This window comes from Diospyros lotus, chromosome 5, assembly GCF_014633365.1.
Source record: "Diospyros lotus cultivar Yz01 chromosome 5, ASM1463336v1, whole genome shotgun sequence".
In the NCBI taxonomy this organism is placed as follows: Eukaryota; Viridiplantae; Streptophyta; class Magnoliopsida; order Ericales; family Ebenaceae; genus Diospyros; species Diospyros lotus.
In genome coordinates this window covers 19,124,072-19,196,160 of record NC_068342.1, presented here as the reverse complement: position 1 = coordinate 19,196,160, position 72,089 = coordinate 19,124,072, and the positions used below count along the sequence as shown (strand labels likewise).

At 37.4% G+C, this 72,089-nt stretch overlaps 2 protein-coding genes and 1 non-coding gene across 3 annotated transcripts; 2 read left to right on the top strand and 1 right to left on the bottom strand.

Moving 5' to 3' along the window:
• Positions 1 to 12,671: 12,671 nt before the first annotated feature.
• Positions 12,672 to 14,889, bottom strand: LOC127802644 (protein WHAT'S THIS FACTOR 1 homolog, chloroplastic). The gene has a single exon (XM_052338579.1). The coding sequence runs from the start codon at positions 14,630 to 14,632 to the stop codon at positions 13,043 to 13,045; it is 1,590 nt and encodes a 529-aa protein (XP_052194539.1). The 5' UTR covers positions 14,633 to 14,889; the 3' UTR covers positions 12,672 to 13,042.
• Positions 14,890 to 32,546: 17,657 nt separating this feature from the next.
• Positions 32,547 to 71,852, top strand: LOC127802541 (uncharacterized). The gene is made up of 8 exons (XM_052338392.1): positions 32,547 to 32,882; positions 33,293 to 33,366; positions 48,200 to 48,280; positions 48,601 to 48,685; positions 61,193 to 61,290; positions 69,710 to 69,797; positions 70,424 to 70,778; positions 71,467 to 71,852. The coding sequence occupies exons 1-8, from the start codon at positions 32,625 to 32,627 to the stop codon at positions 71,718 to 71,720; spliced, it is 1,293 nt and encodes a 430-aa protein (XP_052194352.1). The 5' UTR covers positions 32,547 to 32,624; the 3' UTR covers positions 71,721 to 71,852.
• On the top strand, positions 36,065 to 36,145 carry LOC127802927 (small nucleolar RNA snoR35). Its single transcript, XR_008023377.1, has one exon. It is a non-coding gene; the product is annotated as a small nucleolar RNA snoR35 (small nucleolar RNA).
• Positions 71,853 to 72,089: the final 237 nt, after the last annotated feature.

The window sequence follows — 72,089 nt, the reverse complement described above, 5'->3', positions numbered from 1 at the left end:
CAAATATTTATACTCGATTAAATATTCGTATTAGGTGAGTAAGCCCAATCTAATAGTCCAGTGATTAATGCATATTCTTTGAAGCTTAAAAGTTAGTCGAGAAATGACTTGGTCATACTCGAGTAACACTTTTATATAATCAACTATATGTTTAGTCCAATCGATTAAAGTGTTATGTTTGTCTAGTATCTCCATAATTCAGTCAAGTAATTGTTATCTATTTTTGAAAATTATAGCCGTTAGATGCATTAAATACTTAACAGTTTCAATTTTTCAGATCATTTAATGCATTTCAAATAACATGAGCTTTCTTGAATGAATTAATAAATGTTATTTAATGTTGTTAGAGACAAAAAGTGGCAATTGTGAGACTAATGGAACATTGAATTTGAATTATTCCATGCCATCTAACTTTCAATGCATGAAATCTATAAATAGGAGATAAAGTTGCTTGAAAAAGGTTACCTGAACTACACACACGTTTAATACATGTCTTATAGACCTTCAAGAATTCTTCCTTAATTTTATTCTTGCTCCTCACGAGCTTTCTTATTAAAAATCCTTCTGTGAGAATTCTTAGAGAGTGTGTTTCTTTTCAAATCTTGTAACTCTCTATCAAGAGAAAAGTCATTGTGCTTACTATTTCATTCATATTTTTTCTCTTGAGAAATATTTTCACAACTTCTTATGAACTTGTAAAAGGTTATGCCTTAGCCTTTAAAAGGTAGTAGTTGTGGCTTAGCCTATTTGAAAAGCCAAGTTGTAAAGGTTACGCTTGATCTTGTAAAAGGTAGTGGTTCTGGCTAACCCCATTTGAAAAAATCAACTATGAAGGTTTATAGTTGAGCCTGTAAAAATTACGAGGTAATATAATGCTCCTGTGTGTGTTTGTAAAATCCTTAGTTGTTAACCAAGATAGTCGATTACGTAATTGAGGTTGAACCACTATATATATTGTGTTATGCTCTTGTGTATTTATTTATAGTATTCTTACTTTGATTTCTTTCATTCAAGTCTATTTTCCAAAAAGGGTGAAAGAGGCTTAATTCACCCCCCCTCTTAAGCTAACTCGTATATCATGAGCATTCTTTTCGAGGAATGGCTTGGTGTTTGGATGACTATGTGCGGATCTAGCATATGCATGAACCTTATCCATTCATGAGGCATAAATAAAATGGAGCAGGATCGTAAAATGATTAAAATAATACTAGGTTACCAGGAGAAGTATGCCTTTTTCTTTAAACTTAGACCGCATGTTTCATAAGTACTTGTGTTCCTATTTGTATAAAGACATACCAAGAAAATCCAACTCCCCAATGCAACAGGGGCGCCGACCTCCTCCAACTCGTGGAGGGTAAGGTAGTTGTATATATAAGTTTATGGAAAAGTAAAATAATTTCAAGGGTATCGGTATACCTAACAAGGCATTGTGAAATACCAAGCCTTGATAAATATATAATATAGAATTCCAATCAAAACCCATAAATCCAAAATAAAATATATAAATCATCTCGCATCTGGCATCAACAAGGGATACCATTGCCGCCACCTACAACTAAAGGTGATTGAACGTGCCTGAGTCCCTAGACCACCTTAGACCTGTGGATCTTATCCATAGCTAGGTTTTGTCACTATTACCCCAGGGCCATGCGTGAGGGAGGACACCGACCCATAGAGTCCTTTTGTGGAAAGGTCTAGCCGTAAGGACTGGACGCACAATAGGGACACCCTAGTGTAGTGAAAGGGGTGAGTACCAGTGGACCTCCATGAAAGAATGTTTTCTAAACTCCATTCCTTCCACCGATTGGTGCACAAATGTACAAGGCAAAAGATGCAGTCATTAGCAGGAGCGACCCTCATCTTTGGATCTTTGCTTCCAAAGACAGTGGAACTGTCTCGCAAGTTGTGTCCTGGGCCCACATGAAAGAGAATACCAGGTGGAGAGGATAGGGGCCTATCTACCTACTAAGAATGGAGCGCGCCTGAAGACACTATATTTTTTTGACACGGTTCGCTAATCTATGTCCGTGAATCTATTTTGTTTCAGTGGTTTGGCAGTTTAGTGCAATGCTTACATCCACAATCAAAATACCAATATTTTGTTGTGGCAATTCGGTAGAGCTCCTACTTAAGACACCTATTTCTGTAGTCAAATAAGAGGAAAATATTTTCATTTTGGTAGTTTGACAAAATGCCTACTTCCGTAATCAGATGAAAGAATAAATAATTTTGTCAGTTCGATGAAACGTCTACATCCATGATTAGATGAGTTGATTTTTGAAGATTATCTCATGGCCCACAATAGCAATGTTTTTGTTTTAGCAGTTCGGCGAAGCGCCAATGTCCACAATCAAATGATAGCAGCATTTTTGTTTCAACAATTCTGCAAGGCACCTATGTCCGCTATCAAATGATAGTAGCATTTTTGTTTCAGCAGTTAGGCAGGGCGCCTATATATGTCTCCCATCAAATGATAGTAGCATTTTTGTTTCAACGGTTCGGCAAGGCACCTACGTCCACTATTATGCCAAATATAGATGTTTTTGTTTTTGCGATTCAACTTTTAACCTACGTCTGCCATCATCAAGAAGATCTATATTTTGTTCTAGCAGTTTGGCATAGTGCCTATGTCTGTAGCTAGAAAGGATATCCAAATTTTGTTTCGGCGGTTTGATATAATTCCTATGTCTGCAATCGTGTCTTGAAAATGGAAGTTAAACTGATGACCATGTCAAGGGATACCCTTATTCAAGGCGCAAAAGTTGTGATACAATGTCATCCCTTTTCGAATCTGCAGACAAATTATCACGGGGTATCAGAATGCTAAGGAATCTCATAGAAATCTTATTAATAGTTGGGATGCTACTTTTCAGACATTTTTATCCAAAATCTTATTTATTCATAACCTTCTAACTCTAAATTCTGAATATAAGAGGTTGATATTGGGTCGAGCCTAGGGGTTTCCATCCCAGTGTAAACTATATTAGACTCTTAAGTCTTTTTCTATATTGCTGCGAAACAAAGCATGCACATATGTATGGCACCATATCTTTTTTTTTTTCTTTTTGTATTACAAAAGCATTTTGTTTGTGCGATTTGGTACAGGCACTTGCATTTGCAGTTTACAAGGAGTTAGTTTCAAGTTAGTGACGTCTTCGCCTGAGAGCTTCCAGCTTGCATCACGAACTCATTGTCTTATAAATTGCTTCCAACTATTCAGGAATGGCGGTCATGAAGCGATCAATATAACGTTGTGCAACCTTTTGCCTTTGAAATACCCATGGCTGAGATCATGAGAAACTCTCATCGCAGCTGATTGTGCTATCATGCCCCTACTGGGTTAGAGGATTTATACTGAGCGCCAAACATCTTCTGGCAAAAGGGGCATCAAGTGTAATAGTCTAGGAGTGGTTGCAAAAATAAGTTGGTACAGAGAGTGCTGATAATTAATCTCTTCTCATCAGCACTTCGTGTAACTCCCCTAACTCCTACCTCCACTTGAATATGTAGTCCCTCATCCTTCCCCCCCCCCCCCCCCCCCCCCGCTCTAAAGTCCCCTTAGGTATGGGGAAAGGCATATATGAGGAAATTGTCAAGCTTAAGAAACTCTGATAAGCTTAAGTCGAGATAAGAAGGACCTAAGAAACCAACCGACCCAAGAATCCCTGAGGAAGGAGTCGCTCCACTTTTGAACGACTTCAAGGCTAGTCCTCCCTCAGGGGCCAGCATAATTAGGGAGTTATTAACCTCACCATCACACACCCTGCTTAAAAAGGGTATTCATGAAAGGCACATCTCCCAGCCTTCCCACTTTCCTAGACTAGTTCCTTGCTTTGAAGAATATACCAGATACAAGATGGGGAGGTACGTTTTTCCCTCAATAGCTGGAGTAATAATAGGGGAAAAACCTTGGTAGCTTCATAATAGTAGGAGAAAAACCTCATAAAAGCTTCTCAGTGCCTCCCTAGAGGATTTGGAGCATGATTCGTTGGGACGTATTGCAAACTGGTATGGGAGCATTGAAACATCTTTACACGAGTGATCCCCATGGTTCTTGTGAGAGAATATGACCTTTTGCTTGTTCTAACAGACGGGGCCAAATTGTTGTTGCTTGACTACAACAATTAAATTTGTTTGTCTTGGGAATATCCAAAGAAAAGCCCCTTGGTAGGATAGTGAGGTTCGAGATGTCGCTCGAGGGATTGACTGGGCCTAAGCTTGATTTGTTATCCTGGAAAGCCGATGTGTCAAGGACCCGAATGGGGTCTCTAGGCTCTTCAGGGTCGTTAGCCCCGGGGGAGTCTTTGGGGGACCAAGGATAAGAGGGTCCTAAAAAGACTTTGGGGGGAACCTTTAACAAATCTTTGGGGATTGCTATCTCGAGTGAGTCTGCGGACACAAAGGTTTTCAAAAGGTAAGCGGGGATCTTCCCCACGTGGGCCTTCCGATGCCTAAGTCAAACACTAATGTCTTGAAGTAGGATGCAAATCTATGCAAAATATGTATGAGATGTGAGTCCTCAGGGAAAAAGGCTCCCGATAAGTTATCTGTTGGTTAGAATCTTAAAGTCTTAAGTCTTGAGTTTCTGAGTTTGGGTTCCTAGAAAGAAAGACGGTGGGTCAAGTGAGGTCGGGAAAAGATCAATTTACCTAGGAGTAGGCGGGTATTTATAGAAATTTGGTGGCATCCACAAATGAGAGTTCTCAAACTCTTTGGGACAATCCATTAGGTGAGATCGGAGGGCCTTGAGATATCTTCAGGGTGGAAGCACCTCAATGAGTGTCTCCGGGTGGACCCAAAGAGTCTACGAGGCCACTGGTAACTTTGGCCTAGATAACTCTGAGGGAGTCTTTGGGTTATGCAAGGTACAAGGCTTGACCATCTCGGGGACTCTCCGAAAGCTTTGGGGGACTCTCACCTAGGGAAACTTTCCGGGGTCTTCAGACTTAGCGGGACACTTCTCAGAACTTAGGATTTTTTGGAATTTTCTAGGGCACCCCACAACAGTAGTGAACAATCCAGACTATTGAAAGATTTAAAGTTAGTCAACATGAATCCAAACCATACAAGCAAGTAATTACAAAGTATGATTCATGTGGAGATGTAATGTTCAAATGTGGTTGTTACAAATTTGAGATGAAGGAATACTTTGCAAACACATATTGTTTCTCATGATAATGAAAGGAGTTTAGACCATTCCCTCATATTATATCTGAAAAACAAATGGACACCCAAGACCTCTTGGGTTTTAAAAGATTTTTCTTGATTTTAAACACTCTTTGAATAAAACTGTTTGAGCTTTTCAATACCTAAAGACTTATGATTTAAATAAAATCTTGACAAAAAGTGATGAGAGTTAAAGTAAAATAAATTTTAACACAAAATGATTGATTCTTTTAATGTTTCAAAAAACTATTGCTGAGATTTTTAAAATTGGTATCAAGGATGTTGAAAAATGACTCAAAGAAAACACTTGCTGAGAATTATAGTAAAGCTTGCTAAAATAAAGATGGAAAATGCTGGAATGAAATGAAGGAATGAAAACAGTGCAACACACATAGATTTATAATGGTTCGTTCAACCAACCCACTCCACTCGCTTGACTCCTCACCAAGGATTTAACAATTCACTTAGCTTTTCCAAGCTTAGCTATAATCTTAGCTTTTCATAAGTGAAGTTATAGTCTCCACTTTTAACTAGCTCAATAGTAATCAATACAACGGTTTTTCAAGACTCAACTGAAACCACTACCTTTTCACAAGATCAGGTGTAGCCTATTACCTTTTCAAAGGATCAAGCACAACCTCTTTCTTTTTAAGGATCAGGCGTAACCACAACAAAAAATAAGAAGATTACAATTTAAGCTCAGTTGAGAAGTTCTCACAAGATTGAGATAAAATACAAAATCCACTTCTCACAATAGAAAAGATAGATAAAGGATTGTGACATAGATAAGCGCATTCTCTCTCTTTCTTTGATTGAAGATGAGAACTTGAAGTATTCTTTTGGCTCAAGTCAGTTGGAAGAATTCAAGAACGACAACCTTCTTCTTTATCTTTATCTTCTTTTATAGTTGTTGTCAAAAGAGTGGAAATTTGCAAGAACGGCTTTCTTTTTCAATAAAATAATTATTAGAATATTTAAATATCATGCTTAATTATTTATGGAATATTTAAAACCTTTTTGGAGCCTAAACAGTCCAATCTATGACATTAAAGGTTATGCAGTGACTAGTTCAATATCTAGTTTAACGGCTTTATTTTTTAACTTCAACACTCTTTCACTCGACTAATTTTTTGCTTTCACTTGACTAGTGAAATCTATACTTGATTGTATAAGCTTCATACTTGAGTATATTTTGACTACACTCTATAATACTTCAAATACTCAATTGAACTCATTAGATACTCGAGTAAGCTTGCCAACCACTCAATTTAACTTGAAATATAAAGAGTTTTCATAAAATACTCGACTATCACTCACTAATGGTCAATTATCCATCAACATACACTCGATTGCTCTAAAAAAGACTCAATTAAACCCTTATAATCAATCATACTTGACTAAGGAATCAATATACTCGACTAATGCAAGGATATACTCAATTATGCACAACTCTTAGTCAATTACAAAAGCATAACACTCGGCTATCACATAGATCACTTGATTGCTTCTGAAATGGCCGAAACCTTGCAATAAACACTTGATTAGCAAGAGCATTCACTCAAATGACATTCAAATATACTCGATTAAACTCACAGCCTTACTTGATTATCAATCAAACAATATATATATATATAAATGGTGTGTTTATTTATTACTTTCGCTATGTATATTTGATGCATATGAAATTTTTAATTTTACTCACACTATCATATGTGAATTCCTTCATTATCGAAGTGGATGTCAAAAGAGAAGGGTACCATTTAAATAATTGAACTTATTTTCTTGTTAGTTATAACATTTTGATATTTTATTTATTTATTATTTTGTCAGTTTGCAGATAGATAGATAAAGAGGAACGAACTTGAGGGTTTGTAGTCATCAGCTAGTTTGTGACAGTTATGTTGGGACTATAATTCCTTTGATTTTGAAAACATTTCAGGATTAATTTCATTGACATGTCCACATTTTTATTTGTGTGTCCTTATTTCTTTTTATTAGAATTCTATACATTTTATATGGCCACTAATTTAATTTTTAAATCACTTTATATGAACTGCATGGAAAGAATGAATGTTTATCAATGAATTTATATATTTTCTTCTTCTTCATTTGAGTGGAAATATACCTCATTGAGAAGGACAATATAAGGAATTTTATATTAGTTTAATATTGCAAACAAAATTAAAATTAGTAAAAACATGCTAAATCCATGTATTCAAATCTAATTACAATTTTTATTTTTCTTAATTCAACAATTTGAATATCTTAAAGTAGCTTGACATGGGAGCCTTTCTCTTCAACTCGTGTTTCTCCTGTCGGAGAATTTTTATGTAACAGACAAATATAAATTGTAGTATATAAGGAAATGTTCATGTTGTAGACAAATAGACCTGATTAATTGTGAAAGAAATTTCATGTATTAACGTCTTAATTAAATTATTATAAGACTATTAGGGGAGAACATCATATAATCATTGGTTCAATAATTTTCTAAAAAAATTACATCAAATAATGTAATTATAGATTATAAAGCTTTAGTGATGCATCTTTAAGAATGAATATATAGGTGAAAAAAGCTTCATAATCATCCCTGCAGATAAATCATCTTAAATCAAAGGCTAATAACAGATTAGAAGATGAATTGCCAACAAGATATGAGACAACAATAGCTTTCAAGTTAAAACCTGTTGGGCCATAAGAATTTTAAAAAAGCTACATTAAGATCTCAACCAGCACCAGCAGCCGCCAGTGCAACAGCTACTTGATTATGTTATTATGATAACGATAATGTGGGAACATGGACATGTTTTGAGATTATTTTGCTGCTGGTATAAACTGAACTGCAATTATATTAAAGAGTTTTGCTTCTCCCTTAGCATGTAATAGGTGTGTCAATACATGATATTTCAAGGAATAAAGATATGGTTTTTATCCTTTCAAACCAATACATAGATAACAGCCTAGGCAACCACCTTCTAAAGGTGACTGTCTAGCCAGCATATATAAGCTTAGCATCCCTTTCTTGGCCAATGTCACTCACCAGCTACTACGCACCTGATCATCAGAAGCAACTGAACCTTGCTGTATTATATGCATGAAATCCAAAGAAATGCTTAGTTTTATATCTGAAAGTTAAAACCAAAAAACAATTTATTAGAATAATCAGCCCCAACTTTTTAATCTTTCATTTGTTAAGCAATTTTTTTAAAATACACAAATCTATTTGTGTTCATGAATTTTTTTTAAAAGCATCCTAAGCCCAAATTCCGAATCATTTGTTTATTACTCAATTTTTTTTAAAAAAAAAAAACCCACAAAATCCAATTGAGTTTGTAAATTAAACTAAAAGGCTAGAATCTAAAATCATCCTAATCAAACTAAAAAATTGATAGTTTCAATTTCATATACACTTATCAAATCAAAAAAGAAAAATTACAAAATATTTTGGCAAAGACTGCAAGAAAGGAGAAAGTGTCCAAATAAAGCGGGTTGGAGAAGGAAGTGGCCTGGTCGGAAGGAATTTTTTACAGTTTTGGAGGAGGGGTTTTATTTGGGGATGAGAGAGATAAGAGAAAAGATAAAGAAATACTTGAATCAGAGGCACCGCACCAGCCGCACAGGCACAGACACAGGCAAACGAGCGGAGGAGAGAAGTGGAGAATGGGACGAGCGAGGGAGGCAAAGCAGTGGGGACTGGACTCTTGCATTTTTTTTTCTTTTTCTTTTTATTTTTCTTTTTCTTTTTTTCTTTTTTTCTTTTTTTGCTTTATTTCAGAAACAGACGTGACTAGATGGAATGGGAGGGTTATTTACTACTTATATTTGACAGAAGTGTAATTATGATCATGTATTATATACATAGTGTTTTGCCTCAAAGCTGCCGCTTGTACAAATGAATACATCAAAAGCATATATAAATTAAGATGCATGAGGATGGAGGCTGTCCGCCGGTGCCTGCATGGCCAACTGCAACTGAGTTATATATCGACTGCTAATTCCTTCAAGTTGAAGACGCCGTTATTTAGAGAAATATTATTATATATACATGCATGGGTGGATCATCTTCAGAGATGACAAAACTAGGTTCCGATCCAACTCCAAGGATACAATCTCAGTTCTCTGTCACCAAGAAATTAAATCTGTCAATCAGCAAGATTCTGTGATGCTAATTAACGACTGATATGTTTGAAAAAATTTGGAGTTAAGCTAGCTAGATTACTCATTTCTGTTAGATGTACATGGAACTGCACTTGGTGATAATAGGAAACATACCACAAGGCATAGAACAAAGCAAGGAAAGCTGCGGTGAAGGTCACAATACCATGGATGCATTGGAAGAATTAAGCTCGGGAAAAAATGATCGCGACAACTTGCTTGCTCTCCCCCCAGGCTCCCGCCTCTTTAACCTCTTCAGGTGTAAAGTAGTGGAAGCCTTTGAGGGAGAGCGAGCAAAGGCTGCCCCGGAAGGACTAGGCGCTGAATGGGAGCTCTCCCTTTTCATCGCAAGGCAAGACTTGTTACAACTCCCCAAAGGGCTTGTAGCCTGCCGCACTGCATGTCAACGAGACTTCAAATGGCTAGATTAGAAGCCCTTGAGGGAGAGGTAACAACCAATGCCTTGAAGGTCATTCACGAACTCAGACATCTATCGCTTTCTATGCTGCCTTGATTGTTCTTGATGAGGGGTAAGAGCCCTATTTATAGGTCGCAGAATGGCAGCAATTTGAGAAAGAGAAGCGAGGCAGAAGGTGCCGTGGGACCTTCATATCTGTTTCAGTGGCAAAACCAGACTCTTTGATTCCTCCAAAGGCCCCTTAATCTAATCCTAGACACACAAGAATTTGGCTCTTGAAGACATTGCAAGTCAACCATAGTGAACAAAGGAATAAAGCAGCTTAGGCATCTCAGCCATATCCATAAACTATCACATTTCCCCTTTGTAAGAACAATTCCTGCCAGTTTGTTTCCAATCTCTACAAATCTGTCCCAACTTGGATCACGTGCTCAATATCCCTGTCCCACCATAATATTCGTATTATCGAATAAAAATGAAAAATTCTGTACCGATCACACCTTTAAGCCCGTCGCTAATCTTTCCTGATGCATTTTATCTTAGAACCTTGCTTTGTGAACAATATCACAGATAATTCTACCAAACTATTCTGCTAAGGTTTGTCTCCAATTGTTTTAGCTGAAAGATGTGCCTTCCCATTTGTGCTGCACGCAGAGTCCTAGTACTTGAGTTGTGCCGCGTCTCACCCCTAACCTTTCCTGAAAGTAACTTAAACCTTTTTTAAGTGGAAAGGGGGGACTAGGGGGTGTGGCAGGATTGGCATATAATGGAACTTTCTTAGCATTCTGTCCAAATCAAACCATATTATATGTATAAATACTATGTATCTTTTCCCATGTTGACATTGGGTTTTTACCCATAACACCACTCCTACCTGCATCCACTAGAGAGTTAAGAAAGAAACAATGCTGAAGATCTTCTTTGTTGGGATGCTTGATTTTGGATAACCTGAGGTCCCCTCACTTTGGCTCAACAGTTGAGTCAATTATGGAAACAGAGTTTCAGGATAAGATTTGGTAAGTATAAAGCCAGAGATAGACAGAAATCTGAATAGATAATACACTATACGACAAAAAGATCCCAAATCAAAGGGTGATATTGGACAGCTTGCTTGATCTTAAACAGGGTCTGGAACCACTAGGCTGAAGCTATTCAAAAGCATCCACTATAGGAAGCCCCATGAACTAAGTTGGAGGCTGAAGTACTCCAGGTTGCCTCACATTGGCCAAAAAATTGAGAAGGAAAGGAATGCCAAATAAGAAACTGGAAATATAACACTAGTGTTAATAAGAATTATACAACAATGTATCAATTCTTTATCTGGCTATATGAATTCTAGCCCATTAGTCATTAATGAATGACTTTATCTTCTGTTATTCAGAATTATGATCAGGGATTTTTCAAAACTGGCAAGTCTCTTCAGGATGTGCTTCTAATGTTACTGCTAGGCTCATATTGTATAGGTGATCTTAATATGTAAAACTGTTGACATTTAGAATATATTTTATGGAAAGATATGCAGAGAATAGAGAGAACATAAAAGACCATTTTATTCAGCAATAAAAGCATATATTTATACATTAAAAATGTAAACAGAATTGCTAAAAATTAGCTAAAGATCAGCTAACAACCAATCTGAAGTATATCAGATATTTGCTAATTTATTGGTTATGAATAATCTTTAACAGTTATTTTGACTCCTTCAAACCACATCATCAACTTCTTAGTCACTTTTTTAACACTCCTCCTTGACTTTGAGGCTACAAATTTTTAATTTTGGCATATTTTGGATATAAGCATATGGGTATTTTATGATTTATGGTTATGGGGCATCGGTATGGTTATGGGCATAGGCATGAATATGATTTTGAGTAGAGTTAAAATAACTCCTCCTCTTCTGGTTGGCTATTCATCATTGCTACTTTGGCTTCATTTTGTTGTTGATTTTTGCACACCCTCTCCATATGACCCAATTGACCACATTTATTACATTTGACATCTGGTCTCCATCAACACTTGTTTTTTTGGTGATTTGTCTTTTTACAATAAGGACAAGTATCATGATTTCCACCATTGTTCTTCATAGACTTTGCTTGAAAAACCCCTTTAATATGTCCTTCTTGCCTCATCAATCTTCTTTGTTCTTGTTGACATTTAGAACATATTTCATTGAAAGATATGCAGATAATAGAGAGAACACAAAAGACCATTTTACTCAGCAGTCAAAGCATATATTTATACATTAAAAATGTAAACAGAATTGCTAAAAATTAGCTAAAGATCAGCTAACAACCAATCTGAAGTATATCAGATAGTTGCTAATTTATTGGTTATAGATAATCTTTAACAGTTATTTTGACTCCTTCAAATCACATCAACAACTTCTTAGTCACTTTTTCAACAAAAACTCAGTAGAGGTCAAAGCTAACCTGACAAGGAAGGGAGCGAGCCAGATCATTACACTCATTCTTTAAGTTTCAACACCAAATAACACTTGCAAAAAGTTCATATATTTGTGATTGATAAGTTCATTATTGCTTAAAATTTTCTCCTATATAAGCTACATAGAAGCAAAAACTAATTGATTTAATGATTTCTTTTCTTGCTACTTTTGAGAGATCAGAACAAGAACAATTGAGAAGAAGTAAGTTGTTTACCAGCCCCGAGAACATGCTCAGCTTGCACATGTTTTGGGGGAGGGGTGTTTGAGCAATCAAAAATGCTCACTGTTAAACCCCTCAGATTTAGCTAGAGGCATCATAATTTATTCTAATTATCATCATTATTTTCAAATCTTTAGGAGAAAACTTTCATGCCTTAGAAGATCATTTTCATCCTCCATACATCTAAACCTGTTTGAGCTTAACCAGACAAACTTATGGATACTGAAAAAGAACAAAATGCAGCACAGGACAACTCTAAATTGCCAAGATACTGAAAATAGCTTATGGATACAACCATATTTTTATTGCACATCAGAACACGCTTACAGATACAAGGGCCATACAAAATGTTCTATTGTAGACACACCATGAAATAAGTAACAAATTTGATCCACCTCCATCAAAACAACAAAAATGTAATATTTGCAGATGATGCTTGAGCTTGACTCATTCTTGCCCACTACCCTGTACCTATCTGAGGAAGAACATCCAGTATGAATTGTATTAGAGATGCACATCCAGGCAGTAAAGTGCAGTCCCCCTCCAAGGAGGATAGAGCACCACCCTCCATGGCCTTTCACTGAATGTTCCCCAGCTGGACCTGGGGCATTGAAAATAACAAGTCAAATTCCCAGAACTTTCACCAGCGATCCCTGGGCCGACCATCGGAAAACACAGGGAGAAGCACCTTTTCTTCATCCTTTGTCTTGTTATCCACCCGTTTAGTTGATTGGCTAACTCCAGAGTACACACTTCCCCCATCCTCATCAAAGTCTGGGGGAATTTCATCATCTTCATCACTCCAATCATCCTCGAATTCCTCCCCATCTTCATCATCATCAAAGTCATCACTTATTGCATCATCAATATCAGACCATTCTTCTCCATCCTCACCACCACTTCCATCTGCTGGCTCATCAGTTCCCTCTGCTCCATCTTCATTGGGTCCAGGAGCTGTCCTCCTTGGGAATCGTGGAACAGCAATAAGCGAACGGAGCTTCTCTTTGATGAGCAATAACCGATCCTTCTCAATCAATTGTGAGTCATGATATGCTTCCCTGAGGAAGACCGAATCCCTATCCCCTTTCAAAGAGACGTAGAACATATCAGGATGCCTTATCAACATTCCCCTTAGCTGCTGTGAGAATCTAAACTCATCTCGAAAATGAGTGAGGTGGTCAACAAGAGTTCTCTTCTCAACAGTGAGGCTCAAAATTTCATGAACCACACCACAAGCATGTTTTTCTTTCTCTAGAGTACCAGACTTCAATGCAGAGAAATCAGAGTAAGGCGATACATATGGCATGTCTCTAAATTGACAAATCCTTCTCATCTCACCTTTGGAAAGATTGAGACCCCTGGGTAGCTTCACTCTATTGAACTTCGGTGGTCTGTCAATTATCAAATCATTTGCTTCTAGATCTCTAGTCCGGTTTTCTTCCTCTGCAAGCTCAGCTGCAGAAACAGCAAGTTCAGGATCCCAGTGAGTAAGTTCCAGAGCTGGGCCTCGCCCGGTCATGACAACCTTAAAATATTGGGGGTACCGCCGACAAATTGTGTCCTGGAATTCCAAAGGAAGCCCAAAATCAGTCTTTAAATGGGCAATCTTCTCCAAAAGAATGCGCTTCTCTGACGACATCATCAACAATTTTCGCAGCTTAACAACCAAAATATCCTCCATCTCATTCCTAATCCTCATCTCCTCCAAATAAAGCCTTTCGGCTTCGGGTGTCAATTTGAAATGAAGTGAGTACGCGCCTTCTTCCACAATCTCAAAAACCGCTGGAAATTTTCTCAACAGGGCAATAAATCGCCGCCTTTTCTGGAGACCCAATGCTCTCCTATACCTACCCAGGTCACGAAGTGACATTATCCTATTGGGCTGACTCACTAGAATCTTCCTAATCTTCATGACCAATTTAAGTTTCTTGTCCCTCTGTATCACATTATCAAAAACACCCTCTTTTCTTCTTTTGACCGCAGCAGCTCTTATTCGACCAAACGGAACGCGGGCATTCCCTAGATTACCCGAAGGAACAATTTTGCCTAGCAAACCAAAGCTTTTACCCAGAAAGGGTGTTTTCTCCGAGTCTTCCCTTGACAGACCAATATAGGTTTTTGAAGAAAGCTTCGGTTTTGCAAGGATAGATGACTTGTACGAGATAAACAAGGGTAGAGAAGGAATAGACGGTGATGTTCTGGGCGGAGAGATGAACAATCTGGGCTCCATAATTGTCTTATAGATTATCTTGGAAAGAGATTATGAATAGATAGATAAAATGTGAGCTCAACCAATATTTAACCGCTGCCTATGTAAGTAAAACAGCTGGATGTGTGTAACAAGCAGTCGAAGATGAAACGACCTACCAGGTTATCTTGCAGCTGAGGATTGGGAGTCGAAGCTGGCGGTTAGGGTTTATGAGCAAAAACCCTTTCCACAGGTTTTCCTTTAACGTCGATGTTATCTTCTTTGAGACCGCAGGGGACTCGAAGGGTACGAAGAAAAAGAAATGAAGGGTATAGCTGTCTTTATATTATTGCAACTGCAAGAATCGATATTTCAAAATTCTAAATATTAGACCATTTTTAAGATATTTTTAAGGTGTTACCCACAAAAAAAAAAAGAGACTATTTTAAAGATATTTTAAATTAATTTCTGTAAATTTCAAATTTTATTTTTAATAAAAAAAATGTCATTTTAATTTAAGTAAGGTCATCTCTAACACGAGTAAATATTGTTCGCCAAGCTAAAATATGAAGTCAATTACTAGAAACCCACTGAAACAGAGTTCTCTATATGTCTTGTCATTCAACATATATTTGTTGAGTTTCAAATTGTTTGTTATAGTTGGAGAGCGAAAATCTAAGCTACCCTTATTGCCATCTCTTCCCTACCCCCAACGACCATTAATGTGGGAAAGAAAATGCACGTTGCAGGCAAAGGTGAAATTGGCAACCAACGAAGGTGGAAGCGGACAAGCAAAACAACGACCAACAGAGGAGGAGGTGGAGACAACAAGTAGAACAATGGCGGGGTAAGGAGCAAATTGAGCAGCTGGGTTTGTGAGATTTTAAAAAAAATATATTTATTTTGGTGTTGGATGATTGATATTATGTATTTGATTATTGATTTGTATATTTAATTATTAATTTTATATATGTCTATATTTGATTATTTTGTGTATTTAATTATTAATTCTATTTATGTGTGAAAATTATAGAAAAGATAAAATAAATAAAATTAAAATTTATTAAAATAAATAAATAAAATAAATAGTGAAATAGAAAAGAAAATAGGGAGTATGGCTGAAGTACCTACAGTTTTTTAGATAAAATAAAAATAGAGAATGAATTGTTTATAATATAATAGGAAGTGAAATATGGAAGTGGGTCAAAGATAGTCTAAGTGATCTAAAAAACTCCAAGAAAAACTATTTAATTTGTTTAATTAAATGAAAACTTTAAATTTAAATTTCTTGAAATAACTTATGAGCGTGAAGCCATTGATGTCGTGAGAAAGGGACGGTATTTGGATTGAGAGTTTATAATATAAGGGAAAAGAAAAGAAAAGAAAAGAAGGGTATATAATATTTTCTCTTCTCTTTTTATATTCTTATTTTACTTATGTATATGATGTAAAAAGGGTAAAGAAAACATATTTATAAATATGATTACTACCTTAGGTCAATTCCATTTGTTATTGAGATTTAAAATAATTATAAAAAATTATCTCTTAACATTTAAAATATATATATATAATGAATACCTTTGATGTTTAATATTATGTTATAATTTTTTCTTATTGTCAATTAACTCTAGTTAAATATTTATGAAGGACTAAAATAACTTTATATTTAGAAGGCTTCCATCCGTCTCTATTTTCTTTTTCTCTTAGGATGCATTTGATTGTAAGGATAAAATTTGAGTGAAAAGAAAATGAATTTCAGGGAATTGAATTGTAAGGAAAATTAATTTCTGAAAATTGAAAGTTTAAGCTGTTTGATTGGTATAATTTTCTACCTAAAAAATTATGTTATTTTCCATCTTTTAATGTTTGATTAGTAATATTTTCCATAAAATTTGATCATTTTCTTGGCATTTCGTGTTTGATAGACATTATTTTTCATGAAAAATGACACATTTTCCATGGAATTCAATAATGAAAATGTATTGAAAAATATTAAATCTTATAAAAAAAATTAAAATAATAACGTATTTTAAATTAATTAAATTATTTTCTCAAGAAAATTCCATCTCATCTCCCAAGGAATTTGATTTCCATGATTTGAAGGAAAATCCCCTCACATGACCATTAGTAGAAAAATGAGTTTCCTGAAAAAAAAAAAATAGCTGTCAAACAATGCACAAGTTGAAAATTGGATAAAAAAAATTATCTTTTCCTTGAAAAAAGTTGGCTATCAAACGTGGCCTTATTTCTTTATTTTTTCCATTTATTCTCTTTCATACGATCCTCTAATCACCTCTACTCTAGTTTGACTTTCTTTTTATTATTTTTCTTCTATCTGAATCTTTTTATTTTTATGACAGCCATGGATATGGGCGTCACTAACTCTCTCTCTCTCTCTCCTCTATTTTGGACTTTTTATTCTTCTGTGTTAATTTTCTTATTCTTTTAACCATCATGGATGCGGTTGTTGCCAAATGCTTTTACTCTATTTTGGTTTTCTTCTTTCTTTATTTTTCTTCTTTTATGTAGATAATAATTAGGGGAGGTGAATTAAACTTTTTCATCAGTTTTAATTAATAAACTTGACTGAAAAAAATCAAAGAATAAATGCTATAAATAAATTAAAGAAAGTAGTACACGAGATGTAGAGCGGTTCAACCTCAACCGCTTAGTTTACTACCTTGATCTATGATCAAGGATTTTTCAACCACACCTACTTGTATATTCAATTATCTTGTAGATTTAGTAGACTCATTATAAATCTTTACACTTGATTTTTTATAATGGACTCAACCACAGCCACAACCACAACCGTAATTTTTTCACAAGATAAGGTATGACCTCTACAATTTGGCTTTTCAAATAGACTAAGCCAGAACCATTACTTTTTAAAGGCCAATGCGTAACATTTTTTTTAACAAGATCACAAATGATTGTGAAAAAATAAGTCAAGAAAAGGATGAATAAAACAGTGAGGACAAAAGCTTTTCTCTTAACTGAGAGAGTTACAAGATATAAAATAAAACTCACTCCCAAATAATTTCTCACGGAAATATTTTAGAATGAAAAGCTCGTGAGAAGCAAGATTAAAGAATAAGAAGTATTCTTAAAGCTTGTTTGAAGTTGTATCGTGAATAGGTCATGTAACTTTCTTCAAGCAACTCATTTTCTTATTTATAGATTTCTTGCACTGAATGTTAGCTGACATGACAGAATCCAAAATGAATGTTTTATTTTGTCTCACAACCGTCATTTTTTATATCTAATAACATTAAACAACATTTATTAATTCATACAAGAAAACTCATGTTATCTGATTACCATTTAATGAACTAAAAAGTAGAAACTATCAAGTATTGAATGCGCCTAACGGCTATAATTTTCAAATTCAAATAACAGTTACTTAACTGAGTTAAATAGATACACGACTAATGAAACCATTCCAATCGATTGAATAGAATTAGGTAATCGATTATGTAAAGTCTACTCAAGTATGATTAAGCATTACTCAGTTAACTCATAAACCACAAAAAAAACACACATTAATTACTCAATTATCAAACTAGACTTACTTGACTAATAAAAATGCATATTCAAGTACGAATATTCCATACTCAATTAATTTTGAAGTACAAAAACATAGTTATATTCAGTCAAAGCTGTTGAGCCAACTTGCTTATATTAATTAAGTTTTGATGATTAACAAAAATATTTTTATATTATAAATGTTTTCTCTTACTCTTTATTTTGAATTAAAAGAGAATTGTTTTTAAACATATTTTCTTCTTTTAATCATTTATGTCTCAAAAGTTTATATTTGAATTTTTAAATTTTAAATTAAAGCATAATTATATTTAAACATGTTTTCTCTTACTCATACAAAAAGTAAATTTATTTTGAATTAAAAGAGATTGATTTAGACATATTTTGTAATACCCCGAGAGCCTAGAGAAGTTAGTATATATCGAGGATAGTGTAAGAAAGGAAATAACACCAGCTGAATACTTTTTGGGTTGAATGTTGGCAAAGAACTCCCAAGTTAAGCGTGCTTGACCTGGGGTAATCCAGGGATGGGTGACCCCCCTGGGAAGTTCGTGTAGGCCCATCAGGGTAAGTTGTTCCGGTTCTTCCTATCGCTCGATGCGGGATGTTACAAGTGGTATCAGAGCCGACTCTTGGCGAAAGCGGTCCGATGAGGGCGGGGAGTGGCGCCGGGGCTCGAGGGCCTGTACAAGGAGCGGCTTCTGGCAGGCTTCTAGGATGGCAGCCCCCAAGGGGAGAAGATCTGGGACCAGTTGTAAGGTCGCATGACGAGGACGTTATGTGCTCAAGGAGGGGAGAATGTAATACCCCGAGAGCCTAGAGAAGTTAGTATATATCGAGCGATAGAAAGGTCCGGAACAACTTATCCTGATGGGCCTACACGAACTTCCCATGGGGGTCACCCATCCCTGGATTACCCCAGGTCAAGCACGCTTAACTTGGGAGTTCTTTGCCAACATTCAGCCCAAAAGGTATCCAGCTGGTGTTGTTTCCTTTCTTACACTATCCTCGATATAATCTAACTTCTCTGGGCTCTCGGGGTATTACATTCTCCCCCCCTTAAGCACATGACGTCCTCGTCATGCGACCTTACAACTGGTCCCAGACCTTCTCCCCTTGGGGGCTGCCATCCTAGAAACCTGCCAGAAGCCGCTCCTTGTACAGGCTCTCAAGCCCCGGCGCCACTCCCCGCCCTCATCGGACCGCTTTCGCCAAGGGTCGGCTCTGATACCACCTGTAACATCCCGTTCGAGCGATAGAAAGGTCCGGAACAACTTATCCTGATGGGCCTACACGAACTTCCCAGGGGGGTCACCCATCCCTGGATTACCCCAGGTCAAGCACGCTTAACTTGGGAGTTCTTTGCCAACATTCAGCCCAAAAGGTATCCAGCTGGTGTTGTTTCCTTTCTTACACTATCCTCGATATAATCTAACTTCTCTGGGCTCTCGGGGTATTACATATTTTTTTGTTTTAATCATTTAAAACTCAAAAACTTATATTTGAATTTTCAAATCTTGATTTCTCATGCAAAAAATAAATTTATTTTGAATTAAATATGAGACATATTTTCTTATTGTTTGAGAAAGCCAAAGCATATTTTGAATTTTAAACTTCATATTAAAATTTATTTAGTGGCTAAAATGCTTATAAATACCCCCCCCCAAACTCATTTTTGTTTGTATCTAAGTACTTCCATTGCATATCCAAAACACACGAAAGCTCTCAAATGCTCTCAAGCAAAGCATCCAAGCAATCTGAGACTCTCGAAATATTATTGCACATCCACCGAAGAGTCACAAGGCAAGATGAGAAAAGTTATTTAAGTCTTTTACGACAAATTCGAACTTCTCCATTTGAGATTACAAATTTATTTATTTATTTAAACATTATTGCCTTATATAAATTGTTCTTAATTTTTTATTTGTGTAACACCCCGCCTTACACGGGCACGTCACTATAAGGGAATCCCCGTGAATTTTTTTCAAGTCTACCACACGCGGCGCCATGGGTACAATCTTCACATGCAGATGAAACACTCGTCGCATACAATGGTCGGCGCTCGCAACGATTCCAAAAAAAATCTTCACATGCAGATAAAAATCCCGAGAACCTCAGTCTTACTCGTTTAACTAACAAGATCTTTAGACTTAAAACTAAACGAGACACAATATAACATAGTGGAATAATTAACTTTAAAATGTTGTGGCCTACCACGAGTTTCACACAAAAGGTTCCCACACCGAAATACATATTACAACGTTACAAAATGATAACAACAATATCATACAACCGTTCATACATATACCAAAATAAATACTATCTTCTCCAAAATGATACAGTGACTCTCAAACTAAACACAGTTGGCCCCACTGGCCATGTCATTGACCTCGCAGCAGTCTCTGGCTGGAACGTTGAATGTTCTAGGGACATAACCCAGATTAGATGATAAAACATCTAAGTGATGTCATGAAACAGTTTACATAATGCATGTAAGACATATAAGCATGGCATAAATAGACAAACGACAATATGCAACACGTCTAATTTGAGAAATCTCCCTGACATACTCAACCTCCCATGAAAAATCAATTCCACACATCGTTGGGGTTGACCTTGTGTAAGAACCCATATTTCGTAAGGTTGCCATGTAATTTAGGCAAGTTTAGAATATCGAAAAATTGGCTTAATAGCAGTTATAAGTACCAAATTGACCACAGGGAATGCCCCGGAGTGAAATTGTCTAAGGAAAATGACATGGTCTTGACGAGCGTTTCTAGATAGAATTTATGTATCGAAAGAAATCAAGTTGGGAACGGTTTTCGGTACAGCTAAAATACAGCTGTTATTTAGACTGTAAAATCGAATTGTCATATGGGACTCCTGAAAAATCAACGGAACCCTAGGGGGGCTCCGGTTTTGCGTAATGAGCGACCCTTCAGTGGATTCGAGATGAAACAAAGGTCCCGAGAAGACGCAAATGTGAAATCATCTATATCGAGTAAAATTTAAGTTATTAATTTTGCGTTTTCGGTATTGGAATGCAAATTATTCGATGTTTAAGGGCATAGTTGCAATTAGATAATTATTTAAGTGAAATGAAAATGAATTTTTAGAATTTAAATATATAATTTTTAGTATTTCAATATAGTATAGAATTATATATATATGTATATAGACGTGTTGTGCATGCATAAGTGTTGGCTGCCCTTGCTCTGCAAATGTAATGGCTTCAATTGGAGTAATCTTCACGCAATGTGCTGCTATCCCATGCCTCTGCAACTTACTCCACACCTTGCAAGCTTCAGCCATGCCCTGCAACTTGATGGCCATTCCTTCTGCAAGTGGAGATTTTCAAGCATTGAGGGATGGTGCCATGCCAGGCTCGAGGCAAGGGAATTGCCTATAAATAGAGAGAAATGAAGGCAAGCAAGTGGCAAGCGAGAGAAAGCCTTGGCTGAGAGAAGCAAGGGAGAAAGAGGGAGAGAGAGAAAGGGCTGGAAGGGAGATGGAGGCACGACCATGGCAGTACCGCAACAAGCATGGCAACTCGCAGGGAAGGCGAGAAGCAAATAAGGCGAAGCTGAAGCAGCCGCGAGGAAGTTTGGTGGAGGCTAGAGCGACGGTCAGAGGCGGCCAAAGCTGGTCGCAAAGCAGCGGCGGCTATGGCAGTAAGCCGTTGCAACGAGGCAGCGACCAGTCGCGGCCAGCGGTGGTCGCGAATGGTTGCCAGCGATGGCACGACGATCACAACAGCAACCGGGGAGGCTGGCAGCAAGTAGCGGTAGGCTGGAAGGCGGGCGGTGGCGGCTGGGCGAAGCTGCTGTGCGCGCATGGCGGCGAAGCAGGGGAAGAAGAAAAGAGAAGAAGAAGAAGAAGGAAGGAAGGAAGAAGAAAGAAAAAGAAGAAAAAAAAGAAAGAAGAGAAGAAGCTGTGTGTAAGTTGCAGGAGGCAGGGGAGGAAGAAGAAGGGGAGAAAGAAAAAAAGAAAAAAAAAAAGGAAGAAAAGGAGAATAAAAATAGAGAAAAATCTCGAAAAAATAGGAAATGGATATTTAGTAATTTTCGGAGATGTTGGCAAGAAAAAATTGTTCAGGCACGCGTTTCGAGGCTGTGGCACGCATACCGAGGCAGTCTGAGAAGCTAAGTTAAGGTAAGTAAAATTTTCTAGAAAATTTTAGAAATTCAGGAATATTATTTTATGAATTATCGTAGTGAAATATTTGATAAAATATTTTAGAAATATTTAGTTTGGATTTATTGAGGAAAAATAGGAGGAAATAGAGAGAAAAATAAAGAAAATGCAAGAAATTATGAAAAAATAGGCTTTAATACTTATTTAAAGAAATGTGATGATTAGGATGCTTTAAGGCTAAAATTGAAGTGACTCGTGAGAATGTTGTGGTTGGCACGCAAATTGAGGTGATGCAAGGATATCGAGATAGCCCGATAAGCTTGAGAAGGTAAGTGGTATTCCCAACTGAATTTAGTTTTGTGAAAAATGATTGGTTGTAGGTGATTTATGTTTCAAACTCCGATCTTCGGGAATGCTTTCATCATATTGACATGCTTTGATATGTATCCATCACGTATACTACATACATGACATGCTATGAAATGCATATGTACACGTTGATATCACTGGTCACGCGCATTGTGGCCGTAAAGAGTGCGCGAACTGGTACCGCTGCTTTACCAAGGGTGCACCCATACACCCCGGCTTTGAAAGAGGTGGCCGCAAAAATGGTGAGTAGTATGAAGGGTGCAGTTGACCCTTACGATGAGTAAAAAATTGCATTCATGCATGAAATATGTTTTCTGTATCCTTACTTAGATGATTCATCATCTAACTTGGGCTTTGCTCCTGAAATATTCAAATGTTCTAGATGGAGATTGTAGCAGATACGAGGATAAATGAGGCATGAAATGACACTTAACAGAGTGCATGAGAAATGAAATGTATGTTATGTAGCCATGTATTTAAATCCTACTACTTTGAATTCTGAACGTTTTAAGGAATTATGATGTATAATCTTATTTAGGGTTAATGTTAGTTGAGAACTTAATGTATGTATTAAGTTATGTTGAGGAACGATATCTGAATTTCGATTAATGTTAAGGTATCAAGTTCAATCCTTGCTTCCGCATTTGATGTGTATAATGATTCTCTTTCGAGAAAAATGAATGGGAATTCTGGGACAGATTCGAAGAATGATGTGGTTTAGGATTAGTTTGAAAAAAAAAAATTATCCCAGAATTGTACCAAGTTATAATGCGCCCGAAAAGCAGGGCGTTACACCTTATCGCGACATACTTAATCTCTCGAGTGCCCTACCGTGTCACTCGTTCACCAGGATTAACTTTGTCCCATTCTCAAGAAGACCCCATCCCGTCCCATACGGACCTAACAACGACACGAACAAACGACACCCCAATGATATTAAAAACCACAAGCCATGCACCAACTCTTTTTGTACGTAAAAACAGTTGATGCAATATACCACATGATCAATATGCAAATAATGCCAGAAGTACATAAGTAAAACGCACATGCATAACATCCCGAGTTTTGGAGGGTACAATCACCCACTCGAATTGGTTCAATCACGTGTATCCTAAGCTCGGAAAGGTAAAACTGCTCACCTGAACCCATTACACCCATCTAACATACATTCAAAACAAGATAAAACTAGGATCAAATCACTCACCTCAATTTAGAAAAGTTTAGTTTTCACCTCGAAAAATGTGACACACCTCAAAAATCGTGCAATCCTTCTTTCCAACAGCCCAATCGTCTCCTATTTACCATTTAAGACCTTGAAAATCAATATTTCTATTTTTTCTCAATTTTCTCTATTTTTAAACCTTTCTTACCTTCGAAAATTCATAAAAAAATACCTAACACCAAATTTCACCAAATATTTTTTCATGATAATTCCTAAAATAATTTTATTGAAATTACAAAATTAATTTCAGAGAAAAAGCCTACCTCACGTGCCCTCACGCGCCACTCACGGACTTAGCGAGTGAAGCCCACGCACAGCCGGTGCAGCCGTTTTCTCTGACTTCGGCAATCTCTGATGCTCCAAACGATTATAGGGGCCTAAAGGGCTTGATGAGGCGACCACGATGGTGCCTTCGAATGGCCAAAACAGTCGCCAGAAAAGGGTTTAAAACCTAGTTGCAAGTTGTGGCGCCGGCGAGCCCGATTTTCTGGCCAAAGCTCTAAAACCCCCTTATTTCTACACCAATGGACTCCAAATGCTCCAGAAACGGTCCTCACAACCCAAGGAACAAAAACCCCTTATTCCCAAAGCTCGATTTAAGCCAAAACGCCCTTAATTTTTCTCGATTTCTTTGAAAAACCCTTGGCCTCGATTATCTATTTATACCCGATCTCGACCCGAATTTCCACCACAAATCGATTGATCTTATCCCCTTAACCCTAGATCTAGCCTTCTAACCAATCGAAAAGCTCCAAATTGCGAGCTAAAGCCCTAAAAAAATTCGGCCAAATCGAAAATCTTATCTACCATTAACTCCAATCGTATCAAGGCCATTTCCGGCCAATGGCAACCACAAACAGCTTCATCATCGCCTGGAGTTACTCTAGCACCTCCTAGGCGACCTTCTCGACGCCTCCAAGCGGCTGGCCAGCGGCCAAAGGGCGGCCGGTCGGTTTCCCACTTGAAATTTTCCGATTTTGTAGTTTATCCCCCCAACAATCTTTCAATTGTATTTCCTCCCAAACCTTGATGCCCCTAGACTTTTCGTTAATTCCTTGACTTCCCTCAAGTTCTAAACTATTCATTTCCCTCAAGAATTTCTAGAAAATTTGTTGTTTCGACCTCCCTCGGGTAGTTTACAAAATCTGCACTTTTGCCTGAATGCTTTTAATCGCGTGTTTTTGACTTTAAACTTTCGCGAATCTCTTGATTTTGACAAATATCGCTTATTTGGACAATTTTACCTTTATTGACTTGCTTTGACATAGCCCTTCACCTTTCGTTTACGTTTTGAATATTATACGTAGACTTGAAACTATAGTAATTACCATTTTGACCTCATAATTTTCAAAAATTCTCTTAATATTAAATATTGAATATTACAATTTGTGTCCAAGTGTGGACAAATTATTTGTAACATTTAAATTACTATTATGGATTATATAGGTTTCCTAGAACCATTAAAATCTAGGTGAATCTAATTTTTAAAGTAAGCTAGGAAAAAAACTTTGGTATAGTGGTTGCCTAAAACTCGTTATAATTTAGGTGTGTATCTAGTTTTCAAGGTTAGCTAGTGTGGAAGCCTTGGTAAAATTATTTTAGTGGAATCCCAAGGGTGATTAGACTGAAAACACCGAACCACTATAAATTGTGTTGTGCCTCATTGTATTTATTTTTGTTATATCGTGCGGCTTACATTTATTATTAATTTCAAATATAATTTATTATATTTTTCAATAAAATCATTAATTAAGAATATTTATTAAAATTGAGAAAATTTTAATCACTCAATTCACCCCTCTCTTGAGTGGCCAATTGTAAAGCCCACTTCCGAATACTCGAAAGAAAGTCATTATAGAGATGATATAGAACAAAACTGAACTCAACTTATTTCATTTCTAGCAGCGAAAATTTAAATAAGATTTAATTACATTCTCAATATCTCATAACTCTAGACTCGATGGTCATACAAAATAATAAGAGGCTCAAATGCCCATAACATAATAAATTCTCATTATTACAAATCTCACCAAATCACTAACTAGGATCTTTAAAGGTAGAACACGTCTCCGTACACCACTATTCCTGGGCTGCAGTCCTACTAGACTCACCTCCAATAACCGTCTTTCCTTTACCTGGAATGGCAAAGAAGATCAAGTGACTCATAAGACTCAACAAGTTCAAGAAACAATGAACAATATATAGGATCCAAGAATATGATGATACCAAGAAGAGTAATCAAGGACTCCACAATTATATATCAGATTTATAATTCTTGAATTTATCAATTCACTTAATATATCATATCACCATATACCACTATGCAAATGCGCATAAAATCTCAATATCATTATCAATTCTCACAGGCTCGCAAGCCATCATTCAATACATGCAAGAGTGCATCATTTCATTATCAATATTAATTTTCCTGGCTCACAAGCCATAAATCGATGCATGCAAAAGTGCATAAGTTCCATAAAACCTCACAAATAAATATGGAGTCAACCTGCCAGGCTATGGCCACCTCGTCCCACGCCAGGTACTCTAGGGTACCCTTTCTCCCTCTACGCAAAATAATAGGTGCGCAAAACACATATATATGTAACATGTACATGTATGCATTTGCCGATCACATGTATTTAAATTCTTGTTTCCGCGATATTCATACTTTCAACATTACTTACCCATATTGGGTATTTTTCCATCATCAGATAAACTCAACGTATCTTACTTCATAACGTTTACCACATTCAAGATGTAATTTATGACACAAAAATACTTGATGTAATTTATAACACAGGAATAGTTTTTAAGAAGTGCTATTTAATATCAAATCTCGATTCACCAGCAGAGGAGTATTATAAATTAAATAACTATTTTTCCCATCATATGATTGTTGTGATTTTATTTAACTAGTGATAGTATGCATTTACTTGCATTCGTGCCCATAACTCAAATTTATGATTAGTCCCCATGCAATCATATGACCACACCACGCGAAATTGCTAATCAAACATAAACTTGAAATTTTTCTAGGGCGAAGGACCAATTAGATCATATTTTGAAAATGTCTTTATTTTTTAAAAACTAACTCTTGATATTTTGATAACTAGCATTCATTGTTGTAAAAATGATTTTTAATGAATTTTTCAAGAAACAGAAACTATGTATTTCAATGGTGGTAAAATTGCAAATTTGTGAATTTATACTAAAACCAAAATTCTATCTTTTTATTGTTATGGATTTTGATTTTTTTGATATTTTTATTGAATCCAAATGGGAGGTACTTTCTTATTTACATTTATGTATTAAAATAAATGAAAGGTAAAATATAAATTAAAGAAAATGCAAACATTTACTTCGGTTAAGGAAAGGTAAATAGATAGGGTGAAAGCAGATAGCTCCCATCTAAAGGCTTATGGGATGAGCTCGAGAATAACTCAAGGTCATGAGTTCGCGGCTTACGGAGAGAGCTCGGGAGAGCTTGCGAAAAGAGCTCGGAACGAGCTTGAGGTCATGAGCGGCTTGCGGAGAGAGAACTCGAGGTTAGGAGGTGCATAAGAGTTCACTGAACGAGCTTGTGGTCAAAAGGGTTGGGCAAGAGCTCAAGGTCAGGTGCGCGGCAAGAGCTCGTAGCCAAGAGCTTGAGAAATTAACTCGTGAGAACGAGCTCGCGGATAAGTGCTTGAGAAATTAACTCGCGAGAAAGAGCTCGTGATTAAGCTTATGGTCAGAGAGCATACATGTATGAGCTCGCAATAAAGAGCTCGCGATTATGCTTATGGTCAGAGGGCATCAACATGAGCTCGCTTCAAAGAGCTCGCAGCTAGATATACGTCAACTATTTAAAACATAAGGTGTTTACACCAAGCTGTTCATTTCATATATAATATATACATGTGAGGGTTTATTCAACACCAGGGAGTATACCCATGATCTGCCTGCTTTTAATAAGGGCTATTTGAATGGGCTTTTTTATTTCTACATATGCATACAACCTACAACTTAATACAGAGGCGAACAAAACCTCTATATCTAAACTAAAACCAAGCATATGGCATTCATAGAAAATAAATCTGGGGTAAAGCAATCCCCATTCGAAACATCAAAAGGACCTTAATATACTTAGTAAGGAGATTCAAAAGAACATGATGTTGTAACTGAAGGAGAAGAAGCTATACGCAGCAATAGATATATATATATATATAGATATATACATTCACAGACATCACAGTAAGACAAAATTATTAGAATGAGATGTGCTATGACACACACCAAGAGGGGGGTGAATTGGTTATTTTAAAAACTTAATTGAACTTGAAAAGCTTTTTAACACAAATTGAGGTTTTAGGAAATAAAACATGAAGTATATAAAAATGACAGATGTAAGTTTACAAAGATAAATATGTGAACCAAGTGAGGAATAATGAAATGTTTGGAAAGATAAATAGATTAAAGAGCACAAGCACAAGAAACACAAGGATTTATAGTGGTTCGGTTTAATCCAAACCTAATCCACTACCTTAGCTCCTCACTAAAGATTTTGCAAACAATCCACTAAAACCCTCTACTTAAACCAAGTAGGTCCTCTAGTCCAAGACTAGGAATTACAACCTCTTGCTTATACAAGCAAGCCCTTTAGCACATAGCTAGGAATTACAACCCCTTGCTTCAACGAGCAAGTCTTCTAGCACAAATCTAGGAAAATAAGAGTGATACAAATGTAAACGAGATGCTAAGAGTTGGCACTCTTAGTTACAAGTTCTCTAACAAAGAAAACAAGGCTTGAATGAATCAATACAAGTTAAAATCAAAGCCTTGAAGAGAGAAAAAATTGAAGCCCAATCACTGTAAATACAAACGAGAGTAACAGTAAGCTCAAATTATTTCATTCCCGTCCATTAGCCTTCTCTTGATCTCATTGATATGAATATATAAGCATTCCAAGAGTCTTGCCCAAAACTAGCCGTTATTGAACCGTTGGAGAATGAGAAACTAGCCGTTAGAGATTAAAAAACTAGTCGTTATTGATTTCTGAGAAACAAACAGTCGGCAGATAAAATGGGTTAGTCGACTATTTCTTCAAATAAAACTAGGCATAGTCGACAGACAAGAAAGCGTAGTCTACTATTGCTCAACCAAAACTTCTCATAGTCGACAGATCGTTTTATATAGTCGACAGATCAAAAATACAAAGAAAATTTTGAATATCATGTGTATACATAGTCGACAAAATAAATAGCATAGTCGACTATCCTTGGACAATAGTCGACAGAATGAAATATAGTCGACTATCCTTAGGCATAGTCGACTATTTATGGGCATAGTCGATAGATTGAAGCACACAGTCGACAGATGAAGAAGATTTTCAACAGAATGAAGCTTGAAAACATTACAACAGATTTACATTTCTTTAGTACATAAATGTCCTCATTTTCATTAATTTATATTTTACCTTCCATTTACTTTAATACATAAATGTAAATAGGAAAGTACCCCCCATTTGGATTCAATAAAAATATCTAAAAATTCAAAATCCATAAGAATAAAAAAGTAGAATTTGGGTTTTAGTAGGAACTTAGGATTTTGCGATTTTACAGCCTCCAAGATATACACTTTCTATTTCTTGAAAAATTCGTTAAAAATCATTTTATCACTAATGAATGTTAGTTATTGAATTACTGGGAGTTAGTTTTCTAAAAAGAAAACATTTTCATATATGTCTCCTTATAAGGTGCTAACCTTCCAGACTTAGAAAAATATGACTTTGAAATCTCGGTACTTGAACTTCATTTGGTTTTCATTCTCACAAAATAATACTTGATATTGAAATTGATTTATGTTGAAAACTACAACCTTGATTCATGACTTAGGGATTAAATAAAATATTATTTTTTATCATCAAAACTAAGTATACAAAAGTAAAACAACAAAAATGAATATGGAAATCGAATCAGCTATCTCGCACAAGCATATAAGAGGATGTATAAGAGAACTTGCAATGCAATCAAAGGGGAGTGCAAGAAGAACTTGCAGAAATGAAGAAGGAATGGCTGAAAGAAACTTGCATTGGAATAAAAATGGGTAAGAAAACTTGCCTGATGACTTCACTACATAGAAGAATCATTTATTCCTGAAGCTGCTATCATCCCAGACGAAAAATACAAGCAACCAAGAGGGAAGAAAAGAAATAAGAAGAAGAGGCCATAAATAAGAAATGTGGGTATACTCAGGAGAAAGGTCGCTAGTGCAGGTGCAGCACGAAGAAGGAAAATGTACAATCTGCACCTGCCACTTGGTCGAAATGACCTAATTGCACTTCACCTTTACAATGGTCAAAAAAAAGACCAAGGGCACTATTGACATTTGATGGCCAATTTATTTTGTTATGATTTTTCTTTTAAGAATTTCAAATCCCATTTCTCAATTGGGCGCAGCCTATGTCGTGGGCCATTCCATGGCCCAACTCACTAACCCCAATAAATTATTATAATCCAAGCTCATTCATAATATAATTAAAATTCAAAACATATTTCAATGGCCCAATCTACTTAGACTTTCCTCACATTTTTGGGTTACATTTAGATGGGCTACCAAATTCTCATTTTCACTTACTCTTCATTCCATAAGCAAAGAAAAATATTTTCAACCCTCAATTAATTAAAGCAAAATTTTTCTTTTTTTTTAACTTGAACTAAAATACTCAAAAACGTCTAGACCCCCTAATGAGTCGTTACACCAATACCTTAAGGGACCAACAAAAGCCTTACTCAATTAACCATGAAAATACTCGGTTGAGTTTAAAGAAATGGAGAATATGCAAAACTCACTCGATTGACAAATCTTTACTAATCGATTGAAATATATCTTAAAAAATCATGTAATCAACTAACTTGAAGATCACATAGAAAAATACTTGATTAATTTGTCAAAACTAAAATAAGATATGTGTAAAGCATTCAACCAACAAATACTTGATTAATTCAAGTATATTAGTTGATTATAGCATAGGCTTTACTTTATTCAATATATGCTCAGATTTTGATGTTTTAGAGATACTCGGTTATTCTCATGACATACTCGAGTATGAGAAAGATTTACCCATGATTATGTGAAGTGTCAATCTCGATTGATCATTTGGAATAACATATTTTGTATAATATATACTCGAGTTGGAATTTTGCAATAATTGATTGAATCACTTTAATACTCAATTAATTATAAGGGGAACGTTGAGTAATACTTAAAAACTTTAAAAGGATTTTTTTTTTATACTTGGTCGATTTTTTGAAAAAATATTTTCTCAAAAGTTTATTATCATGCTTGATTGATATATAAACATATTTTGTCATTTTGAAAATACATATCGATATATGAGCATGGAGTTCTTCAATTTAAAATTATTTATAAAAAAATATTTTGAAAATCATCAATAAATTAAATTCATCGAAAATAGATTTTTTTAAATTATTTTCAACATAAATCAAAGCACAAATTTTTCAACAATCTCAATACAATTATGGGGACCATTGTTGAGGGCTTTTATTCTAGTTTGTGGTTTTTTTATTTTCTCTTTCTTTATGAATTGTCTTTCTATTGTTCTATTGTTGAGAGGGGGAAGGAGGAGGGGAACCTACTAGATCTTCAATCAAACACTTTCCTACATGAAGAACCTAGATAAAGGGTTCAAATTGAACCCATTATGAATGGAAGACGGTTGAATGGTTTGAATTGGATTCTTTGGATTCAAATCTAGATGAAATACTTTTTTCTCTCTGCCTTCCTATTTCATATCCCTTTTCATCTTTTTCTCTTTCACCTTATTGATAGATTTGCAACGAAATTTAATTACAAATTTATGTTTTGTGATAGACTTTTATCACAAATTTAAAAATTCATTATGACAATGAACCCATATCTTTAATAATGGTAGCTAGTCGACGGGGACCACCAGTCTTTTCTCTCTTTTTTTTTTTAAAATAGGAGAGAAATGAAATATAATGGAAGGGAAAATATATTTTCTTTGTCATTTTATTTAACAACAAGGGAGGTTATTGCTATTTTTCAAATATCAAGGGTGATTCTTGCAATTTCACCAAACCTCAAGGGTATTTTCTCTAATTTACCCTACTTCTTTCAACTATTTTACCCTTATTATTTTTGTACTTATTTATTTAAAAAATGAATGAATGCATTTGTAACTTTATTTTCCTTTTAACTATTTCTTCTTACATTAGGTTCATCTAAATTTCTTCTAAAACATTTGAAAATTAATAAATTTTATATTATTTCTTTTGCCCTTCCTTTCTACTACATTATGCATCATTCTGTCTTCTACTCAACCTCGCTCTCCCAAACATAGTGTTAGTTTCCTTGTGGTTTGGGCTATTCGTATAAATACTTTTTATAATTTAAAAATGTCTCTAGAGCTAATTGTGATATATTTTTGTTTAAATATTCTATTTATTAATTTAAATAAAATAAGATGCTTGAGCAAAAAATAAGTCAGGTGGACCTTAAAAGGTATTTTTAAATAACAAAAGTTTAAAAATATTCTTAAATGAGATGTTTAAATAAAAATAATAAAGCATTACGACTTCCAATAATATTTTCACATCATAGTTTTTTTTTTTTTTTTTTTAAAATGACTCAAAGTGCTGAGAGTGCAATTTTTGGCTTTGGGTCATTTCCATTCCAATACAAACACGGTCTAAGCAAAAGCGAAGGAGTTGAAGTCGGATGTGAATCGGTCGGGGTTGCAGCAAGATGGGCAGGAGGCGAGAGCGCCGAGTCGCCGCCACTACGGAGCGCCGCCATGAGAGAGTCGAACCGCCGAGTAGCACCGAACCGGCCGATTCGAACGCCAACCAGAACCGCAAGCTCTTCACGATCTTCATCATCTTCCTCGTCGTCTCTCCGGCCATTTCCATAATCGTATACCGTATTCTGTACGCTTCCCGTACGGACACTCCTCTTCGGCACGACCAACTCAAGACTGAATTGAATTATCAGGAAATCCTCGCTGTAGGCGTTCTCCTCTCTTTGTGCGTTTACATATAATAATTGCAGATTTTTTGTATGCAATACTATAGGTATATTCTTAGCTAGATATGTTTATATGTGATATTATTATATGTTTATATAATTTCTATAGATTGTTTTATACGCGAATGCTTGTATGCTGTATGCATTATGCATTGCAAGGTCGTTACTTTTGTATTTTCCTTTCTCATAAGCTCTCTCTATGTATATGGTAATGCTATAGACAAAGGAAAAGTTACCACAATAGTGCGGTGGTGCTGGAAAAATGCTGCATATTTTTGCGATGATTTCTATGTTAAATTTCTGGTAGGATAGCATTTTGCATGTTGCTTTTAATTTTGAAAGAAATAAAACTTTCAGATGTTTCAATTATGTATTCTTTAGAAATCCAGGAGCACTCAAAGGCATCTGAGAATGGATCTTTCCGGCATTTCACAAATCCTGTACTGGCCTACATTACCCCATGGTATGTCCCATCTTGTAGTCTTACGTTTGATAGTTTGGCTAGTATTTGTTCGGTTTCATATAAGCAATGTGTTTCTGGAAGCAAAGAAGTTTTATTATGAAATTTTGAATTGCTAAATTTTAATTTCTGATATTAGAATCTTAGACTTTCTTTGAATTTTATAATTTAGATTTGATAGCTTTTTGTGATTTTGTTTGAATTGGTATTTTGGGTTTGAATTGGTTTTCTGATAGGATTTTAGTTTATAAAAAGGTTTTCTTGATGTCACAAAAGACATGTTTGAGTTTGAATAAAATCATTTGGTTATCTTCTATTCTCATACTTCTCTCATTTTCTACTTCTCCCCCTCGTCCTATTCCCTCACTTCGTTTCTCTCTTTAGTCTTTCCCTCTATCAGATCAAATATCAACCCATCATGACCATCATCCTGACCGTTGCTGCTAAGAACATTGCCATTGCTGCCATCAGACTTCGTTGCAAACCATATTTGAGTTTCATTCACATATTGTCCCAGAGCAAGCAATTGATGGAAGCTGATTGCATGAAGTCAAACTCTGCAAGAGAACACCAGGGGGAATCATTGGAGTTGCTGAGTATGTCATTGAAGCCCCTCTTTCTATTTGTCACATGACCAGAAGTCCTCTCGATATCAATGCCAAGTGTTGTTTTTGTCAGTCAAAATCACCTACAGCTTCTTTTCATAATCCTCTCTATTGCTGCTTAGCAGCAGGTCACAGATAGCCCTCTCTGGCATTGCTGGGAGTGTCAATGCCTTCACCAAAGTCCTGACCATAGCCATCGCCTCTTGGAAACCTAGTCAGCACACTTTTCAAATACAGAAAACCTAGTTGACACACTTGCTGAGGTTGTAGCTATCAGTTGCAGTAGTTGTTCAACCATGTAACTTTCCTGTTTAGTAGCAAATTCATTTTGCCCCTGCTATTAAAACCCAGAGAAGGTCTATTAAGACCTCTTGATTTGGGATTCCTAGATCTAGACTTGACCAGGGTCTACTTTATAACCCACCCAACAACAAGAACAAGCGTTAATCCCACTAGGTGGGCAGCGCTACATGAATTGTAGACTTCCAACCATCTTAAAACCCAGATCTGTACCTGTATTCTGGAACTAGACCATTTTGGTTTCTTAAGTTCACAAGCCTTGACCCCATAGCCCTAAAACAGGCAACCTTAAGCGTTAAGCCCAATTAATTATGTTTATATTTTAACCCAATAACTCATTGTAGCCAAATTTGAAACTAGTCCCAGACAAACTGGCCCAACCCAAAAGTAAATGTTAGTTAAACTGAAAAATCTCCCCTAGTGCACAAGGCTGCCTGCTTTGTGAGGTTCAACAATGACAACCATAACAAGCCCTTATTTCCAAAAGGTGGGCTTGTCCCGGAAGCCCGATGGGCCAGCTCTGTTTAGCCCGCCCTAGGTGGGCTCCCGGGCTGAGTTGAGCCACTGGTTTTTGTCATGAACCTAGGGTTCAAGACGGACTGAAATGGACAATCGGAAAGATCCGATTGAATTAAGGTTAAGAGCAGAATGTATTAGAGGGAAAATTGAAGAAGAATGGGGGAGAAATTAGAGAGAAAATGAGGGAGAGCAGAATAGAGAAATGAGGGGGAGATTGTAGAGAAATTGTAGAGAGAGAATCAGATTTCAATTATCAATTCAAGCATATCCTCTCTTCTTACAATGGGCCTTTTTATAGGCCTTAGCTAGCTCCCTAACTAATTTCTAACAGCACCCATGTGCTCCTAACAAACACCCAAATATCTCCTAACAAACTAATATAACTAATTACATTATTGCCCTTCTAATTACCCTTAGTACATGACAATTTCCCCTCCTTGAAATGTTTCTTGTCCCCAAGAAACTTATTACCACCTAGCCATTGTTTCTTTATCCAATGCCCGCCTTCTCTATTTGATTTTTCTTTCTTTCTTTTCTTGTCCTTCTAGGCCTTTTCTTCTTCCTCGTTCTCAAGTATCCAAGATCAATTCCTGTCGTAATTCGGCCTAGAACTTCAATAGGAGCAAGTTGATAGAGTTCAAGTTCAATACCAGCAGCAGTTGTTCCTACACCTCCATGGTGCACCATAGCTGCAAATTGAAAGATATCATCAGCATCCTCGAAATGCAGTAATGGAAGATTGCAGATTTGCCTTGGACACTCATACCAAGGCTGCTTGTGAGCATTAGCCTTAGGAGCTGGTGCAACTTCAATTTCAGTCAACAAATCATCCTTCCATGTGTTAGACAGCAACTTGGATTTTCTAATAGGAGCAAAAACCAACACAGCAGCGATAGTTTTGTTTTCTTCAGCAAAACCTTCAACTTCTTCAGCTACCTCCCTTAGTTTTGTTCCAGCTACATCCTCTTTGGCGAAACCTACAACTTCTTCAACTACCTCCCTTAGTTTTTTTCCAGCTACAACCGGCCTCCAAAATTCCTCACCCCTTTGAATTTGCTGCTGGTCGAGAGGACTACTTTCATGATCATAACTCATAGAAAAATTCCCTTGGCTGAAAGCGAAATCAGCATCTCTTTCTTCAGCGAATGTATCCTGCCCCCTTGAATGATCATGTGAGCTGCCATTAGATATCTGAGAAAGAGCAATAGGGAGATTGTTTGAGGCTAAACATCCACTAGAAAAACTCTCAGCAGGCTGTTGAACTCCTTGAATGGTTCCTGCATGATGAAAAACAGGTAATGCAGCACCAGATTAAGTAGAGAATGATGTGGTAAAAGACGTCCCAGTACTCTTTGGAATATTTGAAGTCAATCCATTCATCCCACAGCCATGTTTTGCTGCAGAAATATCAACAGCAGCCTCAAAATGCAGCAATGGAGGTTTGTATTCTTTCCTTGAATACTCATACCAAGGCTGTTTGTGAGCATTAACATCAGGAGATGCTGCAACTTCACTTCTAGCCAACGATTGCTCAATGATTGACACCTGACCAAGTGTCTTAGCACTAGTAAGAGTGCTTGAGAGGCTGTCAATTGATTGATTTCCTTCCTCCAATTCCTTTTCCTCACTTTTTTCTTCCTTCGGCTTCTCCATTTTAAGAAACTGCTCTTTGTTGAAACTTCCATGATAGTCATCAAAGTATTCGATAGGAAAATTGTAATGATACTCCTTAGATAGTATCATTGCAAACTCTTGCAACTTCTCGCGGAACATTCGACCAAATTCCTTGCACTCTTCATCAAACTCACTGCTGGTTCCTTTGTCCAATTGGCTGATCCCCTTCTTATGTTCCTTGTTGCTGCCAACTGAAAGTGCAACCTTCTTTGGCTGCCATTGAAGCTCCATTCCAGCTGAAAATGAAGCATTCTTTTGCTGCAATTTAGGGCTCATTTGCTCCATGTATGCACTGCTCCCCTTGGCTGCCTTTGTTTCCCTTTGCTCACAGCCTCTCCTAACTTCATGAGTAGGACACCCCACTGAAAATGCAGCCTTCTTTGGCTGCCATTGATGCTCCCTTCCAACTGAAAAGGAAGAATTCTTCTGCTGCAACTGAGACTCCAATGGTCTCAGATATGCACTGCTACCCATGGTTGAATTTTCACCAACAACATACTTCGACGGCCAAGGAATGGGAGTTATATACATGCTTTTGTTTTGCATGTTGTAGTAGTTCCTAGACTCGCCTCAATTGCAACTCAAGAGTCGGGCACCCACTCCTCTTTGCCTTTCCACTTTGACCCAAGTCAGCCAAAAATTTACAGCCAAAATCTACCTCTTGTTTCCTTTGCTGACAGCTTGAGAATTATTGCAATCACTGCCATCAATCAAGACTTACAACGGCTGCGACCCACACCCCAATCACTGTCCAATGGCTGGGGCCATTAACTCTCCTTCAGAATTTAATCTGAGAGATGCTCACCTGCTCCGATCTGCCACTGGATCACCTTCGGATTCCAAAATCACCAGTATAGGTTGGAAGGCAACCACAACCGTAGCACACACAGTGCCGAACAAGGCAGCAACGCCCCACAGAAATCTGGTCGGAATTCTCGATCAAAACCGCAACACCACAGTCGCGCCTATAGGAAGCTTATCGGTATGGGCGGACTGGTCTTCCGGTCTGGGCCATCCGCTTCACCCTCGACAACTCACGTTCGCCTTGGACAGTCGCAACCCTCTGGCTATCCACGGCACCACCTTCAACGGACTCCTTACTCACTACAATCCTAACCGACTAGCTGAGAATCACCGGTTCCGACGTCACTCCTTAAGTTTGCTTGGATGGTCGAGATCGGCTCTGCTTGCGATCGCTATGGATTCACGATCGTCTCCCCGCTGACTCCTCCTTCTCACCCAATCACCGACCACGGCTGGAGGACCACCGCCTCCTTGAGTTTGCCTTGATCGACAAGTCCTGGGAATCAAGTTACGATCGCGGTAGACTCCGATCACTCTAATCTGCTCCTTTTCGATGCCTTAAATTGCTGTTCGACCAATTTCCTAGCCTAACTTCCTGCCTCGCTCTAATCAGAATTGAGAGAACCGCGTCTTCCTCCTCTGGTTCTACCTACTCACTGGAACCGATCGCTATGGACCAGCAACCTAACTCACCCCCGACACTGCTATTGAATTCACTGGACCAGATGCGCGACTTTTTAAACCAGCTCGAAACTCCAAATCTAGCTTTCGCTAATCACTGGCCTGCTACACTTTCGAAATTCGCCGACCTACGATTAGCTTCCAGAAACGACCAGCTGCTCTGCTCAATCAATTCTGCCGAGAATCAACTACCAAAATTGCACGAACCACAGCCGAAGAACGACCGCTCTGATACCATTTGTCATGAACCTAGGGTTCAAGACGGACTGAAATGGACAATCGGAAAGATCCGATTGAATTAAGGTTAAGAGCAGAATGTATTAGAGGGAAAATTGAAGAAGAATGTGGGAGAAATTAGAGAGAAAATGAGGGAGAGCAGAATAGAGAAATGAGGGGGAGATTGTAGAGAAATTGTAGAGAGAGAATCAGATTTCAATTATCAATTCAAGCACACCCTCTCTTCTTACAATGGGCCTTTTTATAGGCCTTAGCTAGCTCCCTAACTAATTTCTAACAGCACCCATGTGCTCCTATCAAACACCCAAATATCTCCTAACAAACTAATATAACTAATTACATTATTGCCCTTCTAATTACCCTTAGTACATGACAGTTTCGTTAACCGGTTGATTTGACCCATTTAAATAATGAGCGGGGTCAGCCTGGTTCAAAAGAATAGGGCCATAGGATGGGCCCAGGTTGGGTCGGGCCTGTTTGACATCACTACCATCAACCAACAAGTAGCCCAGCTAGTGAACTTTAACCAACAAATATTGGATCAAGTTGCAGTGTTGACCTCTAGGCTTGAGACACTTATCCAGAATTATGAGTTGGTCTCTAGAACATAGTATAGGAATTGTAGGGATAATTGCCCCTTATGAACCATATCTCCTGTGAATAGTAAGTTTATCCTAGGTCCTCTTTTCCTTAGTATACAACCTTTCAGAGAGAATAAAGATAAAGGACAAATGAGTAAAACTTCAAATGCAGACTCGTGGTTATAGTGCTTCAAATCTAAGAGTTCTAATTTATCTATTAGTTTCTTAGCATTGACCCTAATTATTAATATTGATGAGTTGGGCAGTTTAGATGATGATTGTGATTGCAGAGTCAGTAAGTATGGAGAGGAAAAGAATTGCAGATCATTAACATAAGAGTTTGAGCATGAGGTAGTGGGAGAGTTTGTTGTAGCAGTTGAGGAAGTTTTTATGGATACTCAAATTTTAGTTCTTGAAGAAACTTGTCAGGTTCTAAGGAAAAGAAGAAAAAGAAACTTGTTGGTTACTTGAGTAATTTTATGATGTTTTATCTAAGGATTTCCTAGACCACCTTTTCCCCCCTGCATGATGTTCAAAATGCTATAGATTTGCCTCACGAGTAATCCTTCCTAATTTGCCTTGTTATAGAATGGATTTCATTGAACATGCTGAGGTAAAAAAAAACTTGAAGCAAGTAGGAAACTGCTACTGATCCACATAGGTGTCGTGTGGAATTTTATATTCAGGATTATGTTATAGTTTGACCTACGCCATGGCAGTTTCTTTTGAGATCCATTTCCACATTACAAGCTTGCAGTGCTGATCATTTTAAAATTTCAAATCAAGTTAGATTGGACCAAAGGCATATTTGTTAATAAACCATCTTACTTTGGGTTTGGCCTCTATATTTAATATTGAGGATCTTGTTGCACATAAAGGCTATTCTACTTCCCTAGATGATTCTTTTGTTAATCCAGCTATTGGCCTTGATCCAAAGGCCAACATCCCGTTGTGGTTGCCCTTTTGTTATGCACACAAAAATAAAATTGACATTGTTTTAGATGAACATATTTTTTAACCAGAGATGGATGGATTCAGTGTTTCCTTGTTCATTGGGTGGATCCCCTATATTTTGACTACACTTGGATCAATAAAGAGGAACTGCAACATGTCATGGACAAACCCTAAAGTCTGTGACCAATGTAGTTCTCGAGGAGGGTGTTGGACCCCGTTAGGAACCTGCAAACTTCGAAACTAGATAATATACATCATGGAAACAGTATAATAATGGTACATGCTGCACATCATCTGACATGAAATACCCAAGTCATGCTATATATAGAAGAGTCAGATAGTATGAATAATCCAAAACAACAACCATGACCATCCAAAAACAAAATACTACAATGTAAGGTAAAAAGTATCAGTAATGAAAAAGAATAATATTATTTGTTTATGTCTTATGGCTAACAGAAGAGAGGTTTAGTGTGTGTGTGTACATTTAAGACGAATACGAGGATAGTGGACACCATGAACCAAAGGATGGCCTGGGTTGCTAACAGGAATGGCTTACAAGCTGGAATGACAAATCAACTACAAAATCTATCCAAAGAGGTTTTTAAGATGCAACTATCCAAGTAGAAAGTTGTATTTAGATAAGTAAAAAAGAAATTTGATGCTAGACCAAGGGATACTAGGTTTTAATAGACCCTATTGTTGGAGATGTGGAGCTTGATTTGATTTATGAGACCTATGGAAAGCTGGTATGGGGGTGCCCAATTAGTGGGTTGGGGTTAAGGCGGTAGCACCCCTTGCATTGAAACCTAAACAAATTAGGAATTGGAATTGGAAGATTTGTTTCTGAAGTCCTAAATAGATTAGGAATCCTATTCAAATTAAGAGTTCTATTTTCCCTAGTTTTAGTCTATAAATATGTGGGCATAATTTTTGTAATTATAATCTTCCAAAAAAAAAATGAAAAACACCTAGTCTAGCCATGGATATGGGTATTCTTTGCCAAACCACGTAAATTGTCTTGTGTATGTGCGATTTTGTTCTAGTTTTTTCCCCTTGATTCGTTCCCTGTCCCTCATGTTATTAGAGAGAGAGAGAGAGAAGGGGGGGGGGGAGGCTTCCCTACGCTGGAACCCTTGTCGATACCCCTTTAGAGATTGGGTTCCCCCATCTCTAATTGTTAACCTATTGCAGCGGGGTTAATTGTGCTACAATGGGATTCTTCTAGAAACCTAGCTGGCAATGGGATTTCTGGCAAATATGAAGGTTGGTGACAGTCGTTTGACCATCAACAAACCTTTGCTAGAGAGAAAGAGCAGGATAGAGGAAGAAAGGGATGATAATGATGATGATTTTGCCAAGGCCAAGAGAGATGAGTGAAACAAGAGTAGGGAGGGAACCATCACTACCTTGTGGGTGAGAGAGAGAGAGAGAGGGATCATAATGTTGATGATGATGATTTTGCTAAGGTTGAGAGTGATGAGAGAAATAAGAGTAGGGAGAGAACCACCACTGCCTTGTGGGTGAGAGGAGGAGAGAGGGAGAAAGAGATAGGGCAGGGAGAGAAGATGGAGAGAGAGATTAAAATAGGGAGTATTTTTGGTATTTTAAAACATGTAACTGTGCTTATTTAATAGTAGGGGTATTGGCTAATACAAGTTTTAAACTTTAGGGGAGGACCCTGTAATTTCAAACTAGAGGGGATGTCCCTGTACAAACCTCAAGGGTGGTTAAAGGATTCAAAGTCATTGGGTTGGGTTAACTAGGTTGGGTCTCATCAAATTAAGGCCTCATTGGAGTTGGGTTGATGGCTTAGGTCTAATGGCTAGGCTTGTTGGAGTTGTGTCTTGAGTGACCCATTGTTTAATGGCTTTAGTTGGTCGCATGGGCCTTGCGGTGGACTAAGCTCCAAGGTTTAATTAAGGTTTGACCCAATTCAACTCGACTACGATTGGGTTGGTTACTTTGATAGAATAATTAGTTTAAGAGGGGGGTGAATTAAGCTTTTTCACCCTTAAAAGAAATAAACTTGGTTGAAAGAAATCAAAGAAGTAATGCTGTAAATAACTTAAAGAAAGTAGTTCACGAGATGTAGAGTGGTTTAGCCTCAACTGCTTAGTCTACTACCTTGATCCACGACCAAGGATTTTTCAACCACATCCACTGATGTATTCTATTATCTTGTAGTTTTAGTAGGCTTACTACAAACCTTTACACTTGCCTTTTTATAATGGGATCAACCACAACCACAATCTTTTCACAGGATAAGGTATAATCTTTACAACTTGGCTTTTCAATAGGCTAAGCCAAAACCATTATCTTTTAAAAGTTAAGGCATAACCTTTTTCAAGTTCACAAGAAATTGTGAAAGAATATTTCAAGAGAAAGATGAATAAAATAGTAAGCACATAAGCTCTTCTCTTGACTAAGAGATAAGCTCTTCTCTTGACTAAGAGAGTTACAAGATTTGGAATAAAGCTCACTCTCAAATAATTTCTCATAGAATTTTTTTTTTGATTGAATAGCTCGTGAGAAGTAGGATTGAAGAATAGGAAGTATTCAAGAAGCTATTAGAAGTTGTAAGATGGTGTAAGTAGTTATGGTAACCTTCTTCAAGTAGCTCCTTCTCTTATTTATAGATTTCTTGCATTGAATGTTAGCTGACATGGCAGAATTCAAAATGAGTGTTCCATTTTGTTTTACAACTGCCACGTTTTGTCTCTAACAAAATTTATTAATTTATAAAAGAAAGCTCATGTTGTCTGATTAGCATTTAATGAATTGAAAAGTTGAAACTGTTAAGCATTGAAAGTGCCTAACGGCTATAATTTTCAAATTCGGATGATAGATACTCAACTAGGTTAAAGAGATACTCGACTAATGAAAATGCTCTAATCGATTGAATAAATCAGGTAATCAATTATATGTAGAGCTTACTTGAGTATGACCAAGCATTACTTGCTTAACTCTTGAGCCACAGATAGCATGAAACAATTACTCAACTACCAAGCTAGACTTACTCGATTAATGAAAATGTATACTTGAGTACAAATATTTTATACTCAATTAATATTGAAGCACAAAAACATAGCTTTATTCAGTCAAAGCCTTACTCGACTATCCCATGAAGATACTCAATTGATTTAAATAAACAAAGAGCATGCATAACTTACTTGACTAACAGATTCTTAATAGTTGATTGAAATATATTTTCAGAAAGCATATAATTGACTGACTTGAAAGTCACATAGAGAAATACTCGATTGATTTTTCAAATAACAAACAAGAGATGTGTAAAGCTCTCAACCAATAGATACTCGATTAATTCAAGCATATTAGTCGATTATAGCATAGGCTTTACTTTGTTTAATATATGCTCAAATTTTGATGCTCCTGGATATACTCGGTTAATCTCAAAGCATACTTGAGTATAAGAAGGATTTACTCATGATTATATGAAATGCCAAACTTGATTGAAACTTCAAGAAGAATAGATTTTGTATAACACATACTTGAGTTGGAACTTTGCAACAATTGATTGAATCACTTCAATACTCAATTAAACATAATGTTGAGCATGTAAAGGGCTTTTTATACTAAGTTGATTTTCGAAAAATATTTTCTCAAGAACTTATCATCATGCTTGATTGATACAATAACAACAACAACATATCCAGCCTTTATCTCACTATGTGGGGTCGGCTACATGAATTCTAGACTTGCATGTATTTCTATCTTTTGTCATATCTCCATTGAGATCCATACACTTCATATCAAACTTTAATGTCTCCCCCAAAGTCTTCTTAGGTCTGCCTCTACCTCTTTTTTTGATTAATTGTTCCATTTCATCAACTCTCCTCACCGGAGCGTCTCTTGGTCTCCTTCTCACATGACCAAACCATCTTAGTCTAGTTTCTCTCATCTTTTCCTCTATTGGCACTACTCCTATCTTATTACGAATAACTTCATTTCTAATTTTATCTTTTCTTGTATGGCCGCACATCTATCTTAACATCCTCATCTCCGCTACACTCGTTTTTTGCTCGTATTGGTATTTGACTGCCTAACATTCTGAGCCATACAACAAAACTGGTCTTATAGCTGTTCTATAAAATTTTCCTTTCAATTTTAATGGGATTTTACCATCACATAACACCCCTGATGCATTTCTTCATTTTAGCCAACCTGCCTTAATTCTATGTGTGACATCCTTGTGAATTTCTCAATCTTTTTGAATCACTGATCCCAAATATCGAAAATGGTCTTTTCTTTGTAAGATTTGGTCTTCCAATTTTATTATAACATCATCCACTCTTGCATTCTTACTAAATTTACATTCCATATATTCTGTTTTCTTTCTGCTTAATTTAAATCCCTTAGATTCTAAATTGTTTCTCCATAACTCAAGCTTAGTGTTCACTCCTTCTTTTGTTTCATCCACCAACACTATGTCGTTTGCAAATAGCATACACCATGGCACCTCTGTCTGAATATCTTTAGTGAGTTCATCCATTACTAAAGCAAATAAGTATGGACTTAGTGCAGAACCTTGATGCAATCCTATTGTAATTTTAAACGGTTCAGTATCTCTTCCGCATGTTCTGACCCTTGTCTTTGCACCATGATACATGTCCTTAAGGGCTTGTATAAAGGCTATCCGGACTCCTTTCTTCTCTAAAACCCTCCATAATATTTCTCTAGGGACCCTATCATAGGCCTTTTCTAGATCTATAAACACTATATGTAGGTCCTTCTGATGATCCCGATACTTTTCCATTAGGCGCCTCAGTAGGTATATAGCTTCCATTGTTGACCTACCGGGCATGAAACCAAACTGATTTTCTGAGACCTCTGTTTCTTTTCTAAGCCTCTGCTCTATTAGTCTCTCCCAGAGTTTCATGGTATGGCTCATTAACTTAATTCCTCTGTAATTTTCACAGTTTTGAACATCTCTTTTGTTCTTATATATAGGGACCAAAGTACTCTTCCTCCACTCATCTGACATCTTTTTTGATTTAAAAATCGCGTTAAATAATTTCGTTAGTCAGGAGATACCCTCTTCTCCCATGCATTTCCATGCTTCTATTGGTATATTATCCGGTCCCATCGCCTTATGATTTTTCATCATGCTTGATTGATATATGAACATATTTTGCGCCATTTTGGAATTACATATAGGTATATGAGCATGAAGTTTTTTTTTTTAATTTAAAATCATTTATAGAAAAATGTTTTAGAAATAATCAATAAACCAAATTTACTAAAAAATAGATTTTCCAAAAATATTTTCTCCATAAATCAAAACACAAATTTCTTAACATACTCAAATGGGTTCGAAGGACTAGGCTGGATTAGCCTAAATGAGCTCGAAGGCTATGTTGGTGCAATTGGGGATAACACTTATGTTGGAGTGGCAAGTAACACAAATGGGATAATTTATTACAATAGGTTTACAAATATGAAAAGCTGATAGGATACTGATAATCGAAATGAACTACAAGTTGGAAATTAACAAAATGACAAGAAAACTGGGCATTCGAGAGGCCCTTAACTCTCCCAAGAACTCAATACCAAAATCTTCTCCTCGATAGCCAACCCATTCACCGCAACTCCCAACTCCTCACCTGTCACCTTAAGCTCTCCCCAACTCCTCAACCGTCGCCTTCGCTGCTCCCACTAGAACCCAGCAAGAGCAACTCCTTCGAAGCCGAAATCAGCGGAATCTAACTTCTCTGCATCCGACAATTGAATCACGGAGAAGTATCGCTCGGCCCGAAACACCCAACCGTTTGGGTCGTCTTCTTCAATCACCGGCATCTCTAGGCGTTGGCCCCTTCCTTTCGACCTCCCATAGACGTCGTACTCACCGCCAGCTTCCTTGTGCCAATTTCCCAGCTTCGGCGTGGCTTTCTCAGTGAGGGACGACCCCATCGATAAGTGCTCGCCAAACTGTTTCACCTTCCTCCCTTTCTCTTGGTCTTCCTGTCTCTCCTTGTTCTTCCTCTCCTGTTCCTTCTCTTCCCACCTCGTTCTCATCCAAGCGAACTGTTCCAGCAAGCTCGCTGCCTTCTTCCCATCGATTGAACCACACCCCTCATGGCATCAAGTTCCCGTTGCATGCCTTCCATCCTCCCTTCCAATTTTCCTACTCGGTCCGTCAAGTTCACCATTAGGATCGATGACGCTCTGATACCAAATTGATAGGATACCAAATAGAAATCCAACAACAATCAAGTATTAATAGCTTCTAGTAATTTTCAGCAAGGAAATAAGAACAATTCAGGGCATTCGAGAGGCCCTTGCTCTCCTAATTCTTCTATAAAAAAACCCCCCTCCCTTCTCTCTCTTCTCCCCTCTTATTTAAACCTCTCCTCACCACCTTTCTAACTGAATTCCCCTTACACATGCTGATTATTCCCTCAGCATGTGGATTACAATTCTACCCCTCCCATGCGCACATGCTGGTTGTTACACCTGCATGTGCTGACCCCTTACTCTAATTTTCATGCCTTCTGCTGCTTGCGGCGTCTTTGATAGGTCTAGTGCACCAGCTGCCTATCAAAAGCCAAATTGGAATAAAGGCTTATGTAACCAAACAAGGGAGTATCTAGAAATCCTGATGAGATTTGTGCACTTTGGATGTGTTAGGGTTTCTCGGGAATATTTAGGATCTTGGGATTACCGCCCTTACGCGGTCTCTTGCCGCTCATGCCATCGATTTCAGTAGAGAAGATAAATTGCAGGTAGAGGCTTTACCTCACTACTCAGGGCAAGGAGTTGAACCCATCTAATATTTAGGATCTTAGATGAGTATGTTGGTGGTCAAAAGAGACATCTTACCAACAGAATGGCAAAAGTCGCCTAGCTTGGGATTTTTATTGTCCAGAGAAGGTTTTATTGAGCCAGAAAAGGTTGAGGTCTCAAGGCTTGGGTTGTTGGTTACCACTGAAAGGGTTAGACCATGGGGTAGGGTTTGTCAGAGAATTACAACAAGAGGTATATACACAGCTAAGAGATTGAACATAAAGGGGTATAGACACCAATTTAGGGGTTTTTTTGTTGGGGAAATAGATAATAGGGTAGGGGAAAATGGCATTTGGCTAGGGTGGCAGTGACGGAGGCTTTAGTAACACAAACTTAATTGGCTTGTGAGGCCTATATTTGCCTTTGCACATGTCCTCCTTTATTTTCATCTTTTGGGTCTCATGCACCCCACGACCATGGGCTGGCCCATTTATGGGCGAGCCCACTATTTACCCACCCCATACATATGTAATATTATTTTATTTTAAAAATTATGGGCTGTGCCCTGCACAAAAGCTTGACCTTGATCTATTGGAGCTGTACACAAGTCAGCTGAATCTTCTCATGACAATGGTGAGTTCTTCCCACTTTGGGTGGGTTGGTGCTGACACTAGGGTTCGACCACTAGTTACACGGGTCTATGGCAAATGGTGATAGACAGTCAATTGATCACTTTCCTTCTGGTCAGTGATTGAGCAGTGAGAGTCTACAAAACTAAACTTGAGGATGAGCTTATATCCAACCACTAGAGAATGGTAAGAAATTTTGAATTACTGAATTTTGATTTCTAATATTAGAATCTAGATTTTGTTTGAATTTTAGCCTATAAAAAGGTTTTTGTGATGTAACAAAAGACTGGTGAGTTTGAATAAAATTATTTGGTTATTCTCTCTGCCTCTCAAACTCTCTCTCAGTTTCTTCTTATTCATTATTTCCCCAAGGTTTTTCTCTATTGACTCTGATTTTCCCTCACTTTTACTTTTTGCAGTTTCTTTCTGTTTTGCATTGAGTTTGTTTATTGCTTCTTTTCTTAAACAAAGCTATCAATCTTCTGGACTAAGTTTAATTTACAAGTTCTTATCTGAGGAAAAAATGTTTAGTTCACATGTAATTTTGGTGTCTTTTTCCTATTTGTTTTGTTTTTTGTTTTTTTAATCCTTAATGTAGACAGGGTAGATGAGTGTTCTTTTGGAATTTATACTGTGGACATCTTTAGTTCTTTGACAGGTTTAGCACCATAGGAACTTTGAGTATAACTATCTGATCATAGTTTTAGTGTTTAGATGTATGTTGAAATTGGATGATACTTAAATTCTGGATCAAGCATTCTTTGGTTGGAAGACATGGCTTTGCAATTCGAAAAATTTAGGGAGAAAATGGAGAGATCTTCTAGCTGGTTTATTTTGCTAGGCAACATAAATGTACATATTAAATATGTTATTTCACTGAATTTTATTAGGTTGTTAAAATGGTGCCTATTTTCATTTACTTTCTGTGTTACCTGCAAAAATGGTATCTTTGGTATATGTTCTATCAGTACTATTTTGTTTGTGTTCCAGGCGAATTAATGCTATATACTATAGTTTTTTGTTTGACAACAAATGGTCTCCGTGTTTGACTTATTTCTCATATCAACCTTTAGCATTTAGTGTCGATGATCATATCTAAATGGTGCAGGAACTCAAAAGGCTATGAACTTGCACAGAAGTTCAACTCCAAGTTTACACATCTTTCGCCTGTGTGGTATGACCTGAAGAGGTATGTTTGATTTCTGATAGTAAGTTCTGAATCTTAAAAATGATTCACCTAAAGCTTGAGGTATACAAGAATATATTGACCTGTGGGGTCTCTAGAATATGTCACTATTTTGTCTTTTAAAATAGTATATTATAGGCACAAAACACATCGTGGAAGTGATTGATGCTGATATAGGAGTGTCAAGACAGCCAATGAGACTCAACAAATATCTAGTCTGGATGTTTATGCCAAAAGGACAGAGAATGAGGAGCTAAACTGTTTATACTAGGGCTGCATTTATTGTTAAATAACTCGATGCCCTTTATTCTTCTTGATGCCAGCCAAGGGACAAAGCTAGTTCTGGAGGGAAGACATAATGCTGATAAGGAGTGGGTTTCAGGCCTTAGAATGAAAGGCCATGCTCAGGTATAATTTACTTATGTTGTCATATTGACCTTGAAACAGACAAATGTACTACCTTTTACTAGGAATAACTATTCATTTAGTCATTTAGTTAAGGGTAACTTAATCGTACATCCCTAAACTTTGGGCTTTTGTGCCAAACACCATTTGAATTTTATATTTTCCCAAATAGTCTTGAAACTTTCAAAAATTAGCCACGACACTACATCTGTTACTAACAATGTTAAATAAATTGACCATATACTCTCTAAACTTTGGACCTTTGGCCTAGACACTCCTTGAATTTTATCTTTTACCAAATCAATCCCTAATGATGAAGAAGGTAGAAACAAATATTTTAAGTGTAAAATTGAAAATTAATATTGTTTTATTAGTTATTTTATTTTTAATTTGTTTCCTACTTTCTTTTGATTTCTTTTATTTCCTAAAATCCTAATTAAATTGGGATTTTCTTTATAATTTTAATTAGATTGGGTTAAGAAATCTTAGTTAGAGTAGATTTTTATCTATTAGTTGTCTATAAGTAATCTTTTAGTGATGTGTTGTAGGTCAAACTTTGATGAATAATATTGATTATGATATCTGGTCTGAGTAATTGGGATTACTCTTGTTTTTTTATTTGACTTTTATATCAATTGGTATGAGAGCTAAATTTCCAGAATTGATTTGAGAGATTTCATTTTGGGAATATTCTAGTTAGGTGATGAACCACCTAGTGACACATCCTGATGTAGAACAGTGTCGTGAACAGTAGCGATGAACAGTGGCGGTGAACAGTACGGTGAACAGTGGCGATGAACAGTGCACAGGGACGGAACAGTAATTACAGCATAATTATATTTTAGATTATGTCTATTTTAGTCTTTTTTTTCATGTTAGGGTTTGGTATTATGGTTGCTTGTTGCTAGAGTAGTATTTAAACTCTTTTTCTTTTCTTTTAGTGGCAGTTTTCTAATAGAATTCTGGAAATTTCTTTAAACTTTCTGGTGGAATCCAGTTTCCTTTGATTTCTTAGAGATTTCGCTTGAAATCTTTTCTTCTTGCTGCGTCAAGTGGTATCAGAGCACGGTTTCTCCGTCTCCATATCGTTGACTGCTATCTTTCTCCATCAAATCGACCATGGGTGATGAGATTACTGCCATGAAGGCTGAAATTAATGCCCAAAACCAACGGATTGACAATCTGTCCACACAACTTGGAGAGATTCGCCAATTGCTGTTGCAGGTTGTTGGAAATAGCAGAGGAAACGACGTTGGAAACCCTCCACCAGCCAACATTGGCAATCCGCAGCGTCCTAACCAAAGGAATCACCGCGATATCAATGCCCATGGTGAGAGACAACGAGGAAACAATAGGCGGCCTGCAATTGAAGACAGTGAATCAGATTCCAGAGAGGATTTTGAGGATCCGCCTCAATACCACAATCGTCAACACCGAGGCACCTGTGACGACTATAGGATTAAGGCGGATATCGCTCCTTTCTCGGGAAACTTGAGGCTTGAAGAGTTCCTTGACTAGATGGTGGAAGTTGAGCGATTTGTGGAGATTATGGAGGTCCCTGAGGAGAAAATCGTTAAGATGGTAGCTTTTCGTTTGAAATCTGCAGCTGCTGTTTGGTGGGATCAGTTGTAGAAAACTTGCCAGAGACAAGGAAAGAATAGGGTTCGAACCTGGAGGAAGATGAAACAGCTTATGATGGATCGGTTTTTACCCGCTGACTATGAGCAGATTTTATATCGCATGTATTTGGGATGCACACAGGGCAACCGATCAGTGTCGGACTACACCCACGAGTTTATGAAACTAGCCGAGCGCAACAATTTGACCGAATCTGAAAATCAGAAAGTAGCCAGGTATATTAATGGACTGAAAATTGCTTTACAAGATAAAATTGGGTTGCAGAATCTTTGGACTTTACAGGAAGCCATTAACATGGCATTAAAGGCTGAGATGATTGGAGTTGAGAGAGCAGCGACTAACTATCGTAGGGCTGCCACACCTATTGAACAACCACTAAACAGTGCTATTGACAAAGGAAAAGCGAATGCTAGCTCATCTATTTCCCATAACAAGGCTAATATAGAAGGAGGCAGCACCAAATTTGCTAATAGAGGAGTAGGGCGAGTTCCACCTCAAAGGGAGAATCCGTATGCCAGGCCTTCAATTGATATTTGCTACAGGTGTCAAAAATCTGGACATCGCTCCAATAACTGTCCAGAACGAAGACAAGCTAACTTGGTGGAGCGTGAGGCGTTTTCAGAGGTAGAAGAAGAGGTGGCGGATGAAGGTGATTATGATGGAGTAGAGTTTGCTGTTGAGGAAGGATTGGAGAGACTAAACTTGGTGCTGCAGCGAGTCCTCTTGTCACCAAAAGAAGAGGGACAGAGACATAACATATTCCGTTCGCTTTGTTCCATTAAGAATAAAGTGTGCGAAGTGATTGTGGATAATGGAAGTTGTGAGAACTTTGTATCAAAGAAATTAGTAAGTATGTTACAGCTACCAACTGAGAACCATCCCAATCCATATTCCCTTGGTTGGGTGAAGAGGGGACCTTCCGTTCAAGTTACTGAGACGTGTAAAGTACCGCTCTCCATTGGAAAACGTTATAAGGATGAGGTGATATGTGATGTCATTGACATGGATGCATGCCATATTCTTTTGGGTCGCCCTTGGCAGTTTGATGTTGACTCTACTTTCCGGGGACGTGACAATGTGGTGTTATTTATGTGGGACAGCTATAAGATTGCTATGGCTCCTCTCAAATAGATGGGAAGTGCAAACAAACAAAGGTCAGAAAGTTTTCTTACTCTCACAAGCAGTGAGCAAGAAATTGTGAATTTTGCAAGGCACTCTGACTGCATCTGCCCAGTAGTGGTAAAAGGGCTTATGGTGGTTGGGAAGGAAGGAGATATGATTCCAGTTGAAGTACAACAAATATTAAATGATTTTCAGGTTTTGATTTCAGATGAGCTCCCAATGAATTGCCTCCTATGCGAGATATCCAACACCAGATTGACCTCATGCCAGGAGCAAGCCTTCCAAATTTGCCTCACTACAGAATGAGTCCAAAAGAGAATGAAATTTTGAGAGAGCAGATTGAAGACTTATTGAAGAAGGGGTTTATCAGAGAGAGCATGAGTTCGTGTGCAGTCCCCGTTCTCTTGGTGCCTAAGAAAGGGGGGACTTGGCGCATGTGTGTTGATAGCCGCGCCATCAATAAAATAACTGTGAAGTACAGGTTTCCTATTCCACGACTTGAAGACATGCTGGATGTACTTTCGGGGTCTAGTATGTTTACAAAGATAGACCTTCGTAGCGGTTACCACCAAATTCGAATCAAGCCTGGGGACGAGTGGAAGACTGCATTCAAAAGTAAGGAGGGGCTCTACGAATGGTTGGTAATGCCCTTTGGGTTGACCAACGCTCCTAGCACCTTCATGAGATTAATGAACCAGGTACTTAGACCTTTCATTGGCTCTTTTGTTGTTGTGTATTTCGACGATATTCTCATTTACAGCAAGAACAAAGGAGAGCATCTCACCCATTTGAGACAAGTCCTGGACGTGTTGAAAGAAAATCAGCTTTACATCAACTTGAAGAAGTGCACGTTCTGCACCAATAAACTCCTATTTTTGGGCTATGTGGTTGGTGAGGATGGTATACACGTGGATGAGGAGAAGACAAAAGCAATCCGAGATTGGCCGACTCCAAAATCAGGGTCCGATGTGAGGAGCTTCCATGGCTTAGCCACTTTCTATAGGCGATTTGTACGACATTTCAGCACCATAGTGGCACCACTCACTGAATGTTTGAAGAAAGGAAGATTCAATTGGGGAGAGGAACAAGATAAAAGCTTCGCCCTCATCAAGGAAAAGTTGTGCACTGCCCCAGTACTAACCTTGCCAAGTTTTGACAAGGTATTCGAGGTTGAATGTGATGCCAGTGGCGTAGGTGTTGGAGCAGTACTCTCTCAAGAAAAGAGACCTGTGGCTTTCTTTTCTGAAAAATTGAGTGAGGCCAGACAGAAATGGAGCACTTATGATCAAGAATTCTATGCAGTTGTGAAAGCCTTGAAGCAATGGGAACACTACCTTGTGCAGAAGGAATTTGTGTTGTTCACTGATCACCAAGCCTTAAAGTTTATTAACAGCCAGAAGCATGTCAATAAGATGCATGCTAGGTGGGTAGCTTTTCTACAGAAATTTCCTTTTATGCTCAAACACAAATCTGGGAGTTTGAATCAAGTTGCCGATGCCCTCAGCCGAAGAGCCTCTCTATTAATCACACTTTCCCAGGAAATTGTGGGATTTGAATGCTTGAAGGAGTTGTATAGAGGTGATGATGACTTTGGGAAGATTTGGAGCAAGTGTGTGAATCACGAGCCTATGGCAGATTTCCATATCAACGATGGGTATTTGTTTAAGGGCAATCAACTTTGTATTCCTACCTCTTCCTTGCGTGAGAAGTTGATTCGGGACCTACATGGTGGAGGTTTGAGTGGACATTTGGGGCGTGACAAAACTATAGCTACTTTGGAGGAACGATATTATTGGCCTCAGTTGAAGAGGGATGTTGGCAACATAGTCCGAAAATGTTATACGTGCCAAACGGCGAAGGGTCAGGCCCAAAATACAGGATTGTACATGCCACTTCCCGTTCCCGAAGGCATATGGCAAGATCTCGCAATGGATTTCGTGTTGGGATTACCACGGACTCAAAGAGGAGTTGACTCAGTATTTGTGGTAGTCGACAGATTTTCTAAGATGGCTCACTTCATCGCTTGTCGGAAAACTTCTGATGCCTCGAATGTAGCCAAACTGTTTTTCAGGGAGGTTGTTCGCTTGCATGGGGTTCCCAAATCCATTACTTCTGACAGAGATACGAAATTTTTGGGGCACTTTTGGATTACATTATGGAAATTGTTTGGGACGAAATTAAATAGAAGCAGCACTGCCCATCCTCAAACAGATGGACAGACAGAGGTCACAAATCGTACACTTGGGAATATGATTTGAAGTGTGTGTGGAGACAAACCAAAACAGTGGGATTATGCATTAGCTCAAATTGAGTTCGCGTATAACAGTGCAGATCACACAGCTACAGGTAGATCTCCATTTGCTATCGTGTATACCGAAGTTCCCTATCATGTTGTTGATTTGGCAAAGCTACCTAAGGGTAAGAGTAAGAATAAAGCTACTGAACAGTTGGCTGAAAAAGTGGTTGCTATTCGTGATGAAGTAAGGCAAAAGCTGGAAAAGACTAATGCAAAGTATAAGACAGCGGCCGATTCTCATCGTCGAAATAAGCAGTTTCAGGAGGGCGATTCAGTGATGGTGTTCTTGAGGAAAGAGAGCTTTCCCGCTGGTACCTACAACAAGCTAAAGCCTCAAAAATATGGTCCTTTCAAGGTGCTTAAGCGGATTAACGACAATGCCTATATCCTTGATTTGCCAGCCTCCATGGGAATTTCTAGTACCTTCAATGTGGCAGACTTGTATGAGTACCATGAAGATTCCGAACCCCTCTATCCAGAATATAACTCGAGGTTGAGTTCCTCGGAGGTGGAAGGGACTGATGTAGAACAGTGTCGTGAACAGTAGCGATGAACAGTGGCGGTGAACAGTACGATGAACAGTGCACAGGGACGGAACAGTAATTACAGCATAATTATATTTTAGATTATGTCTATTTTAGACTTTTTTTCATGTTAGGGTTTGGTATTATGATTGCTTGTTGCTAGAGTAGTATTTAAACTCTTTTTCTTTTCTTTTAGTGGCAGTTTTCTAATAGAATTCTGGAAATTTCTTTAAACTTTCTGGTGGAATCCAGTTTCCTTTGATTTCTTAGAGATTTCGCTTGAAATCTTTTCTTCTTGCTGCGTCACATCCAAAACATTTTTATTTCATGTACATAAAGATCGTGATATGTAATACTTTCTACACCCAATATGACGAACGAGGTGATGACCGCCATTTGATGATTATTAGACAAACCTACATTGTTTGATTCGAGATGAAATGCTATAGCCCTTCTCAGTAATCAATTCATCCCCTCATTATTCACTAAGTCATAAGGGTAATGATATTTATGGCCATAGATGAATGCATTTCATGCATAAGAGTTTTCATATAATAAACCATAACTCTTACATCATACAATAATATGCATGAATTTTATGTCATCAATGCAATTTATGCAATAATAATGGACATAATTGTAATAAGAAATAACTTACAAGGTATTCAAGAAATTTGAGCGAAATCGAATGTTGTATGCATAAATCACAAAAATTATCAGGTTTGCATGCAATAACCCAAAAATGTGGGGTTGAAGTGTCACCTTAGCAAAGTTCTAACTTTAAATAAAATGCCACCCATGTCCCTATCCTATTTGATGTGCCTCTTTTCCATTAGCCACTTCCAATCGATCTTAGAGATTCTAGAATTGATATCAGAATTGATATCTGGTTAGGACCAAATACATTGAAATCAATTGTCACTTTATAAGAGAGAAGACTTTGTCCGGATGTATTGCTACCAGTTTTGTCAACTTGGTTGACCAATTGGTTGATATCTTTACTAAGTCTCTCAGAAGTTCTTGCATTGGGTTCATTTATAACAAGCTTGGTGCATACGATCTATATGCCCCAGTTTGAGAGAGAGTGTTAGAAAATGTATATTGTACTCTACACTTGTACTATATGGTTACTTCTTGTATATAATTGACTCAATTGTGTCTAATGGATACACTAAAACATTCACCCATAGTGTTTTGCAAGAGCGAGCTAAATTGAATAAATAAGGGAAATACCTTTACCTTTTGACTAAGGGATTTGTTTAGCATAGCCTTAGCCCTTGTTCTGTACCTACCTTTTTAACCCTAAAGAAAATTGTCTTTAAAACCCAGGATGGATTTTATGAATGGTTTGTTATGCCCTTTGGCTTGTCCAATGCTCCTAGTACCTTCTTGAGACATATGACACAAGTACACAAACCTTTCATAGGAAAATTCTTGGTTGTCTACTTTGATGACATCTTAATCTTTAGCAAGTCCCAAGATGAGCATCTAAACCACCTCAAACAAGTTTTCCTTAACTCCTAGGGTAGCCAAATTGTATGTTAATCTTAAGAAGTGTTCATTTCTACTACCTTAAGTGCTTTTCTTAGGCTTTATTATCTTTATCTAGGGTGTAACTGTTGATCCTAAGAAAGTTTGAGCTATTAGAGAGTGGCCCGAACCTAAGACAGTTTCTAAGACTTGTAGTTCCCATGGCCTGATTACTTTTTATTGGAAATTCATTAAAGGATTTAGTATTATCTCATGGTTCCTATTATAGATTGTTTGAAGAAAGGAGATATTTAGTGGCCTAGTTCAGTCGTTAAAGCCTTTTAGAAAATTAAAGAAAGGATGGCCACAACACTTGTCTTATGACACCTTGACTTTAGTAAAGTTTTTGAGGTTGCCCGCGATGCATTTGACATTAGTATTGTAGGGGTTCTTAGTCAAGAGAGTCGTTGAATACCATTCTTTAGCGAGAAACTTAATGAATGTAAACATAAATATTCCACTTATGACAAAGAGTTCTATGCTATTGTCCAGTCTCTTCACTATTGGAGGTATTATCTATTGCCCCAAGACTTTGTTCTATGTCCTAATCATCAGGTATTGAGATATTTGCAGTCTCAAAAGAAGTTGAACTCTAGGCATGCTAAGTGAATAGAATTTCTTAGTGAGTACACCTTTGTCCTTAAGCATTGTTCTGGGGTCAATAACAAAGTTTCTGATATCTTTAGCCAGATAGTTACGTCTTTTTCGAGTGATGAGTATCGAGGTTATTGGTTTTGATAAGGTGAAGGATGCTTACCCTAACTACCCTAATTTTGGTTCTATTTACCTTGAGGTTAGTCAAGGTAATTGTCGTCCCCTTGTTGATTTTGTTATTCATGATGGTTATCTCTTTAAAGGAACTAAGTTTGCATTCCACGAACTTCATTTAGAGACTTTATCATATGGGAAATGCGTGTAAGTGGATTAGCTTGTCATTTTGGAATAGATAAGATTGTTGCACTTGTTAAGGATAGATTTTTTTGGTCGTCCTTGAAAAGGATGTCTCTAGGATTCTTTTGCAATGTTGCAGAGGTCAACTGGCTAAGGCTAGGAAGAAAAACACGGGCTTGTACACCCTTGGAAAGATATATGGATTTCTTTCTAGGTCACCCCAAGATTGTTAGAGGACATGACTTAGTTCTAGTATGTCATGACCCCAAGAATCGCCAAGGATAGATTAGTAATAGGTATTACATGTATTTTCTTTTGATTGTACTCATGCTGTAGCTATTAGTACCTTCGTTTCTTAAGCCTATAAATAGGCTAGTGGAGTTAGAGAATGTATGATGTTGAATGATATTTGAATTTCAAACTTTCCTTCTCATCAATTTCCTCTCTGATTTCTCTATTCTTCCCTCTCAATTCTATGTTCTCTCTCTTGATCACCTCTATTACCTCTTAATTATGTCTATTATCTCTCTTTTTTTGCTCTAATTCTCCCTATCTTCTTGTTCTATCTTCCATGCTTTCTCCCAAATTCCATTCTAAACTTTAGGTTGACCCTGTTGTGTACCTAGGTTTTAGCTTAGGATTAGATTGTAAATTGGAAGAATTTGATGGGTTTAGGACCAAGAACAGAATGATTGGAGGGGGAAATTGGACAGAAATAGGGAAAGATAAAAGATAGAAATGAGGGGGAGAGTTGAAGATTAGAACAAAGTGAGAGAGAAATTATCAGAACGGGAGGAAGAAATCAAAGAGAATTTGATAGAGAAAAATAGGATTCAATTATCATTCTACTTATTCCTTCCATCCATTTACAGTAGCCTTTTATAAGCATATCTGGCTCCTCATTGAATGTATAATAACACCCATGTGCTTCTAACCAATTGCTAAAATATCTCCTAACAACTATTATAAATCCATTACCATATTGCCTCTTTATTGCTCCTAGGGTCATGATAGACCCTAGGTACATGACGTAGGTAGCAGTGGATAGGTTTTCTAAGATGGCACATTTTCTTCTTCATAGCAAGACAAGATGCTTCCCATGTTGCTAAATTGTTCTTTATAGATTCTTAAGTTCCACCTTCTTCCATTGTATCTAATATAGATCAAGGTAGTTAAAATCGGGATTTTAAGTGGGATCGAAAAAGGATTCATAAAATCGAATCGTAAAATCGTAAGATTTTAGAGACAATTAAAAATACTTTTTAATTTTTATAAATATATGTTTATAATAACATAATTTTATAAAAAATAAATTAATATCATTTAATAACTTGATTATTCTTTATTATAACTCAAAAGATGATGCTTCTAAAATATAACTCAAAACTAACATGTTGGTATAGTCAATTTAGAGACAAAATATAGCTTAAAATTCTTTAGAGGATGATTCCAATATTTTCTATTAGATTTAAGTTGCAATTTATACTTGAAGCGTAAAATCGTTTGGGGATCTCTGAAGCGTAAAATCATAAAATTGTATACCTAAATTCCTGTTTTTTATAGGATTTTACCTCAAATAAGATTTTACATGGGATTTGAATCGTTTGGGGGTTTCTGAAGTGTAAAATCATAAAATTGTACAAGTAAAATCGGGATTTTAACAACAATGATATAGATGCCAAATTTGTTAATTCTTTTGGAAGACACTATGGAAACTATTTGGTTCAAGTTTGAAATTCACTTTTGCCTTCCATCCCCAAACTGATGTGACAAACTGAAGTTGTGAATTGTAGTTTGGGAGACTTGCTTAGGTGTCTTGTAGGAGAGAAGCCTGATAATTGAGACTTGGCTTTGCCAATTGTTGAATTTGCCTATATCAACTCTATTAATAGTTCCATTAGTAAAGGTTCTTTTGAGATTGTTCATAGTTACTCCCCTCACACCCCTATTGATCTTAGACCCTTACTCTTGGATGCCCAACATTTTGCCTAACACATCCATGACCTACATGCTGAGATTAGAACAAAAATTACAACGAGTAATGTTGACTATAAACTTGTTGCAGATGTACATTGTAGGACTTGAGAATTTAATGAAGGTAATTATGTCTTGGTTTGTATTTATCCCGTGTGCTTCCCTAAACATTCCTTCAAGAAACTGCATGCTTGAGCTAGTGGCCCCGTTCTTATCATTTGTAAACTTGAATCTAATGCTTATTTACTTATGAATATTAGCTTTGTTTTCAATGTGGAAGATTTAACTCCTTATTGAGTCATATTTGAGCCTCCTCTCTTTCCTATGCATGCCACCATGTTTCTTGTATCCACCCATACCACAACAAAAGGATGTGATTGATGTTATGCTTGACGATGAAATTGCGGCTTCTTTTTGTGGTGGTGGTTATCGACGATTTCTTGTCAAATGGAAAGGTCGACCAAATTCAGATAATACTTGGATTACTGAAGAGGATTCAGGTCCTAGATCTTGAACTCTTGGAGTGGTATTTACAATCCAACTTGTCAAAGTCAAGTTCTTTTCAACTGGGAGAGAATGATAAAGATTGTAGGAACAAATATTTTGAGAAACAATATTTTAGGCATAAAAGTGAGAATTAATATTGTTTTATTAGTTCATTTATTTTTATTTTGTTTCCTAGTTTCTTTTGATCCTTTTTATTTTCTAGAATTCTAATTAGATTGGGATCATCTTTATAATCTTAATTAGATTGGGTCAAGAAATCCCTAGTTAGAGTTTATTTTTATCTATTAGTTGTTTATAAACAATCATTTAGTGATGTATTGTAGGTAAGGCTTTGATGAATAATATTGATTAATGATATTTGGTTTGAGTAGTTGGGATTATTATTGTTTCTTTAGTTCAGGTTCTATATCACCTAAACTTTCCCCAAAATGGGCAGGACACCCTTCTTGCAAGAAATGACTTGAATTAAACTAATTTAAGTTAAAATTATCCCTGATCTCAATTTAATTTAATTTAGTTAAAGTTGTTTCTTTTGGATAGGGTGTTTTGTCATTTTGGGAAAGTTTAGGGACCAATTTGGCAAAAAAATAAAGTTCAAGGGGTATCTAGGTCAAAGGTCCAAAGTTCGAGGGTGTATGATAAATTTACTTAGGGAAATTCTATATGCAACCAACCTTTTTGCTCTCTACACCCACATTTTGAAAAAGAGTCCTTTTTACCCTTACTTGCAGCCACCCATCATCGCCAACAGCCCAAGCTCCCATCGGCGTCTGTGTTCTCACTGTCTGCCCAAGCTCCCACTGGCAACAGCGACAAACACAACCGCCTTCAGTTCCCACCTCTCACCCATCATCGCACCCACTTTTCTCTCTCTCTCTCTCGCCCTCTCTCTCGTCGGCATCGCTCCCACCAAACCCACTTCTCTCTCTCTCTCCTGCTGGCGTTCCTTGCAACCGCTACCATCGCACCCGAACCCCAGGGTTCGAGGGCGCTTCCTAGGGTTAGGGGAGTCTGAACGTCCCTGAACCTTGGGGTTTGGGAGCGTCTGAATGCAGGGTTCGGGTGCGATGATGGCGGTCGTGAGGAATGCTGACGAGAGAGAGAGAGAGAGAGAGAGAGAGAGAGAGAGGAGGGAAATGGGTTCAATGGGAGTGATGTTGGCGATAGAAAGAAAGAGAGGAAAGTGGGTTCGATGGGAGCGATGTCAGTGAGGGAGAGAGAGTGGGTGCGATGATGGGTGGGAGGTGGGAGCTGATGGCGGCTGTCAGTGGGAGCTTGAGCCGCCGGCGATGATGGCTGACAATGAGCGATGCAAGTGGATGGCTATGTACAAGGGTATTTTTGGAAAATAATTATGAAATTGTAGAAGGTGGCTGTGAATAGCAAAACAGTTGGTTGCAAATAGAATTTCCCATTTACTTAACGCTGTTAGTAATGAAGGGGGTGTTATGGCTAATTCAAGAAAGTTTAGGGACTGATTTGGCAAAATATAAATTTTGGAGTTTTTGGGCCAAATACTCAAAGCTCAAGAAGTGTGCGGTCAATTTACCCTTTGGTTAAATTGCTAGTCTGACTGTGAACTTTATAAGGCTTGTAAACAGTGATGTGAAACTAATGATAAAAATAGGCTGAAAGGATATGTGCACTAAAAGTGCATCTTTTGCTAGATAAAATTTCTCCCACAAGCTCATAATTAACAATTATGAGTCATATTTTTCTGTTATAAAATGAAATGCTTTTGACGTTTACAGAACTTAGAATAAATTATTTGCTTAATGCATTGGTGTTCCACTTACTATTGTTTTCAATATTCTAATTGATGAAACTGTGATCTTTTTTTTATTTTTTCTATTTCTTTGGCTTGGGCTGCCTTGTATAGATGGCAACTACATAATCACTTATACTTTTATAGTCTTATTGAAATGCAAATGATTAAGAAAGGGACTAACTTCTTGAATTCTTTGTCAGTTAAAAAAGACCTTATAATTACTCAATACTTGTGTCAGTGTTCTCACTCTCACTCAACAGGTTTTACCGAGAATTGTCTTGGAAGTATTCCCAACTGAACTGCTGGCGAAGAAGAAGCAGAGGAATAAGGCAGTTGACCTTATAGTGAAAGAATGCAAGTATGCCTTTTGTCCCACTACAGATTTCTTTCTTAGTGAGTTTGTTGTCATATTAGGAAAACAGATTGACTAACAACATCTAGACCAAACAGAAAGGCAAGCCACCTCTCTAATTTTTAGATTTGCCATGCTATTCTTTTGTTCCTATTTTATCCTAATACCATTTCATTTTGTAAGACAAGTAAATGTCAAATTGTAGCTTAAAAAGAAATGTCAAATCTTCAGATATTCCCCAAACTCCAACGTCCTTTACTTTCCCATGATTTGTCAGTCTCTGTCTTGTTTGCATCCTTCCATGAACCACTGTCATGAGCTCTGCAGGAATATCATTGTGAACCAAAAAAGAATAGCAAGATCCATTAGTTCACACTGACCAACCTAAACCTGCCTTTTCCTTCTCTAAATATTAAGATTGATAAAGCTGAAAAACGTGAAATGGTGTTCATCTGTCAATATGTGATAAGGGAAGGTGAAATAGATATAAACCTAATTTCTATGTGTATTTGGAAGAGGAGGCTGCACGCATATTTACAGTCATGTTCACCCTCATCAGTTGACTACCGTATGTGTTTTGGAGATCTAAAAAGTTCTTTTCTGAGTTTGTCTTTAAGCCAACTGCAAACATGTGCTGATGTTCTCTAGAAACGCCAAAATGTGCCAAAGGAAGATTTCTAGAGCTGTCCATTCTCAAAGACATCCTGCAGCAAAGATTAGTACATGATCTGGATTGTTGATTCAAATTACAGCAGGGTCGTTTTTACTTTTGGAAAGAGTCAAGAAATTTTTACACCTTCCTTGCCTTTGAAGATATAAGTGGATGGATCTGGTTCAAAAGTACAAACTAAAGAATTCACTCAATAAAACATAATGCACATGGTGAGCATGAGGAATTTTTTCCAAAAATAGCACAATTTAAATAAATATTTTTCGAAAATAGATACTTGTTAAAAGTAATTGTAAACTAGCAGTCACTTTGCCACCTCAGCAGCCACACAGGAAGAGGTTCTAGCCTGGCTAGGGGCAGGATGGAACCACTGGTTGAACCAATAGGTCTCTTGACACTTATAATTTACTATACTCAGCAAAGAACTGTTGGTTCTAGTGGTTCTTTATTGTATACTTCAGCATTTTTAGAGTGTCCAACACTCAACACACAGACAGACAGAACGTTCTAGGTCTAATTGTAGAAACTTTGGTTTCAACAACTTATTTATAGGCATTAGCCACATGTACAATCTTATAATTTTAATTTGGGACAAGGTGTTCTTTAGTTCCCCAACTTCTACCTTGTCCCACGTTGAAATTTTATAAGCTTGTGCATGGGGGGCAATGGCTATAAAAAAAGTCATTGAAAACCTAATGACTTTCTTTTCACACTAACTTAGACTTTGAAAATTCTAGGTGCGTGTTGAGTGCTAGACACTTAACAACTCTATGTGTCCATCAAAGAACTGCTAGTCCAACTAGGTGCTTCTTCGTTGAGTATAAAAAAAAAATCTAAGCATTGAGATAACCACTTGTTCAACCAGTGATTCTCTATTGGGCACAGAACCAGTGTTGTCAAAAGCGCGCTTAAGTGAGCATAACTGCATAAGTGCAAATTTCAAGAACCTAATTGCTTTTTCTATATCCAACAGACAACTAACCTAATTTTTGAGTCAACCCAACCCAATTGGATGTGCCCCAACCCAAATCTAGCACACCAAAATAACCCCAAGCACATACTATTTTGCCTATACCAATTGCACAGTGAGACCAATTACATTTAACCTAACTTTTCTTGAGCCTAAAACCAGCCACTAATTAACCACAATGTAGCTTTGAACCCCAGCGACATAACAGATTCTTCATCACCTAAATTATCGGACCTTTCTCCCCAACAACTAGCCCAAAATACAACAAAGTCTTCACCACACAAGTACCCAGTTGGTCTAGATGATTGCCTCCATACAACAGATGAATACTCAACTTGCAACATTGGCCTCTAGGATTAAGAGACTTTCTGAAAAGCATAGTTCCTCTAGAACCCATCATAGAAGTGTAGAGATGATCATCCTCTAATGAACCATACCTCTTTTGTGAACCACAAGTTAGTGCCGGGCCCTCTTTTGCCTAGTATGCTACCTTAAAAATTCTAAGTCGCAATTGCAGTGTCCTAACTGTAGGGGTTTTGGTCACTTGATTGTACTTGTCCACTATTGACTTTCATTATGTGGAACAATAAATTCGTAGATAAGGTAGAACATCTAGAAGAACAAAAACAGAACACAATATTGATGAATTGGGTGACTTAGATGAAGGTTGTTATCACAAAACTCAAGGGTGAGTTTTTCTTTAGAGATTTTAGATTTATCTTATTCTGTTTTTATATTTTAGATTATTGCTTTTTTAGCTAAGTTTTTATCTTTTATTATACTTAGGATAGGATTTCATAATTATGTTTTCTTTAGGATTGGATTTTGCCTATAAATAGGACTATGACGTATTCAAAAAATTTATGCCTTTGATTACTGTAGGAAATTAGAATGATTCACTTAGATCATAAGCATGTACACAGTTACATCCTCTTATAGAGGAAAATATTACAACATAAGGAAATTAATCTAATTACAAAAAGGAAAGATACATACAAACAGGTTTAGGAAAGCTTCCTAAGTCTGATTTGGGAAGTATCCTAATTCAGAATTGGAAGCTTCAAAGGATTTCTTTCTTGTAATATTCCCATGAACCAACACTCTCTCTTAAGCTAGTGAATGAATGTCTATTAGTCCCAGCTTGCTTATTAGAATTTCAAATCTCTTTCCAGCCAGCCCTTTAGTCAACACATCAGCCACTTGATTTTTAGATGATAGATAGGGAATCCGACTTAGGCCAACATCCAACTTACCTTTACGAAGTGCCGGTCTATCTTTATATGCCTAGTCTTGTCACGCTGAACAAGATTGTGAGCAATATTAATAGCTGATTGATTGTCACAAAATAGGTCAATAGTACCTTGGATCTTGATCTTCAAGTCTTCTAAAATAATTCCTAGCCACAGCAATTCACACAACCCAAGGGCTGTGGCTCTAAATTTTGCCTCTGCATTACATCTTGCCACAACACTTTACTTTTTACACCTCCAAGACACAAGATTTCCCCCTAAAAATGCACAATATCTAGTGGTGGATCTTCTATCAACTATGGAACCACCATAATCTGCATCAGTAAATCCTTGCACATTTAGTTCAGTTCTAGCCTTAAACAAAATGCCTTTACCTGGTTTAACTTTTAGGTAGTTCAGGATCTTCCTTACAGCTTGCATGTGCTCCTCGATTGGGCTATGCATGAACCTGCTTACTAGTCTGACAGCAAAAGCAATGTCAGGCCTAGTATGCAAGAGATAGATTAGCCTGCCAACAAGTCTCTGGAACCTTCCTCTATCTATTGCCTTCCCTTTGGATTCTCCTGCAATCTAAGGTTAGGATCCACAAGTATGCTGGATCCTTTCCCTCATGTCATTCTTGTTTTAGCCAACAAGTCAAGTATATACTTACATTGAGATAGGAAGATTCTAGTCTTAGAGTAAGCAACCTCTATTCCTAGAAAGTATTTGAGCACCCCCAAGGTCTTTGATCTCAAATTCCTTGGCTAATTTTCCTTTGAGGATTTGTTGTTCTTCATCATTATTTTCGGTCACCACTATATCATCAACATATACTAAGAGAGTTGTAACCTTTTTACTTGAATGTTTGAAGAAGAGAGTGTGATCCCCTCTACTTTGGTAGTATCCCATAGACTTTATTGCCTTAGAAAACCTGCCAAACTATGCCCGAGGGGACTGTTTGAGCCCATACAAGGCCTTTTTAAGCTTCCACATTGTACCTGCTTCTCTTTCTTGAAAACTAGGGGGGTAATTCCATGAATACATTCTCGTTTAAATCTCCATGTAAGAACGCATTCTTTACATCTAGTTGCTGCATCTTCCACCCAAAATGAGCTGTTAGGGATATGAGAATCCTTACAATGATCATTTTTGCCACGGGGGAAAAAGTCTCATAATAATCTATGCCATAGGATTGAGTATAGCCCTTAGCCACTAGCCTAGTTTTATGCCTTTCCAATGTTCCATTAGCTTTATACTTCAAATTAAATATCCACCTGCAGCCAACTAGAGTGACTCCATTAGGTCTAGGCACTAACTCCCACGTCTGATTCTTATGTAAAGCATTCATTTCCTCTAGCATGGCTTGCTTCCAGTTCTGGTCTTTTAGGGCCTCTTCTATTGACTTAGGAATAACAATAGAATCCAATGAGGTTAGGAAGCTTTTGTGGTTTTGGGAGAGATGATGGTAGGACAAGTAATTGGTCAAAGGATGCAATGTACAGCTTTTGACCCCTTTCCTCACAGCAATTGGGAGGTCTAGGTCATTAGAAACAGGGCTAGGAGGAGGTGAATCTGATGATTGTGCAAATTTCATAGTTGGGTTTGATGTTGATGTAGGCTGAGACTCCACAATGGGCTGCCTCCTTTTGAACACATAAGGAGAGCCCTTAAACCTAACTGGGGATGGTAACCTTGGGACTACTTACTCAGTACATACTGTAGGAAGAGGAGTAGTAGCAGAGGGAGAAGGAGGGATAGAAAGAGAGTCAGGTAAGTCATGTGAGCTTCTTGGTGCTGGTGTTAAATCAGGAAATGCATCCAAGGAGCCTTGGTCCTCATATTCTCTAGTCTCCCCCTAAGGACCAAGCTGAGGAGAGCCAAAGAAAGGCTAAGATTCAAGAAATTAGACATCTTTAGAGACATAGAACTTTCTAGAGGTCGAGTGATAACACTTGTAACCCTTTTGGGTTGGTGAATAACTTAGGAAGATACACCTAAGAGCGCGTGGATCAAGTTTGTCTCGGTGAATTTTGGGGATGTGAACAGAGCACACACAACCAAACACTCAGAGTGGAAGTGGAGTGTGCAAACTTAGATTGGAAAAAAATGAGGAGAGACAGTGGAAAGGGTTGTGATGATTTAGAACTTTAGATGGGACTCTATTGATTATATAGGTTGTTGTGAGAATAGCCTCTCCCCAGTAAGTTTTAGGAACATGATGCTGATAGAGTAGAGCTCTAGCCACATTAAGAAGGTGTCTCATCTTTCTCTCAGCTACTCCATTTTCTTGTGGAGTATCTATGTAGGAAGACTCATGGACAATGCCCTCTTGCTAGAAAAAATGAAGCCATTGATTATTGAAATAATCCTTTACATTATTAGTTCTCTTTTAATAGAAATACCTAACACATTCGAGTACAATCATCTATAAAAGAAACAAACCACCTAGCTCCAGAACAGTTGGGAATTTTAAGTGGTCCCCAAACATCCGAATGGACCAAGGAAAAAGGCTTAGATGAGATTTTATTGCTGACAGGATAGGATACTCGATGATGTTTAAAAATCACACACACCTCACACTGAAACATACTAGGATCTAAGGTTTTAAACAAAGCATGAACCATATTTTTTAACAAAGCAAAAGGAGGGTGACCTAACCTATAATGCTGGAGCCAAATGTTGGCAGAGGTTGAACTTGATTGAGATGAGCAAGCTTAAGAATTTCCTAAGGACAATCCAAGATGGGGCCTGCTCTCTTGCCCAACAAGGTAAATGCCTACATTCTAAGTTTTTTTTTGCCTCTAAAATTGCTAGGAGTAACATGTGGGTCCTTGATTCTGGAGCCACTGACCATATGACCCCTAACTTCAATTTTTATTGGTTCACGGGAATATTGCAAGAAAGTGATCCTTTGAAGCTTCCAATTCTGAATTAGGATATGTTGGATTTTTGCATGAAGTAATCTGTCTAAAAGATGAAGAAGATAGTAGAACTCATTTGGAGAATGAATGCGACTGGAATTCTAAGTTAGAATGTAGATAACTTAGATGTTTTATTATGAAGGTTATTTTAGTCTTTGTGTAGGCTAAATATTAGACTTTGTAATTAACGCCCCTATGGTCTATAAATAGAAAGCGTTGGTAGGCTTTGTAATTAATGCTCCTGTCTCTGAATACAAGTGAAATTGCCGAGAGGAGAGAAAAGGCTTTGAGAGAAAGAGAGTCTTTGTAATCCGTGTAAGAGGGCAGTGTACTTGTGTGATAGAGAGTGGAGGGTTCTTGTAATCTGTTTTCACTGATTTCTAGTGGATTGCTCTCGGGATTTGCGGCTGGATGTAGGACTGATCTTTGATCAGTTCAAACCAGGATATATCTTGCGCCTACTATTTGGTTTGGTTGTATCTCTTTCATTATTTCTTTGAGAGAAAGAGAGTCTTTGTAATCTGTGTAAGAGGGCAGTGTACTTGTGTGATAGAGAGTGGAGGGTTCTTGCAATCTGTTTTCACTGATTTCTAGTGGATTGCTCTCGGGATTTGCGGCTGGATGTAGGACTGATCTTTGATCAGTTCGAACCAAGATATATCTTGCGCCTACTATTTGGTTTGGTTGTATCTCTTTCATTATTTCTTTGTTTAATTTTGTTCTTTCATTTTTAGTTTATATTTTTCTGTTGTGGGTTAATTTTGGGCGAGGAGTGTTGAAAGAATTGGCAAACAAGTATTGATTGAGTTTCTAAGAGCTCCTAATCCTAACAAGATACTTCATAAATCAGACTAAGGAAACTTTTTTAAACTTGTTCATATGTATCTTTCCTTTTTACAATTAGATTAGTTTCCGTATAGTTAGTTTCCTCATGTTGTAATCTTTTCCTCTATAAAAGGATGTAACCATGTACATGCTTATGATCTAAGCGAATCATTCTGATTTTCTACATGGTATCATAGCCACTAACATCCTTCTGTTCGTCCTAAAACCCTAGAGTGCCTTCATTGCACTTCTTCTTCTTTTCGAAGCCTCCAATGCTTTGTCTCTGTTCAGCCATCGTTTACCAACTCCAGTATTCTCTTTGCCCAACCGGTTTTTTCCTTAATCATGTCTGAAATATTCAAAGCAACCCTTACCATGACCACTGCTGAATCAAATCCAATCGATCAACAGTCAATAGAAGCAGGAGATCTGCCTGGGATGCACCCTTCCTACCGGTTAGATGGTAGAAATTACTTGCAGTGGGCTCAGCTTGTGAGGATGTTCCTTAAAGGTCGAGGGTAGCTAGGTCACTTAACTGGACCCTTTCCAAAGGATTTGGATCCCATCTTCACAGCATGGGATACTGAAGACTTGTTGATCATGTCTTGGCTATGGAGTGCCATGCAACTAGAGGTGAGTAAAAACTTTATGTTTTTGACTTCAACGAGGGATATTTGGGAAACAGTGAGGCAAACCTATTCAAAGGTTTAAGATGCTTTAGTAATTTTTGAGGTTAAAACTAAGATTAGTGGGACAAGACAAGGAGTCTCCACTATAACAGAGTATTACAATAAGATGAAGGGGTTATGGCTAGAACTAGACCACTATCATGTCAAGCCCTTGACTTAGGGTTTGACAATGGCAGAAATTCCGAAAGGAATTTCCTTCTAAAACAGAAATACAAGAGAAGAAAGAAAGAGAGAGAGAGAAATGAAGAGGGTGGGAGAGTTTGTTATTTCACCAAAACTGATTCTTCTTCTAAAACAGCCTCTTTAGTAGGCGTTAGCTCCTACAAGGCTTCCCTTCAATTACATTCCTCTGCCTGTTAGTTATTTAACTACCCGACTTTTATTACAATTATGCCCCGTGTCCTAACATATCAAGACATCAAAATGGTGTGCAGTGAGGATGCTGTCACCCTCAACTAAATTCATGAAAGGGACAGGATTGTAGAGTTTCTAGCGGGTCTCAATCCTGAGTATGATCAAGTAAGGATCCAAGTGCTTGGTAGGGAAAAATTACCTACTCTTAATAAGTTTTTTCCATTGTTCGAAGTGAAGAAAACAGAAGGGGAGCTATGCTTAATGATCATAGTGTAGAGAGCTCAGCTATGGTGTCAAGTAACAAAGAAGGGGCACGGTTTAGAGCAGGAAAGGCAGAGGGATCACTCAAGAATTCAGGCCGAGAAGGCCTATGGTGTACCTATTGCAAGAAGCCCAGGCACACCAGGGATTCCTGCTTCAAGCTTCACGGCAAAGAAGCGGTGTTGAGCAGGATGGGAGGATTTAAGAGCCTTGCTCCCAAGACCCAGGCCTTTATCTCCAGCAAAGAACAGGAGGAATCTGGATCTGCAGGAAAAACAGATTCTATTGGATCTGACCTTACTCAATTAAATGTAGAGGAGATGAACTTTAATACAAGTGATATTTTCTCTTGAGTTTTCTCTCCTCTCTTTGTTCTTACTTCTTCTTCTCTTCTACTTCCCCTACTTCTCTTTTTTCTTCAATCTTTTGTGCTGTTTTGTATCAATTTATCCTGCTGCTTCTCTTTTTCTCTTTTTTAATTTGACTCTTGTCCTAATGTATAGGGAAATGGAATATGATGGTATTGTGCTTGAATCTTGGTCAAGGTGGGCAGCTTATGGAATCTTGCAAGACCCTGACATGCGGAATAGGGTACATAAGAAACCCTCATTTTAATTTAGTTTCTTTTCAAGTTCTGCATGCTTCTCTGTTTTGGTGCTTCGAGGTATGCAATCTTCACAAAGAAATCAGTTAGTCTGCAGGTGCTTACCTTAGCTGCCAGCAAACCATACTGATTGTTACAAATTATTATTTCCTATACTAAGAAATAAATAAACTTTTGTTTCTTTCTTATGTACACTGACTACCAGTGCCATTTCTTTCATGGTCTATTATATTTCTGTTCTTTGTGCTCTCCATCCTTGGGGGAAAAGATTATATCAGAGGTCTGTTTGAATTACTTTCTTTCCTTTTTGTTTTGATGAATATCTATTTGACTGGCCATTCTTGATTTTTTAATTGTATTATACTGGCATAAAATTTTGCAAAACAAGAAACAATCTTGTTTCTGTAATACCTTTTTCTAGTGATGATACTATCTCTCTAATTATATGTAATACAAAAGTTTATTTGCCATTGTGTATCTTAAGCATGAATGAATTCTGTTCATTTTCTTCATCTTTACCATTGTAACCCAACATTTTCCTTTACAACCCAAAATGCTTTTACATCCTAAGATATGTGAATCTTGTGGAGCCATTTTCTTCTTTGCAAGACAGGCACTTCAGTTCATTAGGCAACTTGGCCAAGCACTGCATGCTGTGAGCTTAAAGAGGGAGAGTAGGCAACACTTGCAACTAGTTTATGTTATAGGTCCACCATATTCGGAGAAACTTAAAGAGTATGACTTTGGGCCAGAGGATCTTAAAAGCTTGAGTGATGCAGTGGATGGTTTTTCGCTTATGACCTATGACTTCTCAGAGCCTCAGCATCCAGGACCTAATGCACCTCTGAAGTGGATCCGTTCTACTTTGCAGCTACTCCTTGGTCCCACCGGTACGGGTGCTTCTAGCCTGGCCCACAAGATATTTATTGGTATCAATTTCTATGGCAATGACTTCATCCTCTCAGAAGGTAATGTTACTTGGGTTCATCTCTTAATGATATATGCTGCTTGGTGTTAACCTACCTACCGTTTGCACCATGTGTTCACTGACTAATGAGACCAGATGACGGAAGAATTGAATTAAAGAAACTAAGAGGGTTGGGAGGCAGGATTACAAATTCATAAGCAAATTCTTGGTGATAAAACAAGGCACCAAGATTTGCGATTTCCAAAGCATCTTGAATCCTTTAGGTCCCAGTCGTACGTCATTAGAGAAAGCAGATGCACTTCTCTGGATCTCTCTCATATTCTAGAATAAACCATCTCGTATCTAGTCAAGGCTTCGCTGCTTCTTTATCTGTGTATACTTTCCTGCATTAAAGGACTTCACTATAGTAGTGGTGGATAAGATATGAACTTTTGGCATAAAGAAAATCCAAGTCGTTAATTATTTGAGTGGCAAAGTATGAATAGTTTGATAATCAATTGAAGGATTATAATTTTCCTTTTCAGTGATCAATTAAAACAATTGTCCCTTCTGGATTTCCCTTCTGGAGTCCTTTTTACCCTGTTATAAGGAAATCCATCCACTCTGCTCTTTGGTGAGGTTTGATAACAAGTCTAATAAAGGAGATTTGTTTTTTGTGATGAAATCATGTCATGGTATGTTTCCACGCAAGATCAATTCTCCTCCTTCTGAATGACCTTTAGTTGCAGGTTCTGGGGGTGGAGCTATCACAGGAAGAGATTATTTGTCTTTGTTGGAACAGCACAGGCCTTTGATTCAGTGGGAGAAGAACAGCGCGGAGCATTTCTTTGTATACACTGACAATAAGCATGTCAAGCATGCAGTGTTTTACCCGTCACTGTTGTCAATTTCAATGCGGCTAGAGGAAGCTCGTTCATGGGGTGCAGGCATATCAATTTGGGAAATTGGACAAGGTATGGATTACTTTTTTGATCTTCTGTAGTAAGATCTCCCTCCTCTCCTAGATGTTGTAACATGGCTTGAGTTATTTGTTGTTGTTCACCACCCCCTTTTGACCCGCCCAGGTAATTTTGTTTAATTAATAATGATAATGCCAATTTGAGCTTTTTTTTTTCTCGTGTGATGGTATCCTTAGGCTTAAAAAAGGGGCCTTAATGGAGTTTTCTGCCTCGTTGTATATCAGCCAGGCCAGGCGCCTTTCTAAAATCTCTGACCCAATTACTGGTAATGGTGGTGGTGGGCTTTTTTTTAAGATTGCTTGCGGAGGCCAGTTTTATTTGGGCTTGTGAAAGTTTTCAGCCCAAGTTTATAAATTTGGGATTTCTGAATTTTATTCTACCAAATTCAATTC

Bases quoted from the DNA above. Each gene is read 5' to 3' on its own strand.
- LOC127802541 (XM_052338392.1), top strand. From the start codon at position 32,625: ATGGGCAGGAGGCGAGAGCGCCGAGTCGCCGCCACTACGGAGCGCCGC. The intron at 48,686-61,192 runs GTATAATTTACT...CTCACTCAACAG, and splicing joins GAATGAAAGGCCATGCTCAG to GTTTTACCGAGAATTGTCTT. The intron at 70,779-71,466 runs GTAATGTTACTT...CTTTAGTTGCAG, and splicing joins TGACTTCATCCTCTCAGAAG to GTTCTGGGGGTGGAGCTATC.
- LOC127802644 (XM_052338579.1), bottom strand. From the start codon at position 14,632: ATGGAGCCCAGATTGTTCATCTCTCCGCCCAGAACATCACCGTCTATT.